This window comes from Salminus brasiliensis, chromosome 4, assembly GCF_030463535.1.
Source record: "Salminus brasiliensis chromosome 4, fSalBra1.hap2, whole genome shotgun sequence".
NCBI classification, from domain to species: domain Eukaryota; kingdom Metazoa; phylum Chordata; class Actinopteri; order Characiformes; family Bryconidae; genus Salminus; species Salminus brasiliensis.
Genome location: NC_132881.1, coordinates 28,607,294 through 28,663,227, shown reverse-complemented (window position 1 = coordinate 28,663,227; position 55,934 = coordinate 28,607,294). Strand labels below are relative to the sequence as shown.

Sequence of the window (55,934 nt, the reverse complement as noted above, 5' to 3'; positions counted from 1 at the left end):
GCATTTCCAACATGCCTAAGTTACAGTTGCAAGAAAAAGTAAACGATCCCCTTGTAATGACCTGCATTTCTGCATTGATTACTCTGTAACTGTAGTTTCTGCTTATTGCACACATTGAGTAAACATCTACAATGTAGGCTAGAAAAAATTAAGTGAACCCTTGAATTTCATAACATGTAGATCCCCCTTTAGCGCCAATCACCTCCACCAAATGTTTCCGGTAGAAGAAAAGAACACTGAAGAGGAAGTCTGGGTCATTCCTGCCTGCAAGTGTGGGTCAGTTCATCAATACTTCTAAAATGCTTTTGCGTGCACAGCCCTCTTCAGTTCATGCTACAGCGTCTAAGGGTTAGAGTCAAGATTCTACAGTCAAGGCTTGGCCACTTTCCTAAATGTACTGTGAAACATCCAGATGGTATTTGGAAAACTGAAGATGGACTGCTGCAGTGGCTTCCATTGTGGTGTCTGTTTATAAACACTATTCCTATTCAGTGTTTTTTTCAGTGGGCACATGAACATGCCATTTGTCTACACTGTTTTCTGTAGGTCTTTTGCTGTTATCTTTGGGTTAATTCTCATCTCTTTCAAAAAACACATCCTCTAAAAGTTTGCATTGAGGCATGGTTTACACTAAGCTGTCAGTAACCAGACTTTGTGTACATTTGCTTAAAGGACAAAGCACCTGTGAAAACCCACACACCCAATATCATCTCCTTAATTTAATCAACTTTTTAAACCATCATAGCTGTTATAGCATTTGAAGAAGTTATGAACCCAGAGGTTCACTTACTTTTTCTAGCCTGCACTGCAGAAGTTTGCCCAGTGTGCTGTATAAAAGACATGATCAGTAAAGCATTTGTGTTTGTCTATATGTGTGACTCAGATAACAATCAGACCACATTTTATTAATAATCAACGCATGAATCCAGGTAATTTTAAGAGTTCACCCACTTTTCCTCACAACTATAACTCCACAGTTTATTTGCTGCAAAAACAATTTTTCACCATTTACTCTCAAACCTAAATCAAAATGACTTCTTGAAATAAGTGATCTGTGGCTACTTCAGCCGCTAGCTTTGAACTGCGGTTTGAAGTAAGTCAAATAAACAGAGGCCATAGCAGGCCATGTTTTACACAAATAAAAAAATACATTTAATTTGTGTAAGCACTGTACAAACATCAAATTATGATTTAAAAAATTGCATTGTTAATTGACCAGTAGTTCAATAACAAAGAAATGAATTCGTACTATTAAGTTTCATTCTGTATTTATACACAAATCAAATACGCTGTCGATCACATAAATAATAATGCTAAACCTTTCAGTAAAACTGCAACATCAGACAGGTCACATCTGGTTAAATGTGTGCCAATCATCAGCAGTTGATCCAAATGCTAGGGCGACCATATTTTTGTTACACTATGTTAATGTACATAATGAACCGATTAATAGCATTCATAGCCAACATAGTCAAATCATCTTCTTTCAGTTCAGAAATATGGTCACCCTTGCATTTGGATCAACTGCTTTAAAGATGATGATCAGCACTCATTTTAACCAGGTGTGTCTGAACCTTTGACTGGTACTGTACATTTCCCTTATTCACCAAAACCCAACATACCGAACTTTTGATGACCCCCTCACTGTGGTGATTTGATTCAATGGCATTTTATCAAACAGGTTATAGTAGTGAGCATATCATGAATGATTGAACAATCTCTCCCAGGTCCGTGAGCCGTGTCTCTTATCACCGCTACGTGACAAATCTACAGGAGTAAACATTTCCTTTGTCCATTTATCCAGGAGGAAACAGAAACACATGCCATGTTAAAGACAGCAGCAACTCTTGGCAAAGATGTGCGTATAGTGCATAAAGAACATGGGATTTAAAAGCAAAGCATTTCAGTCATATCTTGCTGTTTCCACCTCAAGACTGCCACCAAGTGGCCAGGAAGATAAAAAACATCAAACTAAATCATACACAAGAAATAAAAAAGGGGTTTAAAGGTGCAGCGCTTAAAAAAAAAAAAAAAAAAAAAAACTCAACATAAAAGTGTCAGTGTTAAACTGATTCTAAACAGAAATACATTTCTATGTTCTGTTCTGCTGTTAAGATGCAAAAACTGTTTTTGCAATGAACAGCAGAATAAAGACAAAACCACTGCTATAAACTAATCAACACAAACATAAACATGGCAAGGCAATCAGTCTTAATTCTTAATTAAATATATTCTATCTGTTTCTATCTATTCGTATCAGTAAATTAAGATTTGCACAAGACATCGTTTTTTTCTATTTTAGAGGCAAGCACGTCATTTCTTAGTGCGCAGGCTGTTCAGAAAGATCTGAAAGAAGAAGGACATGATGACATGAAGTGAGAACAATCTACCACACGTCAGCAGAAGATCACAAGGCATCCGAGTCAGGAGGGATCTCATACGTGAGCAAACAGACATACTTGTGTTGCAGAATCATATTAGTACTGTGTGTGTAATTAGTGTGTGTGTGTGTGTGTGTGTGTGTGTGTGTGTGTGTGTGTGTGCGGGGGGGGTCTTGAATCATTTCTGCGTAAAGACATTTTACCTCAACATTGACAAAAGCACTTTACAGACATTCTATTCAAGCTCTGACATAGAATCAAGGTTAGACGGAAAGCGAAGTCAAAGGACAGACCTATTGTGCGTCACTTTTTCACACACAAGACATGAGGGAGTGCAGAACCTCTCTGATTGGTTAAGGCGGATTGTTCAGTGCAAGCTTTCAGTTCTAATATGATTGTTTCCAAATATGAGCATTACGGGGCATTTCCCTCCAAACACTCCACTTCGCAGTGATTTGCTGAGGCGCTGCCCTAAGCCACAGGTCGGCCAGGGGGCGTTCTGGGCAGACTAATGAATTGGAGACAGAGCACAAGAGATGGTCATTGCATGCAGTCCTGCTGTGAGGTTTCCATTAGCTGTATGAAGACTTGTTCTTGCTGTAGAAGTAAGGATCCCCAACGGCTGCTGCTCTAGTTCAAGCGCAGGAATTGCTTCATAAACTCATATGTGGTGAAGGCGACAGCCTGGGACGGCACGCAGCGGATGTAGTTAAGGGATAGTCCACGGTACAGTCCTTTTTTAACACCGTACTGGCTGTACACATGCTTAAGGGTCTTCGTCAGGCTTCTGCTCAGAAAAGAAAAAACACAGTATTTCAGACTATTTCAGAATCCTGACACCCAAGTCACCAATAAAAGTACTACACTGTCCAAAAATCATAGACATGTGTACACATATACACATCACATTGACAGACAATTGCTTCTCAGTCATTGCTTGGGCAGGAGGTATAAATATTTGGAAGAAACAAGCTGTGTGAACAGGAGAGTGACATATGTGGCGTTATTAGCGGCCAAAGATCATTCATTGTTGTTGTGTCGATTTGTTTTGACAGGTTTTATGTAGTCAGCATTAATATTAGTGAGATTATGTCAAACACTGAAGTAATTAAACATTATCATATCAGTAAGCTCACACAGGAATACCATAAAGCATTATCCTGCCAGCTGGTGCCTCTTCAAAATGCACAGGTCAAAATGGCGTAATGATTCTCCTGGTGAGAAAACTTGCAGCCCAATCAAAGTGTTACGATGTGCTGAAAAATTGTGATATTACAATGCAAAAGATATGCGTTCTGAAGATGTGAAAATGTAATATAAAGAATAAGCTCCGATATCTAATTAAGCTGCACTTTTTGAACACCAAAACTTGCAAACACCCATCTTCCACCAACAACCCGCTCCAGTATAGGTATCTCATGCGGTACACTCCTCCTGCATTCCAGCTATAGTCTTTTTAGGTTATTATACAACATAAATACACTCATTCTTTTGGTCAAAATATTGTGAGAATATAGAATCAAAAACTCTACATTAAGAAAATTGTTGAAAAGAAAAAACAAAAACAAAACAAAAAAAAAAGACACCTTGTTTGATGGTACATTTGATGAACACAGGATGAACAGTAATCTCCAAACAGGGCGTGTATTATGTGTATCAATGTGTATTGACCTACTTAAAATCATAATGACACTTACAGACATTTGTCGGAGTCAGGGAGCACTGCTCCTAACTGCATTCTCCTCCGGGCAACATCTAGAGGATATCTATTTCAAGGAAGGCAGAGAAACAAGAGAAAGAATTCAACTGTAGCAATAACACTTCATATGCAGTTCTTACATTTTTAACATACAACCGCCACAGCAGGCAGAGCATGGTATTTAACGATAATGATTGAAAACACAAGCATGTTCAGAACTCGAGTTTAAAGAGTTTAGGACTCACAACTTGTACATAGATCAACCGCATTACACGATGTCATTTAAAGAGGGTTTGAAAACAACTGACCTCTTTACTACATTATATCTAGCTCCGGAGTGTCAGTACTAGAGGCCTGCAGATAACCTTTCACTTTACCGGTTGTATAATCCATTATTTTAAGGCATTTTTCAGTTTCTACAGGTCTCCAGGAACTTACTATAATATGCTTAAAACAATGGCCTTGTAAACGTTTTGATGCAGTTAGTTAGTTAAATAAGTCAACCCTAACTTACGATATAGTTTGAGCAATGGCCCCAGCAACTCCTCCACACAGCAGGTTGACATGAGTCTTCAGAACCAAGACATCAGGGTTGTCCAGAGATGGTTTGCCCAAGATTTCAGGAAAGTGAGCCAGCCCCAGACTCTTCAGCGTTCCAAACGTGAAGAAAGAAAATCCTGGAGAAGGTAAAGAACGATGATTTACTTTTTCTATCCAAGAACAGGTCAGTAGCCTTACATGTGCAGCTGCAGTAACTTGTATTAATGGAAAAATATGACACTATCTAAAGTGTCCAAACAAATGAACAAGTTTCACCTGCATAGGGCGCCATGCCAATGATGGTAGGAGTTAGACCTCTGTAGAATCCAGGGATGCCACCCTCCTTTAAAGAGAAAACATAACTAGGTGTTATACATACATATACTGTACATATGAGGTGGAGAATCAATGAATTGCACCAATCAGCCTTGTCATTTCTTAGGTGCCCATGACCTTTGTGACAATTCACCGTTTTTGTTTTCTTGGACCACTTTTAGTAGGTATTGACCACTGCATACTAGTAAAGATACGAGATGCTCTGCAAATTTTTTTATTACAATTTGGTTTTTATATATATATAGCTAGATATAGAGCTATGAAAACCAATGAGTGTAATCTAACTATTTAATGATTGAACAGAAGAAAAATAATAATGCTAAAAAGTTAAAGAATATAAAAGAAATGGTGTAATGGGCCAGTCAGCTGCTTGTTACTATGCAGTTTATGCAGCTACTGTATACTAGATTTTATTAACAGGCTCACTATAATTAAAAATATAATCTGTAATTTGTATGATGCTTTTTGTTGTGCTCTACAAACACTGACAAGATTTTTATTTTAGAACAATATTAATAATATTCCTTTAATCAATAATATTTGACAACCCTATCCATTATACCTTCAAGTAGATGGTCTGGAAGGCGTTTCCTATGCCGGTGTAGCGATGTTCCCCTGTCACCTGAAATGCCAGGCGAGCGCGGATAACATCAAGAGGATACGTGCAAATGACTGCAGTCATTCCTGTGGAAGAAATGTAGGCACATAAAATAAACTCCCACAGCATGAAAGAAAAACCAGTCATACACAACAAAAACAATTAAAATAATACACTAATCTATTTAAGCAGATGAAGATTACATACCTGCCATAGATCCAGCCATAAGCCGATGAATGTGACCGGATATGCCAAGCTGTGTACTAAGGAACTAAAGAAACAAATGAAACAGTGTTCACTCTGCAGTGTAGTAATGTTTACTAGTGTAGTAAATATATGCAATATTCCATATGCAAATAATAATAATAATAATTTGACACACTTTCTTGTAGTTGTCAAAGGCCATAAACTGAATGGCTCCATATGGGAATATTCTGACCATCATTGCCCCATTCCCTTTGTACAAGCCAAGGAAGCCCTCTTTTTTTGGCACTGCCTTGAGTGTAGCAAGAACACCTACAAAGAGTGCAGACAGAGTTGGGTTTGGTATAAGATTTTCTTACATGCTTTAAGAAAATACACTCAACATTAAAAAGTGTGATCTAACAAAGTTATTTTCTTCTAGCTTCACACTCTTAGTGCCAAACGGATTCATAAAGAACCATTTAAGAACTGTTGTTTTAAGCAGAAAAATGTGGTTTGGCTTACCTAAGTGTTTATAATGAGGATTGTGAGCTTGAAGTAGAATTTTCACTCTGTCCAGAGGGGCAATGGTGGTTTTGGCACAGCATCCTGCTACACCTATACAAACAAAAAGCCACACATGTCATCTGAATCATGGCTGAGCTTTTCAGACCACTGCATCAAGATCCCAGTCATGAATCAAAACAAAAAGGACATCAGCCTTCTGTAGTGTTCATATGGAGGTTATAGCTGTATCTAACTCATGTCACAAAGCACAAACAAATAAAATGTAAAGTCCTATTTAACCCACAACCTTGGCTTGGCTACCCCTAATCCGGAGGCACACGATCCTGGTCCAGGGGATCAACCATAGATCCAGCACACCTGATTCCAATATTCAGATGCTCCTGAAAGCTTTCATTATTTAAGTCAGGCATGATAGATTAAGTATCACTAAAGTGAACTGTACTTTTTAATAAGAAGCGAGACACATATCACAGTCTGAAGCTCATTTTATAAAACAGAAATACCCTGGAAATTAAAAAATAATAAATCACCAAGAAAGTCTCCATGTGAAAATAAATATATATAAAAAAACAGAGATTGCTTTATGCTATTACCATTTGTATTAACCTATTACTACATGTATACGCATTTACACTGACACTCACTCAGCTCATGCAAAGTGCATGCAAAATGATGAGCAAACTGATCTCCCAGAACTGCACTGCACACTGACCAAGAAAGGAAACTTTTCCTAACTTCCCAAACTTGCTTTCACACACATTCAAAGGGTTCCCACAACACTCGTCAAGAGGTTAATGTGACAAACTTCACCTCCTGCTACAAACGACCGCAGCCAGTAGTAGTAGTCTCTCTGAGCAGGCCCTGCAACTTGAGGCTGGCCAGCTGAGGACACGGACGCCTCTACTGCCATGCTGACTGTATCAGGACACCGTATCCGCCATGTCTTCAAAGCACCCTGAAACATTGAAACTACAGTAAAACAACTTTCATACAACACCAGGCAAAGAAAGAGAGGGGGGGTGGTCAACAAACAGCAGTTCCTTTAATGTTTACTTTAGTTATTCAGTGCTAGGACATTGACTTACTTTAACACCTTAACTGATGGCTTTAAAAAAATAATAAAAAAAATAAAATAAAATCAAGAAGACCTTCCAGACCTTGAACTTTGTGACCAAAGACCTCCTTATTAAATGTTTCATCTGAATTACAGGATGTTTATCAAGACTTTACATTCTATGTTGAAATACTGCTGTGAAGATTTGTTGCATTCAGCCACAAAAGTATTGGTGCTGTCCGGTACTAAGCCGAATGATTAGTTCTGGAACCCAAACTAACGCATCCCTCAGGCATTGGATTAAGTTCCAAAATTAAAAGAATGCAGTTCCAGTCCTCCGGGGTCATCTGGAGACCTTTGGCTCATGTGCAGCTGCTCCAGAGCATCTTGTTGTATCAGCAGTACTATGCTATGGAGTTTATACAAGCTGTGTGTGTGTGTGTGTAACTTAACACCAGTATAAGTGTTAAGCTGAAAGTAGCTTAATGAATTAATTATTAAGGGTGTGTAGATATGCTTGCAAAAAAAAGGGGGAGACAAGATCGCATGTTGCGTCAGACAGACACTCCACTCACCAAGCACTTTATTGGGAAGCTAATCAGACAATCATGTGGTAGCAGTGCAATGCCTCAGGTAATGTTTACATCAACCGCCAGAATAGGAATAATGTGATCTCAGTGGTTTTAAGCATAGCATGATAGTTGGGGCTAGAACTGCTGATCTCTTGGGGCTTTCAGCACAACAGTCTCTAGAGGTTACCCAGAATGGTGCAATAAAGATAAAACAGCCAGTGAGCGTCAGTTTTGCAAATGGAAACGTCTTGTTGATGAGATGGGTCGACAGAGAATGGCCAGACTGGTCTGATCTGACAGAAAGACTACAGTAACTCTACAACTGCGGTACGAAGTTGCAGCAGTTGGGCTACAACAGCAGAAGACCATGTCGGGTTCCGCTTCAGTCAGTTTTAAACAGAAAGCTGGGGCTGCAGTGGGCGCAGCCTCACAAAAGACAGACAGCTGAACACTGGTACAACATAGCCAGTTCTGATGAATCTCAATTTCTGCTGAAGCACACGTGTGATGATGTTCAGCATTGAGCGCCAACAGCATGAATCTATGAACCCAACCTGCCTTGTGTCATCAGTCCAGGCAGGTGGAGGTGGTGTAATAGTGTGTTGTTGTTGTTGTTGTTGTTGTCTTGTTTTATTTTTTTATTTTACTGGCACACTTTGAGCAGAAATAATGCAATACGGGTTTGAACATTGTTTTTCAGTGGCCTTGCCGGTCACCGGATCCAAACTCAGTGAAACACCTTCAGGATGAAGTAAACCAGAAACTGTTCAGCAAGAAAGTGCTACTAAAAAAACTGCAGATATTGTGTAATGCCATCATGTCAACATGAGCCAGAATCTCAAGGGGATATTTCCAACACCTTGTGAAACCCCACAAAAAACTGGTAGGCTATTTTGAGAGCCAACAGTGTCCCAACACAGAATTAGTTATACTCATAAATACCAGTAAAGAGGCCATAATAAAGTGCTCAGTAAGTAAAAGTGACAGAAAAGGAACCTTGTTGTGAGAGATTAAACAGCTGCTCACTAGTTTACTAGTAAGTCATTAGCAGTGCAATAGCACCTGATTTAACTAGCTAGCCTAAAAGGCAGGAATCTATAGCGCTATGTCTCTTACTCAGTAAAGATCAGGTGCAGCTAGCTATATAAACACTGTTAGAAACGGTTGCATGTTCCGCAACCAAATACTAGTTTCACCGGTCAGCAGAAATCCTACAAAAACACGGAAAGCAGCAGCAGTCCTACCCGACAACAAGGTCAACTGTCATCCGAGGGAGGCTGGGGCGACTAGTAGCCCTCGGGGGGTTCCGGGTAGTGGAGAAAACACCACAGGCATAAGAGATCAGTAATGTCACTTAACCTTTGCAGCGACTCTCCCATCTTCGCTGTCGATAGCAGCAGCATTTCCGGCCCACTATGATTTGATGATGAGCGCAGTGCTAATGTTCGCAGGTCTGACTGAACCCCGCCTGCCTAAGTAAAGTGCGGCGATTAGCAAGGAAGCTAACAAACATAGCCGGTAGACCAGCATGATGCAGTCTAACTGCGCACTCTGTTGACAAGTCCTACACCATATGTATGAAGAGGGTTTACTCACACGGGCAGTCGAGGACTTTAGCGCTGGACTCTACACGTGTGTGCTCATTTCAGCACACTGCCATCCGTAGTGCCCTTCATGGCTACTTTTCCTGTCGCCTGCTTATCACGTCATTGGAGAGCGTGGCTGTCAGGAGGGTGAAAAAAGGAGCACGCAGGACGTATTATGCCTTATTTATATCTGTTCATATTTTACATGTTTTGTGTGTAGTATATATGTGTAAGTCATTAAATCAGCTTTTAGTTGAACAATATGAAGTAAGAAAGGGTTAATTGTGTCAGAAATTGAACGGTGTGAGTTACACATCACTAAAGGTAATGACCCTGAAAAAAGGTCACCACTTTGTACATTATACCATTTTTTATTTGTTTTATTTTGCCGTATTAGTTCTGCTTTTCTGTTTAGTAGATAACAATATATAGATTCTGTAATGTCTTTATGTCGTTTAACATAAGGTACATTGAAATAATAGCTGACTGTTATCTAGGACTTCCAGTCCTATTGTCCACATGCTCTGCTCTGCTCGGCCATGTTTTTTACAGTTATGACAAGCCAGTATTTTATTATCATAAAGATACAGCTCAGGTACAGGGAAAACACAAAATTGCAGGTGATGGACTATTCCATTTAGGGCCTACTATTCCATAAAGTCCAGAAAAGGCTCCTGCAAAATTGTCCTTTTTTAGAGCTGCCCTTAGGCCTTAAGCTGAGCTCCAGTTCAGTTCAGTGAATGTACAGGTCAGCTGGAATGGGAATGTGTCCGTATCATTTGTTATCTAGACTATCACACTTGTCAATGCAAACATGTGAAACAGACAGACGTCACTTATGATACAAACACACTGTTTTTATAGTGTCTGAGCAATTAAGTCTTGAAATACAATTATTTACAAACATACATTTACAATGATTTTTTTTTTACAGAAGGTACCATACAATGCAACACATGGTTAGAAATCATTGAGATGAATTTAATAGAGATTTAATTCACAATTCATTTTTTTCAATTTGCTGTGTTCATATGTGCAATAAGCTGACTGTGCTGTGTCTGTTTATTGTGCCCACTGTTTTTCACAATTATCATATATGTTGAATTTGTATTATTGTATGCATAATTGTATTGTTCTGGCTTCATGTTTCACATTTGTACAACTGCACATTTGTTTGCAAACGTCTTTGCACTTCATGCAGCCTTGTGTAGTGTTGTGTTGCTCAATGTTACATCATGATTCTGAAGGTACATAATTTCACTGTACTACACAGTTGAATTGACAATAAAAGGCCCTTGACTTGACTTGCCTTAAAGGCAAGGTAAACATATACAAAGCATTTAAAGTGGCCTATTCCAATAAAGTATTACCATCATTCTGAATCAAAATGAGTTGTGAGAATTTGAAAGACTTCTAAAAAAACTTTACATTGGGTGACACTTTATTTGGAGTCCTTTGAAAATGAAATGAACACTCATAAGACTCTCAGTAACATATTAACAACATATGAGTGATGCGGATCAAATGATGCAAGTTCAGATCTGTAGATTCTAGGTTCACTGGTCATCTATCAGGTCTAATACACACCATCGCAACATCCTCAGCAGGCTGTTATAGACTTGTTGCAGACGGCAGTCTGGAACTGGAGCTTTACTGGAGTAGGTTGAAGTTAAGGAGCCAGAATTAAATTGTGGGTTGAGGATAGGGTAAGGATTCGTTTTTGTGCTAACGTTAGGGATAGGGTTAGGGCCAGGGTGATGGTTAGGATTAGGTTTTGTGATAATGTTAGGGTTAGGATTAAGTTTTGGGTTGAGATTAGGGTTAGGATTAAGGCCAGGATGATGGTTTGTATTAGGTTTTGGGTTGAAGTTTAGGTTAGGATTAAGACCAGGTTAAGATTAGGTCTTGCTTAATAAATACATATTCATTAATTACAGGGACTTCTGTACAAACTGATGGGGCTATTCTCTGGCAATAGAAGCTTGTAATAACAGTTTTGGCCGGTGGGCCATAGGCTTTTTAAAGGGTTAATAGTAGTAACCTATTAAGTCTACTTGTTGTAACATACCAACAGTACTTATTCTTAATCTACTTAATGTCGGCAATACATCATCATCTTTAAGACATTTACCTTCACTACTGCTACTTCACTGATATGCTGTTGATGTGTTACTGATACTCTATTAAGAGTTTATTAACCATTATTAATTAAAAATACTACATATAGTCAATCATAGTGTTAACCATCCCTCACATTATATATATTCTTTTTTAACATACACTATATGCATCACATAATGAACACAATAGACTGTTGAAAGAATCAACCCATCACTTCTCAGATAATAAGAAACAAGGATCATCCAGAGATCAGATTCATTATTGTGTGTTAATAAACATTGCTGCGTTGACACAGGCCTGTAAATTCATGAAGGTAGTGATGGTTTACAGATGATTTGTCTTTGAGACAAACAACCAGAGCCAAATCACCTCAATAAAAGTTCGGTGATGATTTAAAACAAATGGTTTTGGGGTGAGCCAAGGGAGACTCTTTTTAGAGTCAGACTATGTGTTTGTTTTTAATGGTCACTGCACTGCAGTGCAACAGAATTCACCCTCCGCATTTAACCCACCCAGAGCAGTGGGCAACCACCTCAGTGCCCAGAGCAGTGGGCAACCACCTCAGTGCCCAGAGCATGGTAACAAGCGCACTGCTTTAACCATTAGGCCACAACTGCCTCTGGATTATTCGGTTTCTACTAATGACATACATCAGTATTTTATGTGCCATCACAAGATACAAAAAAGTACAATGGCATCTGGCATTATCTCACTGGATAAGTGTGTTAATTAATGACTCAAAAACATGGTGTCGGATGTAAGTGTAGTTTTGCTATTTAAAATGAATAATTAATATTGTAATAATTATTGATGACTTTTTTGGTGAATAGATCCAATTATAAAAAAATAAAAATATATATATTTTCTAAAAAATAATAAATACAGTTATGACGTCAATTACTATATTATTATTATTATTATTATTATTATTATTATTATTATAACAACAGACAATGGCTCTAAACTACTACTAACTGAGTGGTGGATAGTCAGGGTGTGATCCACTCCACGTTTTCCTGACACCCCGCGGACGTCCATTAAATAGCCGCTGTGAGTGGGGAGGTCGTGTTTGGGAGACGGGCTGCGGTGCCTGGATCTACGGTCTAATATGCTGGTTTACTCTGGGGCAACATGCCAGTGTTATTGAGCGTTAGTTACATTATTAAGACTGCGTGTCTCTCCGCTGTTCCAGCACACTGCTGAACTTATGGTGGCTCGACCAACTTGCCGAATTCGCCCGAGGAAAATGCAGGAGGATCAAGCGTCTCTCACAGGAGTAGAGTATTATTAGCAGCCCAGGCAGTACAACTGTCTCCGGTATGTAAAGTATTTGAACTCGCTTAAAAGTGTTCCGCTAGTGTAACACACCGATACACAAGCATGTTTAACGAGCTCATTCGCATCCTTCTTCGCTGCAGTTGTCTACAGTGTCGCTTTAAGCCCCTAAAACGGGAATAAGGGCAGTTGCCAAACGCGGCTGTAAGCTTGCAGCGACGATAACGGATAAAAACCAACAGCAGCAGCAGCAGCAGCAGCGAGGAAACTTGAAGCAGGCTGGCTAAGCTAGCTGAAGCTAATTTAGCCAAGTTGGAACTAGACTAGCTAGCTACGACTTTAGCTAACAGCTAAGTTAAGCACTTGTCAGCTCTGTTGAGGTGTTGGGAACTACTCCTGGGCTTTACCCGAATAGCTGCTTCAGTAGATGCAGCTGTAACAGTCTGCTCATGGTCAGTGAATTTCGCCACGCAAGGGCGTGCTGTTTAAAGCAACACTGATGATAAGCGGTTGTGTTCACTGTAGCCTTTCCTTTCAGCCATAAAGTCTCTAGGTTGGGTCGCATCGCTGGGTTAATAATGTTATTACTGTGACAGTACTACACATGTAGCCATTTAACATGACTAACATGCTGTTAGTCGGGCTGGCTGTTAGTGACTTACACTGTCACTAATGCATTATGGCATTATCTACCCAACTACATTGTTACTAATGGTAGCCCAACAACAGCTGCATTTTCACTGAATCAACGCCCCAGGCCATATATCCAGAGGCAATGATGTAGACTTGATCATGATATGTTTATTTTTTCACAGGCATGCCCCTGCTGTAGAAGCCCCAGATGAAATGCTAACTTGGGATACCTGGATTTGGTGCTAAAACAATAATAAGCTCGCATGCCACTTTTTTAGCGTATTCCAGCTGTTTCCCATGCCTGCTGACCTCTCTCTCAACCCCCTCACTCTTGTCAAGCTTAGCTATGCCTCATACTCCCAAACCACAAAGGAAGGTGCATCCCCCAGCCAAGCGAAACGTTAGGAAGTTGAAGCCGTCCACTGATAAAAAGCCAGCAGTAAATTCAAGCAAGCACAAGGGTCCAACAACGCGTGCAAGACAAGCGAAGAGCAGCAAGTCCACAGCCAAGAACCAAGCCACCAAGAGGGTCCAGGCAAGTGTTGTCAGCAGGTCTGCCAAAGGGGTATCCCAAGGAAGAGCAAGCAGAGCCAAGAACACATCTTATTCAATAGGATCTCTCCGACCCAGGCACACAGGCCCGGCTACAGACCTCAGAAGCAGAAGGAGGTCTTTCCTAGGCAGTCCGTTGTCCCAGAGTGGCCCACAGGAAGTGAAGCCTCCCAGGAGGGCACCCACGAGCAGAGGGAGAGGTCAGCAGGCTAGGGAACAGAATAATCCCAAAACTACAGAACACAGTGACCCTGATAGCGATGACCAGCAAAAGAAGGCACTTGTTACCAATGGAGAAGCTCAAACCATTGACGTACGCTCTGACGAAACAGCGGAGGAGGCGCACGGAAAACCACTTGTTCACGAGACTGCTGTGGCCGAGGAGGCCGTGGCTGCGGTCACTGCAGAAACAGTACAAAGTGAAAACAGCCCTACACTCATTGATGACACTGAACAACCAAGCACAACTGATGAGTCAGATGATGCATTTGTGAAAGTGCATGACCTAGTCGCTGAAGTGGACTCTGTTGGTAAAATTGATACCTCAGGCCCAGCAGAGCCTTCTCTCCTACAGTGTTCTGATGTGGCTTCTCTAAGCACTCTAGAAGACTCTTTTCAACCAGATGTGGCATCTCCCATTTGCGAAATTCCCAAAGAATCACCAGCACTTCAGGAACCCACAGATCCTAACCAGGTTGAGTGCAGAGAGCCTGACAGCACAGAACACGAGAAGACCAAAGATGAGGATGACAATGATGAGTTTTCAAGCAAAAACGAAGGTGCACTATCTCTCCTCTCGTTGAGCACAAGCGCTTATAGTGGCTTTCTGCCCAGTCTAGACTGTGGGCCTCAAACAGTAGCATGGCTTGACAGCAAAGTGTCCAGCAGTACAGACAGCACCCAGTTTTCATTTGATACCGAGTCAGAAGCAGGGAGTTTCGAGCTGGCTCTAGAGCACAGGGCTGCCGGTGCTTCTCCGCTGCTGGAGGCAGACATTAGACAGCGCTTACTGCGAGCTCAGGAAAGAAACGAGAGAAAGAAAAGGAGTAGATGCGGAGCCTGCGGACCTTGCCTCCTCAAGATCAACTGCGGGCAGTGCAGCTGCTGCCTGAACCGAAAGACTGGTCATCAGATCTGTAAGCTCAGGAAATGTGTGGAGCTGAAGAAAAGGCCCTCGCTAATCACAACTGGAGAGGTAGGCCACCTGACTGCACTTTAGCTGTCGTTTCTGTTCCTCACTGCTAGTGAAACTGAAACTGTGCTGCTTGCCTTTAGTTACTTGTGTCATAGTTTACTCATAGTAAAGAGTACACGACTGTCCGATAACGCATACGTTATCTGTTAAGTTGGAGCTTTTACTATTTAAAAATGGTTTTAGATAAAAAGTAGCAGTTTTTCAATTTTCACTCTATAAAGCAAATACATTTTATAAAAAAAACAATATGTAAAATGTAACAGTGTATTAGTAACTGTGTCATCACAACATGACAATGATCACACACATACACATACACATATATGTATATACACACAACAGCACACAAGTGTTACATTGTTACTACTGTTACTACTATATATATAATAGTAATAGTGTAACACTGATGCTGCTGTGTATATACATATATATACAGTGTATACATACACATATATTGTAACAGTAGTAACAAAGTAACACTTATGCTGTTTTTTTTGTTAGACTGTTACATGTGTACTATTTTACTGTTATATGTATATGTATATGTTCTTTAATTTTTTGCACTATATGCACAGAACATTTTTTTAATTAAAATTTTTATTAAAAGCACCTTTCTAAGCTAAGTGTCCCCAAACTTGATGACCAGAGTATTGTAGTACACAGTGACCATCTGGTTTTGCAGAGAAGTAGTAAAAGAGCTGTGAAGAAGAACAAGAAGGACAGAGAGCTTTTAATGTGAGAAACAGAGGATGGCTCTTATTAACGACTGTGGGATGGGAAACACATGGGCCTGTAATGGAGTGCTGAGCACTTTTATTGTGGCGATGCTGCTTGAGAATGCACGCTGCTGCATTCTCGGTTTTATGCGACTGTTACCATTGCTGTGAGCTGAATGGGAAAACCCAATCACATGAGTTGCTGTCAGTTCAGCATGTGGTTTGAGTGTGTGTTTGCGTGAATGAAAGTCTTGCATGTGCTTAACCTTCAGTGGAGCGGCGCCTCCGCCCCTCCTAAGTCTTGGGAGAAAGCCATAGCGTGCAGTTTTTCTCCTGAGCTGAACGCGGTGCTATAATTCTATTCAGAGCGTGTCACATCATGCAGTGTGTGTCAAACTTGCCACAAGGCAAATGGGAAAATGCTTCACCACCTGTGTGAGTTAATACATAAGCTAGTTTCTGAGCGTAAGCGTCCGAGGCCGTCTTTGTATTAGTGTGTCTGTGCCTTCTAAAAAAAGAGAGAGGGAGACGGATCAGGACAAGATTACACTAGATATAGAGGTCTGGAAACACATCATTGGTGCCTAAAATGTAGGTCAGCACTCACATCTGTCACATTTATGCAGTCTGACTTTAAAAAGTCACTCTTGTCATGGATGGTGTAAAATTTAGGAATGGCAGGGTTGGAGTTAGTAGAGGTAGAGAGGTAGTATACACTTTCATACTGCAACACAAAATTTCTTTCTGTAAACACAGATGTGTCAGTGTGTAATGCCCCCTTATTTAACTTCTCCCTGCTTAAAGAAGATCTGTCTGTTGAAATATTAGATGCTGACTTAATAAAATGGCTGTGGCTGTTTTTAACTACAGGTGTCTGTGGCTGCACTCTTAATACCACAACTTTTGCACTTGTTTTCACTTAACATTTTATGGTCTTACGGCACTGACATTACAACAGTACTCAAGTAATCTCATAAAAATGAAATATCTAGCTATTACGCTCTTAAAAATAAAGGTACTTTAAATAGATCTTTGCGTGATGCCCTATAAGAACCACTTTTGCTTTTACAAAGAGACATGTTGGTAATAGAAATACTAAAGAACCTTTACTTGATGTAAATGTTCTTTATTAACTTGGTTTTTCACAATAACTTACACATCTTTATTGCCAATATGGTTCTTTATAGTACCAAAAGTTTTCAATCACCCATTTGCTTAAAATTTAAAGTATCTTAATGATATTCTGTTACATCGTATAGTCAATATAAAAATAATTCACGGTATGGTACATGGTAAGTTGAGCTCAGTCTAACTGTACTAGTGCTTTTAGCTTTTCAAAAAGATGCCTCAAAATGTATTTTATTATAAAACTAATCTACAATCTAAATCTAGACTTTCAATGGGCTTACAAATGCACCTATCCTATCTGCAGGAAGCATTCAGACCTGATTTCTGACAGTCAGAATGCCAGCTTTGGTCAGTTGCAGTGAGTGCCGTGCATGTGCGTCATCATTATAGCCTAAACTGATCCATGGTTCACCAAAACATTTTGGCTGTCCCAGATAAAAAGTGGCCGGAGGAAATTGTTCCCTCTTTTACTGATGCCAGAATAAATCTGAGCAAATAAAAACAGCTGCTGGTCGTAGGATAGCTGCATGATGCTCGCAAGCACATGGGTGCAGCAAGTATATGCATTATTGGTGAACTGTATTTAATATTTATTTTAAAGTTACTTTTTATTTTGATCCTGAGGTTAAGATGCTGTTTGATTTAAACCCCAAAAGCCTTGGAACTTGCAACCCCACGTTTCAAGCAGTTTCAGAAAAAGCCCTGTCATTAACATATGCCGCTCCCCCTCCCTGCTCAATATGGAAGGGTGCAGTCAGATGCCTAGTAGTGGCAAAGTATCTCATGAACCTGGTATGGAACTCACTCACTCACTCACTCACTCACTCACTCACTCAATCACTCACTCTCTCAATCATTCAATCACTTACTCTCTTTCTCACACAATCACTCACTCACTCGATCACTCACTCTCTCAATCATTCAATCACTTACTCTCTTTCTCACACAATCACTCACTCACTCGATCACTCACTCTCTCAATCATTCAATCACTTACTCTCTTTCTCACATAATCACTCACTCACTCGATCACTCACTCTCTCAATCATTCAATCACTCACTCTCTTACTCACTCACTCACTCTCTCACACAATCACTCATGTTTAGCAGGCAGAAGGTTCTGTAAAATAGCTGTTGGTGCTTCGCATGAGTGACACTGTGTGTCCTTGCTTTGATAGTTGACAGTGGTCTCCATGAAAGAATGAAGACAAGAGAGCTTTGATTTCTACTTTAGTTTTTTTTTTTATTAAAACTCTTAGTATTTAATGAAATGAAGCTACTTTGTGTGTGTAAGAGAGAGCGAGAGAGAGAGAGAGAGAGCGAAAGAGAGTGGGAGATACTAGAAATAGGGTATGAAATCATACATCCTGAGAGGATAGCTGCACAAGTCTACCTACTCACCTGCATTCATCATAGAGACTTTTTTGATGCAGCTGTGGGATGTTCATAGGCGTAGGTAACAGAAGGGTGTGGGGTTTTTGTAGTGACTAAGCAGGCAGGGTGATCAGGATCAGCTTGTCTCCACACTTACAATGCCAGGACGAAGGTTTGCTGAACCTCGATTGACAGACATAAGCCACTCATGTTGCCAAACAGGCTGGGGATCGGCTCTAAGAACAGATATTGTCCAGACCACGTGTAAAAAAGTTGAACTGCAGATTGCATGTTAGCCCTTTAAGTGACGATGCGTGGTCTTTAGTGATGTAAACGAACTGCACGTGGAGGAATGATTACTCAGCTCATGATGATACAGTGCCTTATGCCTGTGAGTGTGTGTGTGTTTTCTGTTTTTTGTAAAATAGCCTACCGTTCTTATAATCATCTGTTTACTGAGACAGCTCCACTGAACTCCTGAGCTAAAATGACCTGCGTACTTAGAATAGCTGTAATTCAGTACCTGTTATAACCTGCCTTCTACTATTTTTGTAGTGTACACATCAGTGACAGCAGTGTGTCTTGTTTTCTCCTGTGTGCGTTCCTTAAACTTGTGTTTTCTTGCCTCCAGGTGGCTAAAGAAAACTGTACCTCTGCTCATGGTCAAATTTGATTTTACCATTTATTTATTTTTTATTGCACCAGAGGTCTATGATTATGTGGCCTCTGTTGCTCATTATAAGGCTTTTCAGGTAATGGCAGGAAAATTCTTTGCCAGTCCAGCAGTAGGGAGTATAGAGGAAGTGCAAAACACTTTCCTATGACTTTATTCAGTGTGCCATGGAGACGGAGCTACTGCAGTTTGCATTGTAAATGTGGCAGAGCCTTGTTTTGCTTTGCTGTGTAGGATGAAGAATGAAAATCAGAGCAAGATGAAGGGCAAGAAGGCTGATAGCTCAATCAAGTTTGGTTTTGGTCGCTCTTGACAGCACTCCTGGGTCACACACGGCAGAATGTGATGACCTAGAGACTAAAGCCAAAAAGTACCTCAAACACAGGATGACTTGTGTCAGGCCACTGGAATTGGAGTGAGTGTGAGTTTTCTGAAGTATCATCTGCTAGTTCCTAAAGGTAGTACAGTTGTATTGACAGGAAAATGTGACTGTTTATGGCTTGGAGGGCTTTTAGAGACTTCACAAAAGTGAAGAAGAAGCTTTTTTGGTCCCAAACCCTGGTCAAGAGAATTGCTCTTGACTCGGTTCCAATCTCTTTATTTTCTTCTTGGCCAAAAACAACATCTTCCGTGTTTCCCAGCAGACCATTATGTATGCTGTGTCTTGTATGATGTAATGAGGTCCTGGAGTGATGCTTGTATATGGTTGGGGTGACAAAGTCGTCCTGTCATGATCTTGAAATCATGGTCAACCATGTTTTTTTGATGAAGAGCAACTGTAGATGATAAGTAGCTATACAAGTTCTTTGATAAAAGTAGCTAGTGACCTTTATATGCACTTCACAGATCTCTTGGTTGTGCTTTTTCACCAGGTTTCTCCCCAATTTAGCCATTTACCACCTACTAGCTGTCACTAACAGTGCTAGCAATGTACTTCCTCAAAATCTCATAAAGCCAGCCAACTGCACCTTTTCGGACTGCCTCTAATGCAGCATCATTGGACAGTTGACCGTGCTTGGAGAAGAGTGTTTAGCTACTTGTATCACCTAACAGAAGCCTGCACTGGCTAGCGTCATGCTGAGTGTGTGTGTGTGTCCCTCCCTGAGAGAACTTGGTCAAATATGCTCCTTATTTGCCATGGATGGCTGTGGCATCACTGGCAATCTCCTGATGATAGGGCCAATGCTGCATCACTCAGGAGCCTGTGTCATCAATATACATTTAAAGATAATTCATTTAAATGCAATTTTAGACATTATTTGTTTTATTAGTGAGCTTTCATTTGCAGCATTATTTTATTTGAGATGTGTGATCCTCATTCTTACATCCTGTCTGTTTGGTCTTCATTTCTGGCACTATTTGATTATCTGGACTGAGCTTTCATGGTTTCCATGGTTTCACCCTCTGTCACCTTGACATCTGATACTAGAGCATGTGTCCTCCATCTCAGGCCTCAATGTGTTTGATGGATGTAAAAAAGATGAGAGTGTCATTACAAGTTGCTTGGGCTGTTAGCCTGGAGTATGAAAAAAAGGCTTCCCCTATAAATTACATCACATATTTATCTTTATTTAATAACCGTAAATATTGCTACATATGAGTGGCATATGTTCATGTGTTACTAAGTTTTTATAAACCTTTGTTAGCCGTTTTTGTGCTCCCCTGAAATTTAAAGTATTGTAAGCAGAAAGGTAGCGATAGTATGCATTCACATTATGTAGACCCATTAATATGGACATTTTACACGTTTATAACAGACATTCAAATAATGTTTCTAATGTCATTTAATTGCCTTGGGTGTGGCAGTTTCACAGTGACTCTTTCATTAAGTTTCTGGGCCAGTAGTGCCCAAAAAAAAAGAAAAGTAGAATTATATATTATATAAATATTTGTCCAAACATTTTACACAGTTTGAATTTCCAAACCTCTCTAAATGTCCAGACATCTAGTGCACTTTCAGGTCTATCTTCAATGAGCTCAGCTGTGTTTCCACACCGATCAGCCATAACGTTAGCACATCCGGCCTAATATTGAGTAGTTCCCTCTTGTGCTGCCATAACAGATATGACCTTTTGAGACTTTTGAAGGTGGCCTGTGGTACCTGGCACCAAGACGTTAGCAGCAGATTCCTAAAAGTCCTGTAAGTTTTGAGGTGGGGCCTCCATGGATCGCATCAGTGAGCCATAGAGGCCCGTGACCCTGTCGTCGCTTCATCGATTGTCCTTTCTTGGACCACTTTTGGTAGGTAGTGTCCACTGCATACCAGAAAACCCCACAAGACCTGCCTGATGTTTTGGATATGTTCTGACCCAGTCGGCTAGCCATCACAGTTTGGTTCTTGTCATACAAGTGGCTCACATTCATATGCTTGGCCATTTTTGCTTGGCTTTTTTTTTACCTTCAAGAAGTGAATGTTTACTTGCTGCCTAATATATCCTACCTTTTGCCACAGATTCCACTGTATATGAAGATAATCAGTGTTTTCACCTTTCTTTAATCAGCAATTCACCTGTCAGTGGTTCTAATGTTATGGCTGATCTGTTTCTATGCTAGTCTTGAAGGTTTGATTTCTGCCTGCTATTAAAGAGCTTTGTGTATTTTATCTCTTAATGTTGCTATGAACAGCCTATTTAAACAGCAAAGGGCTGTTTGACTGCAGAATACTAAAGTTCAGACCATAGTTTAAGGGTGATGCGTGATATCTTGCTTAAAATCCTCTAAGAACATAACAGAAAGAATAATTTCAACAGACTTGTCTCTTTACAGGTCTTCAGATTCTTCTCAAGTTCTTGTCTCCTAGTGTGTCGAACATACAAGAAGCCTGGATCACAGACAATCCAGTAAACACAAACACGCACTGAATGTAAACATACACACACAGTGCTGGTGAACTCATTCAACTCTCTGTAGTTTTGCTGTTGCTCAGGCATGGAAGGAAGTCTTGAACAAAATAAGCTTGTGCGACCCTCCGCCCACATCCCAGCCATGGTCACTACAGCTCTGGGAAATGCCTGACACTCAACACTGTCATGCCGCACAGAAAAGACCCCAAAGCCAAACACACCTAACGGCATTTGGAGACGACTGTGTTCAGTACTGTCAGTGTAGCTCTTATTGTAATTGTAGCAGCTTCTTTTTGTCCTGCGTACAAAAGACGAAACAGACGTTTAGAGTGAAACATGCTTTTCCTGAGGAATCCAGAAAATGGAGAGAGTGTAGGAATGTGCTGTAAGTGGTGTGTGGGTTTTCAGGCTGTGTGTGTGTGAGAGAGAGAGAGAGAGAGAGAGGGAGAAAGAGAGAGAGAGAAAGAGTAGGCCTGGCTAGTAGGAGACTGAGACAGCAGAAAGGATTCGTGGGAATCGTGAAATGTCAGAGACATTGTGAGTGCCTCAGCTGCACTCACTGCCACCAGTATGATAGCATCTCATACTCTCCACACTGCCTACCAACGCCTCTCTACTCGCAAGCTAGCCACACACGCCACATCATGTTAAATGAGCCACTGCTCTGTGAATCTGTCCATTCTTGCACATTAGGGCTGAATGATTTAGTGAGATTCTTAGCTCTAACCCTTTCATCCTGTGATAGTTGATTGGCATTGCTTGACATGTAAAAGTGACTGTAGTATATTAGCATTTTTAACTTAGTTATGAAACTATGAAGTTTCAGAGAGGCCATTTCATCTGATGGCCTGTCATCTGATGCCCAGAGAGCTGCAACGTGACAGTGTTTATCCCAAGACTAAAAGCTGTTGTGTGACATCTGAAACCTAATGCTGTGGTCTGAGGATGTGCTAAAATGAATACCATAACATAGGCAGCTTTTTGGCGAGGCGATACATCTGCCTCCGATCCTGGTCCCAAGTGCGTTCAGCCAGCTGAACAGATACATTTCTTCAGTCAGCAGCTCTGAATGTATTGTTGGTGAGACATTAGTTATGAAATGGTTAAGGAAGTAGTAAGAGGTAATGGGTTCAATACCACTTCTTCTTTTCCAGTGAGCTTGAGTATTAATACTGATGCTTAAAAACTACTATACAGCTACTGAGCGATTCTTATTGCTGTTTGAATTATTCAGTGGTTTTAGGAATAGTGAAAGGAATCCGATGCCTAGCGCTGTTTAATGACTCTGAAATCTGCATCACAGAGAGCTTTAAATAGTTACCAATTTGTTGCTTTATTAAAAAAAAGGTTTTTAAAGTCAAGTCGAGTCTGGAAGTTTCTCTACAGTGGGCCAGTGTTTTTATTTCAAAAAACACTCTGGGTGACTTTGCATGAATCCAAACTGTTGAATTATGCAGAAATTGAAATAGACAGAAATAGATGGGTAGAATTCCCTTGGATCAGCATCAGCTTCATGCTCAAAGTCCTCAAACTCTTAAACAAGCCACAGGAAGAAATACACACAGCTAACAATTGTATTGCCCATAATATCAGCTCCATTTACCATAAAGGAGCACTTTGTAGTCCTGTCAGGGATTATTTGGGTGGTGGGTCATTCTCAGCATGTCAGCGACACTGAAATGGTGGTCGTGCATTAATGTGTGTTGCGCAGATATGAGCGGATCAGGCACAATAGCTCTAATGAAGTGGTCAGCCTGTATATATGTATGTATAGTTTTTTAATAGTGCTATGAAGGCTAGTTTTTTATAGTTATGCCATGAAGGCTAATATTGCAGTCTTGGTGAAGAAACGATATAGTATGCAGCTTTTTGCAATTTCTGTCAGAATACGAGGCTTTTGCTATATATGTTCTAAATTTGTTAATGATTACAAAAGCTGTAACAGTAGCTCAGCTTTTGGATTTTAATCTTGTTGCTGAAGGAAACTGAAACTGGCTTCTCATAATTCGCTCATAGTTTCCCTTTCTCTTACACACCCGCTTCTGCTAAACTGTACTCTTTCTGAGTCGAAGGGAATGTGTTAGAGAAGGAAAAATACTCAAATGTACAAAGCAGTGTGACTCTGGGTTGGTTTTGTGCATTACTAATTATTCCACTGAGAATTTTGTAATGGGGGACTTCAAATATGGGTCAAGGAGAAAGATTAGAAATGACAGTGCTTTCTGTGACAAAATGAACTAAGCAGCTATACCAGTTCTCTGTCTGAGGTTATCTTTGTATAAAATGTATCAGTTTTATTCAGATTATTTCATTCAGTTTTAGGCTACAATCTAAATACAGCCTTCTTTAAAGGAGCTGTCCGGTGAAAAACCTAATGAACTTGATTTATCATCCCAGATGCAGTCGGTCAGCCAAGAAATGTTTGGTATGGGAAATTTAAAACAGAAGATGCTAGGCTTTGATAACTTTGATAACACTGTCACCAATCTCCTTCCCTCAAATACATGACCAAAAATGTCTCTCATGCCGCTCAGAACACATCTTCATTTGTTTTACACAGACAGAAAACAAGATATGACTTTCCTTAGTCTCTAAAACAAATACAGACTCTTCGCTGAACTTCGCTGAGTAGATGGGAGACCATTTTAAGTAACTGGAACCACTGTTACCGCACCACAATATGTGTATGTTGCGGTCCATCCTGGTTTGAAAGTGAAATATTAATACAAAGTGTGATGTTTATATTTATATATTAAATACATGTAAAATAAAAGGTTTTGGGCAGGTATTTTTGCAGATGAGATTGGTGACAGCACCTTTTTATAGCACCTTTTTAACCCAAAAACACATTGAAAGTCAAACATGTAAACAACTACATCTGGAGTAAATAATAAATCATGTTTATTTGATTTTTATTTTTACCAATTTCTTTCTTTAAAGCATCAATATGTATTATTTTACCTATATCACCAAAGTCATTGTGATGCACCACTGACTTGCAATAGGGAGAACAGTGTCGCTCGGCACGCTGCTAAATGCTCTAAATAAATTTGGACAGGGGGCAGGAAAACACTTGCAAGAACTGCTTAATGCTGCGTAACCATATCATATTCATAGTCATATTTATATAGAATCTGGTAATATTATTGTACAACGTCGGTCCATATGCCTCTTTCACTTATGACCGTTCTGTATCTCTCAGCTTGTCCAGAAAAACGTGTCCTTCAGAGATCCTTTAGACTGTTGGGGAGCCCAGGTGCAAGAAATGCCCAATGCCCAGGTGCAAGAAATGCCCATTTCCAATAGTATTGCTTTAAGAAGGAAATGGATTTCATTTTGGGTTCTTCTGAATTGTTGTGTGGAAAAATTGGTGTTTTAATTTAGCCTAGTCTGAACGTGCTTTGGTAACTTTGTGGTTTCTGTAGTGCTGTTAAAGTAATCAGTGATTGGCTTTTGGTTAGATCTGAGTCACTCCGGGTCACTCCGCACATCCCCTTCAACTCACAGAACATTGGGGGAAGGGTTGGGGTGAGTTTCCTCCAAAAGTGATAGGGCAGTATCCTTGTGCAAATTCATATGTTCTTATTTCAGAAGTGGTTAACCAACCAAGACATGATTTGCACTGGAGCTTTGATGCTAATGTAGCTAGCATGTAATGGAGACCCATGCCCCACCTGATAGCATGTTGCAAACTGCATGCTTAAATCACTCATTTGTCTTAACAGTTACTTAGACACTACACATTCAGCCTGATGAATTACCTAATGCTAACTGGTGGCCGTAAGCCTCCATAGCTATGCTTTATAGCTCCAGTTTTTCCAATTTTTTGTGACTGTAATTTGCTTTTCTTTCTTTCCAAAGTTCAGGCTCTGACTCACACACCTTTCTGTGTATTAGAAGGCACTTCAGCATATTAAATTAATCATATTCATCCAGCTAATGCTTTGTTTCAGGGGTCCATTCGTCCTGTTTAAAAAAGAGGAAAGGTCTCGCCTTCAGACTCTCGTTCTTACTGCCTGGGGGCTCATTCAGTGTGTGGGACTCTGGTCCAGGCATTTAGTCATGCTTTTCCAAGTTTGTCACCATTTATTCCTACATGTATCATAAGAACCAGGCGGAACTTTCCACCCATTATCCACCCAACTACCTCCCGAATGTTTTGGGTAGGTGAGTTTAAGTGAATGGTGTTGAGGGATGGGTTTGAGGAGCCTCTCCAGCCACCTGATGTGGTGCTTGTCTATCACTCCTACAATCTGTTGGTTGCTGGATCATAATGCAGTGGCCTGGATGCTCAGTTTGCCCACACCTTGAATTGAGTGTAATCAGTGCTTTTACTGCCTCTGACTAACAAAGTCTGGCCAACTTATATTAAGAGACATATTAAGAGCACCAGGCTTTGCATGCCAGCAACTTTACAATGTAACTTTGATAAAGAGGGTAGGAAAACAGGAGAACAATTTGTGAGAGTTGTATAGTTTGTGTAAAAGGAGAGTAATTTGTGTAAAATCCTGTAATATTATGCTACTGCAACAGTCCACATGCTTATTTCACTTTCACTGCCTGTTCTGTGTCTTTCAGCATGTAAAATGCACATGTGCCACAGGGAAGAAGAGTCTTTAAATGCATTTTGTCTTCACTGCAGTGAATTACACTCTCCACCTGTAGTGGGAGCCCATGAGCCAAGCATACCTATTCTCCATAATGCTGCTTTAAAGTCATATGTGATCTACTGTGGCTTTCTGTGGTCCTGATAGTGATTTAATTGAAATGGGTATGGTTAAAATGCTGTTTGGCACATTGAGGAACTGAAAAATGTCATGAAGCGTCTGTCGAAGCATGGTGCCTGCGCCTCCATTGCAAATAATGGTTTTGAATTAGAATTTGGGATGTGGTGCAGCATGTCTGGTGTCTGATAGGCTTTGCGCTACGTTGCAAATGAATGTTCTTTGTTCTGTAAAACCTCTCTTACTTAACATTAGCTAGTTTAATATACCTTTCTCTCTTCTCTCCTTTCCCTGTCTTTATTTCTCCCATCTTGTCGGGTGCATAGCGATGCGAAAACTGCCTCTACTCCCTGTATCCCCTGCAGTGTTTTACAATTGCAATTTCATGACATTTCATAAACCTCTGCAGCATTGGAAGTAAATTTGTAGTGGCGTGCCATGGCTGCAAAATATATGTAGCGGAAACACTTAGCATGTATGTTGGCAATATATATATATATATACAATATAATATCAGTATCATTATATATTTTGTTTATTAATGATTTTCCTAGGACATTGTAGATGTCATCAGTACTTGTTCAATAAAAATCACTCTACTCAGTATGGGAGAGTATCCGAATAGTAGTTTAAAAAATCTGTTGCTCCTGATGTGTTTAGTCTGTGATTACATGTATCGTGATAAATATTGTGATATAGTATTTTACCATAGCTCCCAGCCCTAGCTCCTATCATGGATAACTGAATTTTCTACATACAGACATTTAAAGCAATGTGTAAATATTAAGCTCTCTGATGTCATGAGAACCAACTCAGTATAGCCCCACCCACTCAAACTGCAATTCTCAAGAGTGTTTTAGCTCTTAACATGTTCAAAATTAGGCACAATGCAGAGGAGCCATCTAGAACAGAGCTCGTTTATCTTATATCCATCTTAACGACACAATAACAGATCAGCCTGTTTAATTCTAGGGGATAAAGAGAGGCTGTAAAAATGTAATGTAAAAATTAATTATAGGAACGTAAGGCTGAATAAGTGGATCTCAATGAAAAATATAAAATACAAGAATACTGTAGAATATTGACCTTTTATTATGAGTTATATTTCTGCCATGTTGCACAACCCTAGATACATGACAATGCTTGAAAGATCAGAATCTGCACTTTTATGATTTCTCGTTTGTTTGTTTTATTGAGGTGAGATTAACAGGTAAGAAATTATTATTTCTGAATGACGTCACCTTTTTGTAACCACCACAAATATTTTTATTGGGAATGTTTTTTGAAAAAAAATCTACAATTTCTGGTGGGATTTACCTGTGTTTTCAGCCAAGGTTCTGATTTTCATGATTGTAAACTCTGGCATGTGCCCAAATCCTCAGTTTAATACAAACTGTAAAACTGGTGTCAGACCAAGTTAAAAAGGCAACAGACTCTACTAAAAGTGTGCAGAACAGAGAAACATTTAACCACTGTTAAAAACTGCAAAAATACTTTTGCTTTAAAAACATTTCCTTATTAAAAGTGAGATGTGTCACATGATTTTAGGACCTGAGATTATTATAAACCTCCCCATGCTAGTTTACAAAACACAAGGGTTCATTTTAGTGAGAAAGAGGCATGCTGTGCCACACACTTGGGCTCATGCAGTATCACGTAAAAGGTCTTTTACTCGGAAATGTATTCATGTTACTCACGTCAGTTTTCAAGTGGATTTGCAGTGATCAGGTGTTACCCCACCAGGTCCACTCTTTCTTCTTCTTCCTATCTCAAAGAGGATCTCACGCGCTCTATTATTTGGCAGCTGCAGCGTGATGAAGGTTCCTGTCTCAAGGCTGCTGACTCACTACACGACCCAAGACTCAATTCTCCCAGTCGCCAGAGTCGTCATCGCACAACGCAGACCAACAATAGCTGCACATCGGGGAAGCTGGGGGTGGCAGACATGCGCTCAAAGAACCCGACTACTGGGGCTGAAGAAAGCTTCGGCAAAATGTACCATTGAGATCACAGTTTAAATGAAATTTCTTGGCAAATTCTCTCTTTCAGAAAAAACTTCTCTGAGCCCTAATGTATGAAAGTTAAACTCCTGTATGGGTATTAAAGAGAGATTGACCAAAATCACATCTGAGCTGTAGTAGGTTTGTTCTTGAGTAATATTCAGAAATATTTCGGTAACTAATGTTAACTGTGTCTGTTTAGTATTCTGTTGGTCTAGCTTGCTCAATTGCCACAAAGCATCCCAGATTAATGGGTTATTATCGCTTCAGATCTCATCAGAAAATTGTACAGTTAGCCAACTTACATCCTGTAGTTGCCAATGAAGTCAACAGATTAAGAATAACAATATTTTCATTCAAGAAATGGTCATATTGTTATGGCCCAGCGGGACAGGCTGCAACAGAATGTCAGAATACCAGACCAGATAGTGACTTTTAATTTGAAATGGTCCATCTGTACATCTGTAGTAGTGAATTTTGTTTTGACGTGGTCTGTTTGTTCGTTTGCAGTAGTGACTTTTATTTTGATACAGTTTGATTATTTTTGATTATGATTGTGAGAGCGGTTGAGCGGAGCTAAGCCTGTGTCTATAGGAGACTCCCATACCTCACACTAATAGAACTCCGCTTATGGCATTATGTGCCTTATGGCTCTCATGACTCAGTGTTTATAAACCATACCACACACTCCGTTCATGTGTCAGACATCTGCTCAGTGGCAGTGTAGAGGGAATTATTACTGTGAAAACAAACAGCAGCAGTAAATCTGTATTCCTCACAGTTACGGTTAAACTTTGATGATTAATCCACAGTTCATGTGCTCCCAAACGTTGGGAAAATCCATGGCACGTCTAACAATACCTAGACAAGACTACTCTAACTCACTGACCAGAAAACAAGAGAAAAGGGAAGACAAAACAATTGAAATAATATAACAATAATAAAATCCAACCTGGAGTGCATCGAATGTAAAATAGGATGAGTTGATTAATTGTTCAGTTTATTTCAGGTGTAGATCTTTATAATGGGTGGACTGTCTTTTGAATTAGCCCTGTTAATCTCACCTGACAAGTTGAGCACTAAACTGACGTTGAGCCAAAAGGCAAAACCTGTCACTCCACCTTCACTCAAGGTCATTTCACCACCAGTCAACAAACGGTCCAGTAAGAGGGCTGACCTAAACCTGCCATCTGTTAGGAACACATCACCTAAGGTGCAGGTAAACTCTAATTTTCTAGTGAAAACATGCTTTAAATTGAGTAGTCCTGTGTTGTTGTGTGCTGACACAGCGTGTGTGTACAAGACTGCTGTGTTTCGTTAGTGTTTCCTTGGTGTTTAGTTAATGCCTGTGTTTGCTAACTGGTAATACCTGACAAGGTGTGTACTGCAGTAGAACAGTAATGCATAGGTTACCAGTACTGACATTCAGAGCCTTTAGGTCACACAGTAGCAAGTTGTTGGTTTAACAGAGGTGGCTGTTAGATGTAGTGTGTGGATGTTAATGCCTTTAGACTGGATTTAGCGTTGCTGGGTAGAAGCGGTGGAACTGTTTGGGAGAGGTCTCTCAGAGCGCACATGTCTCATGGGAGAGAGAGACAGAGAAAAAGAGAGAGAGAGAGAGAGAGAGCAGCTGTGAAGTCAAGCCCAACTGTGAAGTGTCTTGCATGTGTCTTTACACTGACTGCGAGTGGCTGCAGTGGTATTTAAAGTGTAACTCTAAGCCACACTTCTTCTTTCACCTTGCTTTAGTGCTGTTTACAGAACCAAGAGCATGGTACAGTCCTTTGGTGTTTTTCTCACGGTAATAATAATGATGATGTGGGCGTAATCATACTGTATGCCAAGTAGGTGCTTATTGTTATATATATATAATATTGTTCTCTCTGTTGCTGCTGAATTGTACAGCTGATTGTTTCGTATGTCTTGTTGATGGTAAAAGTTTTCACTATGGTTCTCTCTTAAAAAATAAAATATTTTTCTTTTAATGGTCCTCTAAAAGGGCTTTGTAGAAGTGGCATTGTTCTCTGTAGAGAATTATTTGACTATTTGAATGTTTCATGGATTCTTTTTAGTTTTTTACTTTTTTGCATTGGTGAAAAAAACTTTTGTAGTTGGTTCTGTATAAAAACATAAAAAGGTTCTACATAAGACAAATCAGTGTTACAACAGTGTTACAGTCGGACTTTGCGCAGATTTTGAGAGTTATTTGAGTTATTTACGCATATTGTAAATTCATAACTATTTCCATATATTTGTGAGTAAATAATTGAAATACTGAGACAGTGTATTCTCTTTTAACAAATTAGACGCTCCTCATGTCATTGTTATGGATATTGATGCACCTGGTGCTTTCACTTTCTATCACTGGGTTCAGCGCTTTTGGAAGCAGAAAAACTGGAAAGGCGTATTTGTTGCTGGAGTACGTTTGGCACTACGTTCACAACAAAAGTTCACCAGTTTTTCACCCATTGTTCTGTAGTATCCATGGCCAGACATGTAATCAATTTTGCAGGGCAGCACTTAGTGTTGTACTCCTGAAATTGCTAGCGCCCCCTACTGGGCTTGATTGGGAACTGAATAAACCCATTTTAGCTTAGTCTGTTTTATTCATATTTACAGCTGCTGACACACTGATTTAGAGAGGGTTTCACAGGGCACATGGGTGGCTCAGCGATTAGATCATCGGCTATCGATGACAGGGTTGTGGGTTCTATACCCAGGTTCGACAAGCTGATACGGTTGGGCCCTTGAGCAAGGCCATTCATCCTCTCTGCTGCCCACCACTCTGAGTGTGTGTCTCACTGTGTGTGTGTGTGTGTGTGTGTGTGTTTTGTTCACTGCACAAATGGGTTAAAGGCGGAGGCTAAATTCCATCTGTGTCCGACACAAATGTCTTGTCATTCTACTATTCTACTATTCTAGAGTCAGATAACTCGTTTTTAATACAGGATAATACTCTGCTTGCTTAAATTGTATTGTGTTTTGGATCAGGTTGAGGTGCCAGGCAGAAGAACTGGATTATGTTTAGGTTCTGAGTTCAAATAAAGTGTTACCAAACCTTTAACTGATGAAGGACTTTTACGTCAAGGTTCTGTCTCATTTTCAAATATCATTATTTTAACAACAATCCAATAAAAGGTTTTTAGGGAGCCATTTTGGCTCCATTAGGCACCTGTTTTTAACAGTGGGGGCAATAATGTTGTATGAAGTTAAATAAACAATATAGGAAAGGTAATCTGATCTGAAGAGAGGGAACATTTGCAAAGAGTTAAAGCTCTGAGGCAGAGAGCTCTTGTCCCTTTGGTGCTTTTTGGACTCCAGTCCAGTGCTGTGGCTGTCCAGTCCACAGCTTGTCCCTCTCCCTTGTGCGTACTTGTAGAGTAAGAGCCCACATAGGGGATCCTTTGTTTAGGAGGGTCTAGGCATGGGCTATAATTCACAAGCCGCTAAAGGCTGCTTGTGCATGTGTGAGAGACGTGTGTGTGGGGCGTATGCAGCAGCGGCAGGCTGCGTCTGCTTCACTCTGTGCTGATCATGCCAACCCGGGCTGCTCGCTCCTCATCCACTGCCGCAGCCACTCTCATTCTTTCTGAAGCCGAGGGAGGCAAGATGGCTACCTTTTAGGATTATGCTGCCTAAAATTGAGGCTCTGCCTCTGAGGAGCGAGAAGGTACAGCCTCAAACTGCCTTTTTTAATGGCTATTGTCTCAGCCCCAGATGCTCCCAACGGTGTGCCTTGGCTGCGGGGCTGGCGATTTGCTTTGTGCTTCTGGCTGCTGTGTTTTGTTGTCATCACTGACTGCATTGCTAAAGTGTTTATGCCCCGTGTTTTGGTTCTCCTTCACAGGTGGGGTGCAAGAATCTTCCCAAACCACGCAAAAGGAACCGAGTCTCCAAGGTAACGGACACACACTTTTTTTTTTCTTTTTTTTTTGGGGCACCTTTGTAGTCGTGTCAGTTCCCGTAGCATTCGGGTCCTTTCCCTTTCTTTCTCTCTCTCTCTCTCTCTCTCTCTCTCTCTGTTCTTTTTTGACCATTTACAGTAGGGTTTTGGCACCTGCTGCTCTTTTGATTGAGGAATGCAGCGTTTGTAATCAGCGTGGAGTAAGAGTTCGGGCTGGCGGGAGCAAGAGCGAGCTTTTCTTCTGCGCTCTGTTTAGACTGTTTTCTATTGAGTTAGGTGACGCGGAGAGACAGGAAAGCAGTGCTGTATGAATGAAGCGAGTACTAGCAGCTTCAGAGAAACACTCCCCAGGAAGGAAGCATACTTTTTTAGAAGTCATGTTACAGTGAAGCCTCAGTGCTGTGAAATTTTGCACGCAAAGCAGTTCAGAATCACTCTTTGATGTGTTTAAAGGGGGCTATGGGTGCCTCTCTAGATTCATTTGTCAAGTTAGGAGGAATGAAGAAAAAAAATTAGAGTGCAGGGTAACTTGCCAAAGATAACATCTGCAACTGCTCGTTGTCACTTTGGTTCTTCAAAGGTGTGTCTGTGTCGAGTGATGAAGAGATTAAAAAAGACTTTTGACTGCATTAGACTTCTTGTTTTTGGTCTCTAATTGCTTATTATATTGAACAGCCTTCTCTGTTTTTGGAACTGAGAGAATCCTTCACTACAGGTAGTTAGTGAGATGCTCTCCTGATCTCTGTGTTTGGGTTAGAAACTCCCCCTGTGCTCTAACTTTCCCTGGTAACGCTTCCTAAGGGAGTCTTCTTAGGATTCTGTAGGCAGTATGCTCTCGGTTGCTATGGGGGGGTTAATGTGTGTGGCATCGGTGCGGGAATAGTGTTTGAGTCTGCCTGTGTGTGTGTTGTTGGTGCTGGACTAGATTGTTGTTACTGCATTAAAATTGAGTCAAAGTTAGGTGTGACCTTCTGGGGTTTTTAGGGCTCCAGACACAAGTCAACAAGTAAGAACAAAGAAACCGAGGCACTGCCGACTGATACGTGACGTGCTGAAAATGAGCAAATCTTCTCCTTTTGTGTCAGCTGATCTAAGCAAGCCCTCAGAAGGTGTTCTTGATATCAGTGTAAACAAGAAAACTTGATGTAATGATAAAATGAGTCAGAGAGTCCAGTTTAGGTTCTGATGTGCACATGAGAACTGAAAGGATGAGGTCAGAAACTACTTTAATCATCGCAGTACCTCAGCATTTAACATCCGAGAGTTCAGACTCATCCTTTCCACACACCTCACCACCACTTGGGGTGTGCAGAAAGCCACAGTACGCTTTTCTGACTGATTCGTGGATGTCCAATTACAGAGAGTCTGTAAACAACAACCAGTGTTGATGCTGCTAAACCTGCATAGTAACAAGCAGCTGATTGGATGCTGTTCCGTTTATCTTTTTTTACTTGTCATTTCTCCACCATTTATAATTAATTAAAATTGTTCAATTAAATAATTGTAGATTTTTAAATGTGGCATCACTGTTAACATGTCCTTTTGGTCGGTTACAACTAGTTTCCAGAACTAAAACAGTGTGACACTTGTCGTATATATATACTTAAAAATGTTCTTCAAGTATGTTTTGCCATATTGCCTACCTTCAGATCTTGACACAAAATATATGGACAAAAGTATTGGGACACCTGTTGGGACACCATGGAGTAATTGTCTCTACTGTCCAGAGAAAGTCTTTTACTAGATTTTGGAGCATTGCTGTGTGGATTTGATTGCACTCAGCAACAAGAGTGTTAGTGAGATCAGGGTGTTGAATGATGGCCACCCCCCTAATCCCCAACTCCCCAACTCATCCCAAAAGTAGTGGATAAATACCATCCTGGCATTAGGCATGGTACCAATAGGTTCATGTTTCTGCTACAGAGAGTCCTGTTCTATTGGCAGTACTTAAAATAAATAAGACTAAATAAGCTGTGTGTGTGTGCATTCACACGTCTCTGTCAGCAATGGGTACAACTTAATATAACTGAATGCATTCATTAGATTTTTTTTATATACATTTTGGCAAATATTGTGTACAGTTTTAGTTGATGTTGAGGTTTTGAGCAACACCTGTTTTGAACAGGAACAATATATATAGAATTGATTAATAATTTAAAATCATAATATGTTTTGTTTGTGCAGTACTTTTCAAACGTAAATTCCACTCAGAGTGTTTCTCAAAAGGTTAAAGGACAAGAAGAGGTAGTAAACTTGTACATAAATAAAAGAAAAATAACAAATAACAAATAACTAGATAAGCTACAATATTAATAAAAAGACTCGTCTTCTAAATGTTCTAGACCTGCTTCTAGTAGTAACTGCTCCTCTTGTAAGCAGCTCCTCTTGCACTCTCTTTATACTCTTCCTTCATGGTACAGTGACTCTTTAAAGACTCTGTTTAGCTTGTTATTGATCTTATTTGAAAGCCTTGTTATAGCTGTAAGGATTCTGTAGAGAGTGACCTGGCCTGAACTCACGTTTTTTAGGTCAACTGAGGTTGCAGATCACCACCGGCTGTGAACGGATGAACGGATTCATTACGAATCTGCCCAAACCGCTTGAAATCTGCACCACTGCTCATCTTGATTTAACAATATTTGTTATTTCACATTCCTAGTTATTTTGCTGTCACTGAAAATCACCAGAAAAGAGGATATAAGTTGCTACACATGGCAGGAAGGAATTATTTACGTGGGCTCCCCGTGTAGTCCTAGGATATGGTCCAGGATGCTTGGTTGTAAAAAGCAGGTTTAAACAGCCGCCAATGGCGGTTTGCTTTCATTGTTTTACTGTGAAACGTCACAGAAGCTGATTACTGTTTTTTTCCCTTCTCAAGCAGTAACAGTTGCAGAGGCTGCCAAGCTATTGCCTCACTCTCATTTTGGCCCCTCTAGTCTGTTGCATCACCCCCTGCCTTGGCATCAGGGTTTTCTAAATACAACAATATAGTAATATATGCTAAATTAATGTATATACAACACTTTAAAGATAACAGTTCACAATTCAGATGCCCAGTATATAATAATACAACATGCTTGCTCCAAATAAAACAAAAAAAAACAAAACATGGATTCAACCATGGAACAACCTGGAAAGTCAGACCAACATATGTGTATTATGCATTTTATAGCATCACACTGTTGGTAGTAGTGTAAGTGTATACTTGGATACAGTTGGATTTGTTTTCAGTGGAGTAGAATCCTAGGGGATGACATTTGGATTCTATGTCTAGTGTTGGGTAATTTACCAAAAATCTCCAACCACTCCCATCAGTATTAACTTACATACCAGTTTACAGAACTGCTAATATTTCTGTAAGCCATTCGATGCGGTTTAAAGTAAGCATTTGCACATTGGCATAGTGGCTGAATGTTAAAGCAATGGTTTTCTAATTTTACACAACACAACCATGTCTTAATCTCCAGGAGAATACATATGACTGATAAGAAATGTTTTAAAGCAGTCTATGAGGTAATGGCATAATTAAGAGTAGAAACAGCTCAACTTCAAACTGCTCTGAGGCAGAGCAGTAGATGTTACTGTGTCCTGCTCAGTCTCCACTCAGGGGCAGGATGATCAAAACTGGGAACTTCTGTCTCAAAAGATGACATACACACACATACACAGATTGTAAATAAACTGGCTACCATAGCTACTGGCCCCGACAGGATTCCCAAACAGATATCTGGACAATAACTGCCTGAGATCATACAGAACCTGCAGAATTCTTGAGTGAAATGCTGACTGCTGTCTCATATTTGAGTGCTTATATTTCACTATTATCTTAACCCCTTATGCTCTGTGACTTTTATTACACCCTAAGGATTACTAGTACTAGTTTAAAAGGCTACAGAACTGTATTTCTCTTTGTATGCATCAGAGGTTAACACACCCTCTTTGGAGTTTTTGAGGCGTTACATAGGAGCGTGTAAATGGTTGCTGCCTTGCGTTGTGGAGGTTGTTGTTTTCTAAATGAAAGCTCATGGAGAATAAATGTGTACATTTCTAAATATTTGAATCATCTTGTTCAGAACAGCAGTGAATCGTTCCTTTAAATCCAGATAAATAAATCATGATTTGTTTACAGCTATGTCATTATAATGCAGATCCAGATGCAGTGTTTTGCTGTTGTTTTCATATTGTTCATATTGCATTTCCTGTTATGTTTGTATACTCCCTCTTAGCCATGACCATAGACCTGCTGTGGCACCGGCTGTTGAGTTCCAATGGCCAATCACAATATGAGATCTATCAGTCCTGCGCCAAAAACTCTTAAATCATCTCTCTCTGTTTTTGTCTTGCCTAGGTTGAGTCAGAGGGCATCTTAGTAAATGGCACTAATTCAGAGCAGATGGAAGAGACCTGTGTGGTGCCAGAGGAAGAGGCGTGTGACGTATCTCAAGCACACTCCGCTCCACCTGACTCTCCCACGCCTCTCCAGCACGACCCTGAACCAGCACCAGCCGAAAGAGCCCTCCAGCCTGCTGTCAACCACCATGCACTTCTTACTCACCAGAGCTCTTTAAGCTCCCACAATGGTGCTAACTATATGAAACCAAACACTGAGAATCACATAGATCCCACTGACCTGCAGTCCAAGGCTCAGAGGACTGTGAACATGCTCACCGAAAGCCAGACCCCTGAGGCACTTCCTGAAAAGACAGTTCCTCTGAAGAAGATCAAGCTAGAAGAGCCTAGCACAGTGTCTGATGAACACAGCACATCCTATTTAAACAACAGTGACTGCTGCCAGGATGCTTTGTCTACTCTAGCAGCTGTAGTATGTTCCTCCATCACTGATTGGAAGGGTTTGGAGGAGAAGTGGGTTAGTCCTCAGACCTCAGATGCCTGTTCTTTTAAAACAGAAAGAGAAGAAAAAACATATCAGAGCCATTCACACCAGATAAGGACTCCGGACAGTCCAGCAGGTGCTGATAACCCTCATCAGAAAGACTCAGTTCCACTGTCGATGAATAGTGTCCAGTTTTTAGTTGAGCATAGGAACATAACTATTGATCAGGCTATAGCTATTGAGGTCTTGACCCAGCTGGCAGCTTCCTTCAAAGCAGATAATAAAGACCAGAACTCTCTGCAAGAAAACACATCGACCACAAATGTTTCATCAAACAGACAAATACCTCTCCAAGAAGCTATACCTGTATCAGAGGCTGTCTCCAACAAAGTCTCTGTAATCAATTCGCATCAGACTTCTGTCATTTGCAGCCCACTGAGCAGACAGGAGAGCTTCACCCATCGCAGCAACCCCACCCACCCCAAACTCTCCTTACAGGATCTCTGTATAGCTAGCTCATATGATAAGCTCTTGCATAGTCCAGAGAATGGAAAAGTAAGTCAAGCACTTTGTAAAACAGATAGTTTAGATGGCACTTTTAAGACTTTTAAGCATGTTGAAAGGAGGAGAGATGAGGAAGAGGTTGCAGCCCAGTTGGTGCTGCTTCCATTCATGATTCAATCAAGAAACAATCCAGTGTCTTCTGAAAACAGTCCCCCTAAGGGGATGCCAGTACAAACCATAAAATACAACCATCATGGCATTGGACAACATTTGAAAAAGCCAAGGAAAACAAAAACAACTCCCTCAAGTCCCAGGATATCGAAGAAAAGAGCCTCTGAGGTTGAGGGAGGCAACCATAGGATACCACTAGCCAAGAGGACACCCAATAGCAAACCCCCATTCAAGACAAAGGCCCAGCGAGTGGCCTTGCAGCAAAAGCCCAGACCACACCCCAAGAGGAGCCCGTTTCTGCCACAGTCTCAAATAGACCTGAAAAAATACCTAGCACAGGCTCATCATGAGAAACGGCAGCTTTTCCATTTCAGCAACAAGAGAGAGGACTTGGACTTGCAGAACCAGAAAGCTGTACCTTTCAAAACAGATCACGCAGCTCTGAAACATTTTCAAGGTAACCAATCCCAATCCAACGGACATTGTCACAGTCTCACAAATGGTCACCTAGGTGCTACACATGGCCAGAAGTATGAATGTGAAGAACATTTGAATTCTCAGGTATCGAAAACGTACAGTGTGCTAAATCATGGTGCTAAATCACAAGCCCAGTATGCCATGCCTAATGTCCCCGGTGCAGATCCATCGCAGGGTCCAGGGAGATGCCATAAAGTAAACAGCCTGAGCTGTGAGCCACGGCAGACTTCCCTCGATCAGAATGGATGTTACAAAGTGGACACATCTGGCTCTGTCACTGTATTGTCTGTGTCAGCTGGAAGTGTGGAAAATGGTAACACTGAATCCACAGAAGAAAACACTCCTGCGAAGCATATGCTTAACAGCTTTTTGGAATCTCCCTTCAAGTACTTGGACACTCCAACCAAGAATCTAATCAACACACCCTCCAAAAAAAACTCGGAGCTCCCTTCCTGCGACTGTAGGGGTAAGCTGTGTCATGTGATAAACTTTTAAACATTTTACAGGTTCAGAAATAGCATCACATATCTTGAGCTTACCAGATACAATAAACAGTAATAATACTCAAGTTTATAAATTGAGATATTAAGAAAACTAATTTTATATTTATAGAATTTATAGTCAAAATCAAGTCAATTTCTATTGGTCTATTCATCATGAAGTTCTGACACAATGTGAAAAACAACTGCCAGATTCAAATTATGTCAAAAAGTGAAAAATGGCAAATGTGGAGATACAGGGTTTTTGGCGGGACAGCAATGATATACATTCTTTATGTAAGCAGTGTTCTTGAATATGTAGCAAAACTGCAATGATCTGCTGATTCATTTCCTTTATAGAGCAAATCATTGAAAAAGAGGAGGGTCCATTCTACACACACCTTGGCTCTGGGCCAACTGTAGCAGCAGTCCGAGAGATGATGGAGGACAGGTATTGTTCTTCTTTCCCCCCTTTTTTAAACCTTCCAACACATCATTTTATTAAAGAGGAGTTCATTGCTGTACGCATGTTATCGTTAATTGCGTTTCATGCGTGTACATGTCTGTTGTGAAACGTTAACACACATACACGCAAATACCCATGCAGAAACACATGAAGGCCAAAGTATGCTCTCATGCACTCTCAAAGTTACAACAGGAAGCCACCTTTTTTGCTAAAGGGGCCCAACAGGGTGACTCTTACCACAGCGCACAGACCTACACCTGACCCTTTGTAGCTGTGGTGGGCTTTAGGCTAGGTTGTGCTTGGATGTCGTGAGTGGTGGATGCTTTCTCCTTCTCTGAAACTACCCTTCTATTTCAGGTATGGGGAGAAAGGCAAAGCAGTACGTGTGGAAGTTGTAGTTTATACTGGGAGAGAGGGGAGAAGCTCCCAGGGTTGTCCAATAGCCAAGTGGGTCAGTGACATATGTAATATACATTCTCTATTTTTTTTTCTGGATCACTGTTTTATCCCTTTAAAGCTTTAATAATAGCACTATTATTTAATTTGATTCTCACTTGTAGCTCATTAAAACAAGCTGAGAGCTTCTGTCAAAAGTATCTGCACCACATTTGTGTTTTCAAGCACAGGTGGAGCCATCAAAATGAGCAAAAAAAAGTCAGAATTGCAGACATAATATAAACTGAATGTAAATGTAAGTGTAATTTAGTTAGTGATGTAGTTATATAACTATTGATTTACTATTTCAGTAACAATTCATAATATTTATTCTTAATAACAATAATAATAGTAGTAGTAAAGCTAATATTCTAATCTTGCTGTATTGGAGTGGATTGTAATTGTGTTTGTGCATATAATTGACCCCCTCAGGTGATCCGTCGAGCCAGCGAGGAGGAGAAGCTGCTGTGCCTGGTGCGCCAGCGTGCAGGTCACTTCTGTCAAAACGCAGTGGTGGTCATCCTCATCCTAGCCTGGGAGGGGATCCCACGCAGCATGGCCGACAGACTGTACCAGGAGCTCACCCAGACCCTCTACAAATATGGCTCGCCCACCAGCCGCCGCTGCGCCCTTAATGAGGAGTGAGTCGGGAGCAACAGAGTGATGAACACATTTGTTCATGCATAGATAATAAATGTCATTTTCAGGGGGTGGTTATGTATGTCAGCTGTCAGAGATGGATGAAGGACACCAGTTCATGTTTGGAATCAAGTATTACTGGGCAACTAACATGCTTCTGTTGGCCTGTGGTTTTGTGTCTCCTCAGTCGTACCTGTGCTTGTCAGGGGCTGGACCCAGAGACCTGTGGAGCCTCCTTCTCTTTCGGCTGCTCATGGAGTATGTACTTCAATGGCTGCAAGTTTGCCCGCAGCAAAGTGCCGCGAAAGTTTCGACTGCAGGGAGACTACCCAGAGGAGGTGAGAAGGGGATTAGTGAGCAGTTTGATGCTGACTTTGAAAGATACTTTTCTCCCTGCTAACGTTGCTGAGGTGCTTAAAAGTGCCCTGTGAAATGGTCTGCTTTGATTAGAAATGTAAGGACAGTGTGAGATCTCATTAATAATGAAAGCTCAGCTCTTCATGTAGACCAATACAGGCTTTTGCCTCCTGTGGACCATGAATAGAATTGCCTCAGGGAGTAGTATACAGCTGAAAAAGCCAGCCCAAAGTAGTAGTACACAGGGTCTTTACTGTGTAGAAAAAGCTTGGTAACATACTGTGAAAAAAAAACCCTAATAGATTTTCATTTTGCTTATTTCATCAGGAGGAAAAGCTAGAAAGCAACCTGCATAAGCTGGCAACTGATGTGGCTCCTTTGTATAAGAGACTTGCTCCTGAAGCCTATGAAAACCAGGTAGGAATCACATGTCTAGACAATGACATTAAATGGCATTGAAGTCAACCTGGAATTATATTTTTCTGTATTACACTGTATTAGTTCATGTTCTCGTAATATTAAGTACAATTCATCATTCCATTTAAGACAGACGTCTTTTTTTTGCCTGTGATCTACCATTCTGCCCTCCTCTAACCCTTAGGGTGGCATAAAAAACCCTCAACATGTCATTGTTACAATGGCACAGCGGTTTCATTATACAAGTGCCAAAGCAAACAGTGAGGACTTAATGAACAAAATTAAATTGCTGTATATCCCAGAGGTGGAAGTAGGTCACACCTGTGCAAGTTTCAAACAAGTAACGTTCATGCTATTAGTCAAGCAAGACAAGTCAAGTCATTGTACTGGTCCAGCAAGTCATACTAACTTCTGGTGGTCTACCCCAGTTTCCACGTTTTAATAATTTAAAAGACTGTTTGTCACGTAAAGTTTAGCATAAGCACACAAGCATGAGCGCGCACACGTGGACACAAAACCACACCAGAGAAAGAGGTGTTAACGAGAGCAAGAGAGAAAGAGAGAGAGAAGCCAAGAACCGCAGTAATTACTGCTCATGTTAGCCTATTTTTGACAGACGTAATTACGCTTGCCTAACAGAATGTGGACAAGATCTGTCTCTGACCACCTCCGAATATGGTTTGAGTGATCCGATCATAATCCGATTTGCATTTACAAAGAAAAAGTCTTATTTGATTAGGGTCATGGTGAGTCCGGGGCCTACCCAAAATCATTGGACACAAGGCAGGAATTTACTAGGGTACTACACAAAAATATCCAGTGTATATATCAAATATCCTAAAGAGAATATTTCATTAAAAAATAGTTGAGTCCTTTCGAGTCATCAAGTCTCACGTCCTTAATTTTGACTCAGGTCCGATTCAGGTCAAGTCACGTGACTTGAGTCCTCCACCTCTGGTATATGTGGTATGGCTCTGACTTTTGAAAAGCCTATGAATGTTTAAAAAAGAGATGCCTTCAGTTGATATGTGACCTTTCAGGTGGAGCAGGAGCAGTCAGGGCAAGACTGTCGACTGGGCTGGAGAGAGGGTCGGCCATTCTCTGGCGTGACAGCTTGTGTGGACTTTTGTGCTCATGCTCACAGGGACACACACAACATGCACAACGGGAGTACTGTGGTGAGTATTGTCTGTCACCTCACTGGTGATTCCATTCACAATACCAGCCCTCAACAACACTTACTAGATCTCGTCATAATCGTACTACAAATAACATTACTAGATGGATAAAAACATTTATTGTCATTGATGCACCGTTGCAGAAGAACATAGGATTCTACACAGCATATCTATAAGACATAAGAGCCTAAACAAGAAGAACAAACTGAAACACTGAGTCATTATAAGTATAATATAGTAAGGATGTAGTATCATTGATGCAATTTCTTTGGGATCCTTGGTACTTTTTTGCTTCTCATCACTACACCACTACAACTGCTGTAGTGGGTATCTTGCCCAAGGATTCTCTTTAGTATAGCATGGTGTGGTTGCCCAGACAAGGAATCAAATTCCAGTTTGCCCCATGAAGGGCAGAAGCATTACCCATTGTTCATTTCCCATCTGCAGAAACAGCATCAACCTAAATTCGCTTATGTTGGATATGTTTAGTACAGTTTCTGCCCTAGCTTCATGACCAGTCAGTTTTCTTCTTCATGTCAGTGATGCACACGTAAGCTACTTGAGTGCCAATAGCTCCACCTTGTGGAGACACTTTAGCCTGCTAAACTAGTAAGTGAGCGGCAGCCTCACGAGCCATGTCTGTGAGATACACACTTTCCGATATGCAGAAATCTCAGCAGAATATGCCCAGTTTTTCTGTGTGGGCTACAAATAACACTGTGTCCCTGTTTGGCCTGCAGGTATGCACTTTAACTAAGGAGGATAACCGTGCAGTGAGAAACATTCCAGAGGACGAGCAGCTGCATGTCCTGCCTCTTTACAAGATCTCGGAGACTGATGAGTTTGGTCGTGTGGAGGGACAGTGGGCTAAGATAGAGACTGGAGCGCTGCAGGTCCTCTCTTCCTTCCCAAGAGAGGTGCGTCTGCAGGCTGAGCCCGTCAAGTCTGCCCGTAAAAGGAGACAAGAGGCCAAGAGAGAGCGAGAGAAACACGGCAGCCAGGAGAAGAAGCAGGTCACTCCGGTGAAAGTGAAGAACGAGCCCCTCAAAGGTATCATCGGTGTTGCTTGCCCTCTAAGGAGCCACACTGTCTTTATGATTTATTGAGCAGGTTCTATTGCTGTGATGCTCTGAGGAGTTCTCACAGAGTCCTTGTAGAATACAATATCCCTTATCCAACATTTTCACTTGTAATTGGTTAACTTTTGAAACACTCAAAAAGTAAATCATTGAAAGTGTTGTCACACATTTCCACAGACTCAGAGTAGAGAGAGCACATATGGGCTTTATTATCCCAACTTAAATGCTTTTGCAATAATGTCAGCATATTTTCAGTTCATAAGTCCTGGTCTGTTTTATTTTTCTTCATAGGTTTTAAAAACTCTTCCTCTGAGCTTTCACCATGCTTCAAAACAGAGACACGTTCTCCGACTCCTTACTGTTCCCCTATGCGACTGCCTAGGACTCCAGACATAGGGAGCAACCTACTGGACCTATTGGACTCTTCCAGTCCTTACAGGAGCACATTTGGTACTCCTCCAGTGAGCTCTACCCGAGACACAGCAGCACTTTCCTCCTCCCCTCACTCCGTCCTCCCTGCCCCACCTTATCAGAATGTTGGAGAACTGGCCCAGAGCAATAGATCTCCCCTCCTCAGACATGGACCAGGGTTAGAAGCAATGAGACACAGCTCTCCAGAGCTCTCAGAACAGAAACCATTCAGAACCCAGCAGCAAGTGGCCAGCCCCTTGGGTTTCCGTGACAACTGTTTCGCAGTAAAACCTGAGCCTGAGGAGGTTCGTTGTTTCCAAGGAGGAGCTGCTCCTAGACTGCTCTCCCCTTCTCGGGCTGAAGGTCTCCACAGCCGCCTGAACTTCCGCCAAGCGCAGCCGAGCCTGGACGACCACCATGGGCCGCCGGTGACTCCAAGGCCCCTGACCCCTGAAGAGGTCAAGGCTGAGGAGGTGTGGTCAGACAGCGAGCACAACTTCCTGGATGGGGACATTGGTGGGGTCGCGGTGGCCCCCTCTCATGGCTCCATCCTCATCGAGTGTGCCCGGCGGGAGCTGCACGCTACCACCCCCATCCTGCGGCCCAACCGCAGCCATCCCACTCGCATCTCTCTGGTCTTCTATCAGCACAAGAGCCTTAACGTGCCTGGCCACGGCCTGCTCCGATGGGAAGCCAAGATGGCGGAGAAGGCCAGGGAGAGAGAGGAGGAGGCCATGCGGCTGGGACTGGAGCCTGGAGCCAGAAAATCAAAGGCAGCGGAGAGCGACACGGAAAGTGGAGAGGAGGACGTGTGGCAGGACGAGAGAGAGAAGCTACAGGTCCCTACCCGCCAGTCACTAACAGCTACTCGGGATGGCCTCATCACATCAGCGCCATACGCCCTCACCCGGGTCACCGGGCCTTACAACCGCTGGACGTGACAGTGGCCAGGGCCACTTTTTTAGCTAATGCCTTACCTCAGTCAGCTCTATCTCTTTTGACACCTGTTCATACATGTGCTCTTTTTTCTTTCAAGCTCTTCATCTCAGCTTTTAAAACGATGCTGACCACCCGTTCGTCAGTTTTTAACTGTGAGTTTTGGTGCATATATATATATGTCTGTTTTTTTACTGTAAAGAGACGGTGCTCAGAACAGATGTTTAAAAACTGGTTTTATACACACAAAAAAGGTTAGATAAAATTAGTGCATAGAAGATGTGACTATTTATTCTGAACGTTTTCGCAACTATTTGTATTTAATTTCTGGTCCAAGCCTGTTTACTGCAATATGACTGTGTCAGCCTGTAAATGATGTGTGTAGGAAACACTCAGAATTGACATGATAAAAAATGTGAATTCGATTGTTTGGTTTTGTTTTGGTTTTGTTTGTTTGTTTCATCCTTGGGTGCTCTCTTGTCAAATATTCAGTAACCGCTATTTTATGGTGCCATTGTAGCAGTAACTTACTTTGAGTAACCACAGACATACATTACTCATTAAAGTATCGTGACACGATAGGTTATTGGTTAGATTTGAATGTACATGTAGCATTGGTTTTATCACACAGTGATGTTGGTAATGAAGGTACATCTACATAGATTCTGGATTATGAAATTATTCCCGTTATACATGGCATTGTTTGAAAAAAGCACTTTTAAACAACTTGACTTTCGAAATGTCCTGTATGCACAGTTTTTTGTTTGTTTGTTTTGTTTTGGGTTTTTTTTTTGAGTGACCTCCTTCATCCAATGTTTGTATATATATGCTTTGCATGTTAGTTTTGGAACTCATCCATGATTTTTAAACCATGCTTATAAAAGCAATAATCATGGAACATTATATGCTGCATTTTGATAATGTGTCAAATTGAAACCATTTTATTACTGGAACATAAAAGATATTATTACTAGTTTCCCAATTTTTGAGGTTTTTCAACTCCCAAAGAGTTTAAAACATGACTTGAAACAGCCTTTTATACATGATCAGATATGTTATATTTTGTCATTCGAGTGTGCTAAGATGTCTGAACAGTTTTACTGTATGTTTCTCACTGGTGCTTTATGAAGACCTACTATACATCCTCCTGAGATCAAATCAGTTTATTTTTATTGCTGCATAGTGCTTTTATTTCAAATAAATCATCCCATATCTTACCATATTTGTATTCCTGGATAGCATTTGTTTTTTTAACCAGAATATATGTATATTTTTTCCTTTTATGCGCATTAAGTGAAAAAGTCCCATTTCACATATATTTGTTTTCACTGCAATTCGGGAAATGTCTCTGTGTAAAGAGTCCAGCCATGAAGAAATGCCCACAAAATTTAGTGTAATAGATTAGTGTATTATATACATTTGGTTGTTTTGTTTTTAAGGCCTTTTTACCTTCTTAAGGTGCTAAAAATGTTACTGGTGCGCTCAAAGCTCTTCTTATTCACAGGCTAGCTGTGAAAGATTTTTCATGGCTTCTTGTGAGAGCTACACTGTATCTTGTTCTTATGGCAAAGACAGAGAAAGGTAGCAAAACAACCCCAATGTCAATCTACAATATAGGCAATTTGAAGTCGGTGTTTGATTGTTTGTTTTTTTGTTTCTTTCGTTACCTTTACCAAACACCCACACTGACAGAATTTTGCGAAGAGTTTTTTTGTAAGACATTTAGATAAATAAAGAGCGCCCACATTAACACAGAGCTGTGACATCAGTCTTTGTAGGGGATGGAATTTAATGGTGCTGATACAGAGCTTGAGCATCCCTTTGCTTTGCCAGTATCGTCCGTCATATTGAGTCAGCTCATAAACATCTGCTGACACTGACAATAATGAATAAAATGAATCGCACTAGAACATTGCACAAACACTAGAGAGTGACAGTAAAATCAGGTATTAGATATGTGAATGATTGTTCATTTTAAAAGACGTTTATGTGAAATTGCATTCCATTTGTGACAACCCCCCCCTCCCCACACACACACACAATTCTGTGCTTTAGTGATTTCCCAAATTAACAACCGCCAAAGTTTGACAGGAAAGCTTATAATGAGAAGTGAGATATTTAAATATATAAAGAAAGAAAAGTATGCTAGTTTTGAAGCGATTGACTTGATGATAACTAACTGGCCATCATTTGAATTTCTTTGCTATTAATTTTCTCTTTTTTATTTTGTACCCAAACATTTGAGTCTTCTCACACTGTCTTCCTGATCTATTTCAAGTATGAGACAGTTTCCATACAATAACAACTTTGAGACGAATATTGTTTCTGAATGTAAACCATTAAAGGCTGTAAACAGTACAGGATTTTGTGGTGTATCTGTTGTTTATACCTCCTAGTGTCTTGCTGTATTTTTAGGGATTTTCTTTGTCAAGGACAGTAAAACAGCACCAGCTAGTCTTAAAAGAAATAAAATGTAAAAGTGTATCAACGTTTGAAACCTCTGTCTGTCTGTTTTTGCCTGTCGATGTAGAGAATGTAAAAATAGTGGAGAAATATTATTTTATATTCTTAATCTATTCTGAGGATGCAATCAGACTCAACAGTATGCTCTTAATGAATCATTAAGTTATCATTATTTTGTAAAATTAGCTAGTTTAAATAATTATCAGTCACTAAACCTAGTAAACAATAAAATGTAATCATTTCATAATTCTTTCCAAAATGTGTCATTAGAATGCTTTTATTCAGTAATTTAGTTGCTAATTAAGGTATAAATAGTGAGTGTGTAAATGTGTTTGAGGTGAATGCCTTGATGTGTTACTCATCTATCAAGAGCAAAACAAATTATTATGCCTGGCTAATTTTCCTTTTCCTTTTTTTTGGCTGGTTTACATCACCTCAACAGCTCACAGGAGCCATATAGCATAGCATAGCAGTGTTTCAACACTGTAACAAGAACACTGTAAATACTTCTTGTAATTATTCCAGAGTCTTACTGGATAGTCTTGCTGTCTTCTCTGTGTCCTCTAGATGCTCCATGCTGTTACCTAGCTGGGCATAAATAAAAGACGAAATCATGTTTTTTTTTTTGGTATGTCACTGATATGTACTGAACTCTCATTATTCAACTATTACAGAGAAAATCCAGCTTTCCACACACATCCTGCACACTCAGTACTGTGTAAGCTAGACTCAGCTTTGTGGGCTTTTTGTGCTTTCCTTTTTGGAAAGAGGATTTCTGAATGATTAATGTTAACAATACTGGGTAATTAATGCAAAATTGCTTATGGAAACCAAACTACCTAATGGTTTTCATATTTTAATTAGTTTGATTTCATAAGTATCATAAGTATCTTCCTTACATGGAGACTAATCTACAAAAGTAAACATTTACATATACCTGCCTATTCACACTACATCCGTTTAGCTCTGTGCATTCATCCTGAAATTATAAGCAGTGTTTCAGCTTGGACAGCAGCCATAAAGGGCAGCCAATTAGAATTAGAAGTAATTTGCATATCTTAATTAAGAAGAACAATATTTTGACTTGTAGCCAATGCATTCCAGTTATGGGTATTTTAGAGTGTTTCTGTAAATCTGCGAATGCTGCAAATTGTATGGGAAAACCTACTGTAGTTTTGATACATACACTGGCACAAATGTTAGAATTATACTTTAGGTTAAAAGATTTACTATATATATATATATATATATATATATATATATATATATATATATTACACACTTATTAAACTAGATTTATATATATATATATATATATATATATATATATATATATATATATATATATATATATATATATATAAATCTAGTTTAATAACAGTGTGTAAAAACTGTATCAGCAGTAGTATCAGCACCGCCCAGCTGTGAGATGCAGGTACACAAGTCAAGGCGGCAGTGATGCTGATGGCGTTCAGTGGCAGTAAAATTAGCGCGCACTCTCCGGAGTTACCAGACAGGAGTTTCTTTTTCATCAGACAGAAGTGCGTAAATTGATGATGAGCACTGACGTGGCTGGCGGCGTGGTGGTCCGTGAGGTGGGTGTTGGACCTCAGCGCACGACTCACGCGTGTCCTCTGCAGGCCGCCGTACAGTCCGAGCGGTTTCGCGTGACGCAGCGGCGCCGAACGAGCAGCAGAATCTCATACAGGCAAGATGGCGACATCGGAGCCGGTAAGAGGGGCAGGGGAGCGCAGAGTGCAGGCTTTACCACAGTCTGAAATGGTAAAAAATGCGACGCCCGACTCGCTTATGAGCCAGTGTAGCGGTATCTGTGGAAATGTCGGAGAGGGATTTGTTAAAGTGAGCGTTTTGGGAGTATGGGTGTGAGCCGCTAGGCTAACGCTACTAACGCAGGCGGTGTTTGAGGGACCTGGCGGCTGCATCGCGGGCGACTTTGTCGGCGGAGAGAGACGACAGCACCCGCTGTTCGCTTCGTAATCACATCTGTCTCTCGCGGAGGGTTGCTGCGTTAGATTTGAGGTTTGAGCGAGATTTAAGGTTAAATTTTTTGGCCGGTCTCTCGACTCGAAGTCAGCCCCGTTCAGACAGGCGGACACGTGTGTTGGCTGCTAGCTCGATTTCTAGGCTAACACGGGCTACGCAGCTCTGGAGCCCTAGACCGCGATTAGCTCCCTCTCCGTCTCTCTGTCTGCCTGACGCACCCCTAACTCATCCAGGGTGCACCCTAACTGCAGAGATGTGATAACGGTTGGGTGTGCGGACCTAATCTGAAAAGAGAGAGGCCGGCGGGTGTAAGATCAGCGGATCTGGTGGACTAGTAAACAGGACTCCGTTCTTCCACTTATGAATGAACTAACGTTAGCCACCTAGCTAACGTCCATGATACGAATCGGATTTATGAGGCTGAGCTTGGTTTTACCGACAGTAGAGGGTGTGTTTGCTCCAGATCTGCTCAGTTACTTTCGTCTCCTTTCGTGTTTCTAAAGTCAGTCCGCTTCTAGCTATAAACGCCTGAGCTGCTTTGAGGGACGCAAACCTGGGTGCAGTGGTTTCACCGATTCCGACTGATCTAACTTCCTTTGTCTGATCGCGTTGAATATTTGCCTGTGGTCTAAACAAGCGTGTGAGCTTTAACTAGCAGCACTGTAGGAAGACATTTTCACTTTTCACGACTTCATGATTTTTTTTCCTGGGTTTTGGGAAGTAGGAAGAGGCAGAACCACGTTTAAAAACCAAATGGTTATTTTTTTCTGAAAAATGGAGCACGTTGTTACAGTTAATCAGGACTGCTAAATAATTTTCTGTAATAATTGAAAATATTAAAAATGTATTCTGACGTAATTTATCAGGACATTTCTAAAATACGGTCGGTTCTCCACACCTCCCTTCATCTGTTTCCATTTAGTGAGGTACCGTGTCTGGTTCGTCAGCAGCTCCGGCTTCTGATGTATTTTATTTTAAGCAAAAATACTGTATAAAATATATAAAATTTAAAATCTAAAAATTTAAAATATAAAATTCTGTACCGGTATCAACTCTGACTTAAATTCTGATATTTATAGTGTTCCACTTTTTATAGGTTGTACTTTTTATATATTGTCCCAAATAAGATATAATGCGCTTGAAGTAACAGTATTTACTGGTTGAGTAACTGCACTTTTCAGAGCTATAAAAAAATGAAATGGCCACAATGCAAAGTAGGAAAGCATAGTCTTGCTAAACTTGACCAAACAGCTTTTTCATTGGTGTTAAAAATATGCATCTTAGATAAGTGAAACAAATGCCAGCTTAGATATGAAAAGTGCTTAAACAGCAATTTTACTGCTTAAAAAGCTGCTTAAACTCAACTTTTTTTTTCAGAACCTAAAAAAAGATTTTAAAAAATGTATATTTAATGGTAAGAGCTATTTATGACTTTATGGCTTTTACTGGTTTAAACGTTTGGTTTCATAAAGTATGCAAACTTTAGTGCCTCAGTAAGAATCATGGTATACCAACACTAAGTGCTGGTGTCTGCGCCGGTACAAAATGTCAGTAATTAAGCTTTTTAAGTATTACTGTGCTTTTGATTTGTGATGAATGTGTACCTTTTGTTTGCTTGTGCAGCGAGGAACTGAAAGTGAAGAAGCTTCAAATGATAGTCCTACACCAGCTGTTGCTGAACAGTACGTTAAGCACCCTTTGCAAAACAGGTAAAGTAAATGCCCCCCCCCCCCCCCCCCCCTTTTTTTTTTTTTTTTTTTTTATTTCCTTTTTCTGTTAGGTGCTATTCAGGTTGCCCCAGTTTGCCTTTATAATGTGTTCAATTAGACACAACCCTGTTTGTTACAGGTACTGCCTCTACTGGCGGTCTTAATAAGACTTAAGTTTTTGGTTAAATTAAGCTAGTCCTTTTGCAACGTGGTTCACTTTGGCTACAGTAATCCTGGCCTTATTCGGCCCTCTCTAAAGTCATATGTGAGTGACCCAGGGTCAGCCTGTGTGACTGCACTGTAGGCTGGTGGGAAGTGCTGACCACACGCGTTGAGGTGTCCCTTTCCAGACACATCGGCCTTGTTGCTGCTTATTGCTCACATCTGGACCGATGAGAGACCTCACTGATTGTAGGCATAGTCCTAACTGTGTACTCAGCATGTGAAGGTGCAGCTTTTTTTTTAGGTGGAGTTTTGGCACTCTTGTTTGTGGTTATGAAGAGGCAAACTGTATGAACTTTAACTCAGGGCAGGAGTGTGGGTTGGAGTTTAAAAACGTGGTACACTGACCACCCCTACCTCCCTTTCTGCCTGGATAAAAGGATAATGTTACTCCATACAATAGCTTTTTGATGGGGAGTCCATTCATTGTTCTGCAGTTAGCCTAAAAGTTGTCAAGGCTCTTTGTTGAGTTCACACTTTCTCTATTCAGCATAAAGCCTGACCTGACTCCCTCATAATGATTCATCGTTTTCCACTTTCGTAACATATGCAATTTTGACTGAATAGATGCCTCGAAGTTCATGAGTTCATGTATTTCAGTTGTTTTAATTCCTTATTGATATCCTCACTATATCATCTCTGCAGATGGGCTCTCTGGTATTTCAAAAACGACAAGAGCAAAAGCTGGACAGAAAACCTACGACTGATCTCCAAGTTTGACACAGTGGAAGACTTCTGGGCGTAAGTGCCTCCCTGGAATTTGTGATATTACAGTAGTTTTAGTGTTTGAGGTTCTGGAGAAGCCTGTGTTGTCAGCAGTTGTCTTAAACAATGTTTTTAGCTGTTTTTGTTGTAATCCAACAGGTTATACAACCATATACAACAACCCAGCAAGCTTGGATTTGGCTGTGATTACTGCTTATTTAAGGTGAGAAGGAAAACTGTTCTGTGCCTGGTTTAACTTTGCAGTACTGACTGTAAAGTGTGCATGTAGTTAGGACTGTGTACAGGTGTGTGTTTTAGTCCCAAACCATCAGTGGTATAAAGTGGGACCAGATTTCACGAATGCACGTTCTACCCAGAAACCTGAATCTGTAAGCTTTTAGCAAGTTAGCAACATGCCATGCAAAACTTAACTTGAGCTAGTTGGTGTCTAACTATGACGGTGATTTTCTGGTTTTCTTTGGGAGAACTGGCCTTAAACTTTGAATGTTTAAATCTAGTCTAAGTAGAACAAATTCTAACACTCCTAATACACAAGTAGAGCTGTAGACCCATTGTGTTGACTTGCGGATATTGTCCTAGGTAAGCTTGAGTCTTAGAGTAATCTTTTGCATTGTTTACTAAAGCAGTACGCTGACATTTGTAGCTTGTATTTAAATGCAAGACAAACCTACTTGCAGCACGAGTTACGTCACCCTTGATCTGTGTTTGTGGGTGTATATTTTTTGTGTAATGTTTTTTGGGGGAAGCTGAGTGAATACATAACACCACTAACCAGATTACACACTGAGAATACATCACTTTGTATACTGAGTATTAGAACTTGAACAGCATAAAAGGCAGGTGGTCTATCTTTATGATAATGGCAAAACATTGAGCATGGTTACACATCTGAGGAAAAATGTCTCCCTCAACCAGGTTACAAATTATGGCAGTGTGTGTTCACTGGATTCATTTTGCTATTAAATACACTGCAGGTTGTACCAACTAAAGCACTCGATAGAGCAAGCTGTAACTTGCACCAAGCCATGACTTCTGTTTGTCGTTACACATCTATTATGTGGTATACGTATGTTTCTGAACATTTTTAATTGTGGCTCTACTGTGTTTCTCAGGATGGCATCAAACCCATGTGGGAGGACGACAGGAATAAACTTGGAGGAAGATGGTTAATGACCCTCAGCAAACAGCAGCGACACAATGACCTTGACCGATACTGGATGGAGACAGTAGGTTTCCCTTTTTCTTTTTCTTTTTTTTCTTTCCTCTGTTTCCCCTTTCCCCTAACATTAGGCCAATAACTAGGTCAGAGAGAATACTCTCTCAGGTTGCTCATTGGTGCACTGAATTTACCTTTGTGGTGTGGTGTTCTAATTTTGCTCTGTTCATTTATTTTTCAGCTGTTGTGTTTAATTGGAGAGTCTTTTGATGAGGCCAGTGATGACGTATGTGGAGCTGTGGTCAACGTTCGACCAAAGGGGGATAAAATAGCCATCTGGACAGGAAACTGCCAAAATAAAGATGCTATCATGACGATAGGGTGCGTCACCTTTAAAGTTTGTGTGGTGTATATTATTATTATTATTATTATTATTATTATTATTATTAATAATAATCATTTTAAGCGTCCATTAAAGCGAATTGTTCCTGCTTAGTACAAGCAATTGCATACTGTTATCTCTTTACTTTCTCCTTTTTTTGGCATGTGTGATCCCTGTCCACTAGGGGATAATCACACACCGGGCAACTGGACCTCTTTTTGTAAATAGAATTCTTTGAGGTTTAAACAGGGGACAGTTTGGCTGGTGTATTTGTTTAGAGGAGCCCATAATTCTTTTCGACATGTGCATTGTTGACCATGTTGTGCATTAATTTTTATTCTGTGTCTGTGTAGTGTTTTATGCCTCTGTCTCTTCCTTCCATTCAGGCTACAATACAAAGAGCGCCTGAATATCCCGATCAAAACACTTATCGGATACCAGTCCCACGATGACACCTCTAGCAAAAGTGGCTCTACAACAAAGAACATGTACTCAGTTTGAAGAAGACTTTCAACTTGTAGGTTTATAAAATTACCAATTTGCATCACATTAATACTTTTGAGTTGTCAACTACTGTAGTGTCCTTCCTTTTTAAGAAAACAAAAAGAAAAATGTTAAATATGTAAATGTATAGTAATCCCCATCCTAAACGATCAGCACGCATGGTGTGGGCCAAGGAATGTCTAATGATTTAGACCCACGAGGGGGACCGCATCAACTAAAGCTATATGAATCGAGCTAGATGATATTTTAGAGTTCAAGAGTTCTAAGAGTACTAGAACTGCCCTAGCTGAAGAGGTTCTGAGGCTTAGATTGAAGAGTCGCCTTTCTTTCCTTTAACCTTTCTTTTCTCATGCTTCTTATAAAAGTCTCACACATACAAGGAAAAAAAATATTGACAACTGAACCCACACACATTTTAAGGGCCACAACTATTTTAACATGCTTTGGTTGGAGGTGTTTGGCATGAGAAGTGATTGCAGAGGCGCCTGCAGATTGACCATCTTAACGGGTTGTAACAGATTAACTTTGGTTGTTCTCCGAGTTTAGAGTTTGGAAGGGTGGCCATTTATTGTTTCAGCTATGCTGAAATTGTGGAATCTTGCTTGTAGACCTATTTTCAAGTTTTTTGTGTTAGCCCCACATCTATTTATGGTATGCATTGCAGTTGAGCAGTTGATCTAGTGAGATGATGACTGAAAATCAAGTTTCTGTTTTTCTTTTTCTTTTTTTTGTTAGCGATGTGGACTACTGCTTAATATAGTCATCGGTTTTCTTTTCTTTTTTTACAGTGTATTATACAGTAAATGCCTATACAGCTTTTTAGGTGTGCTTTTCACATTTCTTCCCCTCCTAACAGCATTGTAAACATTTTCACACCACTTCAGTGGGTGAATTCAAATGAAGAGAATATTCATTGTGATTTTTTTTTTTTTTTTTTTTTCCCCTCATAATGTATCTGTCTGTAATTTCCAGATGTATATTACCTTCTTTCAAGTAAAGGTTAAGTGCTTTGCATTAACAGGATGATCTGTGCTGTTTCTTAACCCTCTGTCCATGCAGGCTTAATGAAACCACATCACATTTGAAGTACATCAGTTGCCGTTAGCATTGGTATAATCTTTGGTATAATTGTTCCTAAAACCTAATTTACCTAATTCATTTTTTTTTTTTTTTTTTTTTTTTTTTTTGGTTTAAGAAAGTAAAAATGTAACCATTGCTGTTGTGAAATGAGCCACTGATGTCTGTATACCACACCCATTATCCTGTTTCCAGACACTCAAGTGGCTAAAACTTGAACAGTTGCAGTCATTTCCTTGCCATATGTCACCGGTACAAACCTGGTTGTCCGTATGCAAATGTCACTGTGTGAAAACAGGTGGTAGAAAAAAAAAGTAATAATAATAATAAAGCTGATCCTACAGTCTGTGGATTGCTGTTTTGAATTATGAACAGTCACTAATTGAAGAAACAGTTCCTGGTGGTATAAAAATGAACCCCTATCAATCATTCAATGTGCTGGAACAGGTTCAAGTTAAGAGGCTACAAGTAAGGGTTTCAAATACAGGTTGTTTTTTCACCTCATAAAGAAAATGAAGCTGAATGTTGAGTTAAATTTCAGTTCGTGGATCAAATTGAGATTGTCAAAATGCTATTTAGTCAAAACGAACAGGCACACACTGGCTAGGTTTGGATTGAGGAAATGTATTTCACCACACATTGTGTTGTATGGGTCTCATTGACCACGTTAGTGACAGCTGGTGCGTCAGTTTA

At 40.5% G+C, this 55,934-nt stretch overlaps 3 protein-coding genes across 8 annotated transcripts; 2 read left to right on the top strand and 1 right to left on the bottom strand.

Annotated features, from left to right (window-relative positions):
- Window positions 1-930: 930 nt before the first annotated feature.
- Window positions 931-28,567, bottom strand: slc25a16 (solute carrier family 25 member 16). Of its 4 annotated transcripts, none has more exons than XM_072677874.1 (11): window positions 9,488-9,563; window positions 9,136-9,359; window positions 7,076-7,220; window positions 6,263-6,355; window positions 5,937-6,070; window positions 5,762-5,825; window positions 5,519-5,640; window positions 4,897-4,963; window positions 4,595-4,757; window positions 4,079-4,147; window positions 931-3,168 (listed from the first exon to the last, which is right to left on the bottom strand). In XM_072677874.1, exons 3-11 carry the CDS (start codon window positions 7,173-7,175, stop codon window positions 3,012-3,014), a joined length of 969 nt encoding a protein of 322 aa, XP_072533975.1. In that variant the 5' UTR covers window positions 7,176-7,220; window positions 9,136-9,359; window positions 9,488-9,563; the 3' UTR covers window positions 931-3,011. The 4 variants fall into 4 exon arrangements, with proteins under 4 accessions (XP_072533975.1, XP_072533978.1, XP_072533979.1 ...); XM_072677877.1 differs by having other exon boundaries at window positions 9,251-9,359; XM_072677878.1 differs by lacking the exons at window positions 9,136-9,359; window positions 9,488-9,563 and adding an exon at window positions 28,409-28,567.
- tet1 (tet methylcytosine dioxygenase 1) lies at window positions 9,635-47,482 on the top strand. Of its 3 annotated transcripts, XM_072677871.1 has the most exons (13): window positions 9,635-9,801; window positions 12,791-12,915; window positions 13,689-15,253; window positions 32,559-32,609; window positions 36,964-39,067; window positions 39,441-39,531; window positions 39,904-39,997; window positions 40,414-40,622; window positions 40,808-40,958; window positions 41,305-41,394; window positions 42,435-42,572; window positions 43,313-43,622; window positions 43,943-47,482. In XM_072677871.1, exons 3-13 carry the CDS (start codon window positions 13,853-13,855, stop codon window positions 45,001-45,003), a joined length of 5,700 nt encoding a protein of 1,899 aa, XP_072533972.1. In that variant the 5' UTR covers window positions 9,635-9,801; window positions 12,791-12,915; window positions 13,689-13,852; the 3' UTR covers window positions 45,004-47,482. The 3 variants fall into 3 exon arrangements, with proteins under 3 accessions (XP_072533972.1, XP_072533973.1, XP_072533974.1); XM_072677872.1 differs by lacking the exon at window positions 12,791-12,915; XM_072677873.1 differs by lacking the exons at window positions 9,635-9,801; window positions 12,791-12,915; window positions 13,689-15,253 and adding an exon at window positions 32,059-32,381.
- Window positions 47,483-49,109: 1,627 nt separating this feature from the next.
- On the top strand, window positions 49,110-55,344 carry eif4e1c (eukaryotic translation initiation factor 4E family member 1c). Its single transcript, XM_072676895.1, has 7 exons — window positions 49,110-49,192; window positions 51,089-51,174; window positions 52,042-52,137; window positions 52,261-52,324; window positions 53,235-53,348; window positions 53,520-53,659; window positions 54,047-55,344. The coding sequence occupies exons 1-7, from the start codon at window positions 49,175-49,177 to the stop codon at window positions 54,159-54,161; spliced, it is 633 nt and encodes a 210-aa protein (XP_072532996.1). The 5' UTR covers window positions 49,110-49,174; the 3' UTR covers window positions 54,162-55,344.
- The last annotated feature ends 590 nt before the right edge of the window (window positions 55,345-55,934 follow it).

Coding starts and splice junctions, on each gene's coding strand:
- tet1 (XM_072677872.1), top strand. CDS start 13,853: ATGCCTCATACTCCCAAACCACAAAGGAAGGTGCATCCCCCAGCCAAG. Junction 15,254..32,558: donor CGCTAATCACAACTGGAGAG/GTAGGCCACCTG, acceptor TCTCCTTCACAG/GTGGGGTGCAAGAATCTTCC. Junction 39,532..39,903: donor CGAGAGATGATGGAGGACAG/GTATTGTTCTTC, acceptor CTTCTATTTCAG/GTATGGGGAGAAAGGCAAAG.
- slc25a16 (XM_072677878.1), bottom strand. CDS start 7,175: ATGGCAGTAGAGGCGTCCGTGTCCTCAGCTGGCCAGCCTCAAGTTGCA. Junction 4,758..4,896: donor TGGCATGGCGCCCTATGCAG/GTGAAACTTGTT, acceptor TACCTTCTCCAG/GATTTTCTTTCTTCACGTTT. Junction 4,148..4,594: donor GCCATTGCTCAAACTATATC/GTAAGTTAGGGT, acceptor TCCTTGAAATAG/ATATCCTCTAGATGTTGCCC.
- eif4e1c (XM_072676895.1), top strand. Junction 52,138..52,260: donor ACAGTGGAAGACTTCTGGGC/GTAAGTGCCTCC, acceptor GTAATCCAACAG/GTTATACAACCATATACAAC. Junction 53,349..53,519: donor ACCGATACTGGATGGAGACA/GTAGGTTTCCCT, acceptor TTTATTTTTCAG/CTGTTGTGTTTAATTGGAGA.